The sequence below is a fragment of the Misgurnus anguillicaudatus genome, chromosome 18, assembly GCF_027580225.2.
Source record: "Misgurnus anguillicaudatus chromosome 18, ASM2758022v2, whole genome shotgun sequence".
In the NCBI taxonomy this organism is placed as follows: domain Eukaryota; kingdom Metazoa; phylum Chordata; class Actinopteri; order Cypriniformes; family Cobitidae; genus Misgurnus; species Misgurnus anguillicaudatus.
In genome coordinates this window covers 26,873,465-26,945,553 of record NC_073354.2, presented here as the reverse complement: position 1 = coordinate 26,945,553, position 72,089 = coordinate 26,873,465, and the positions used below count along the sequence as shown (strand labels likewise).

At 35.5% G+C, this 72,089-nt stretch overlaps 1 long non-coding RNA gene across 1 annotated transcript; it reads left to right on the top strand.

The window, feature by feature from the left end:
- Positions 1–59,859: 59,859 nt before the first annotated feature.
- Positions 59,860–60,600, top strand: LOC141350594 (uncharacterized). The gene is made up of 3 exons (XR_012358691.1): positions 59,860–60,013; positions 60,132–60,278; positions 60,461–60,600. It is a non-coding gene; the product is annotated as an uncharacterized lncRNA (long non-coding RNA).
- The last annotated feature ends 11,489 nt before the right edge of the window (positions 60,601–72,089 follow it).

Sequence of the window (72,089 nt, the reverse complement as noted above, 5' to 3'; positions counted from 1 at the left end):
TCGGGTCAACAGGGAAGCAAGTGAATGATTTTACTTCGTATTTGAAAGTTACTTCGTATTTATATATTATGTCTTTATATTTAGAGTACTGAGTGCACTTTTCCGTCCAGGCATACAACTAGCCTTAGTGATTTTCCAGCAATCACTGGATAGCGTTGTTACACAAATTTGACGCTGTGAGAATGAAAAGGACATGTTTTTATATTGACCAAATTAAATGTGTTAATGTATCTTTCGCGCTCTATGGCAGGCAGGGTGGACAGATAATTACTCAACATGTTTAATCTGAGTGATTTCATAAGTTATTTACGCCTGCCGGCTGTGTACGAACGTTGCTTTGTTCCGCTATTTTGAATGGAAGTCAATGGAAGGTCTAGTCTGTGTTCCCCCAAAAAGGGGCGGTGACGAAATTTACAGTCAAGTTCCCGGATGTGCCGGTAGTCCGTATGGTAAGAAAATAGGACAAAACAGTCGAGTAACCAATACGTGACAATGACATTAACTTTCTACTATTATTTACCATTTAGGCTAATTAATACGTTTTCATAATGAACTTTAAAAAAAATTTGTTTTGTCACATTAGGCTGTGTTATAATTTAAAAGATATTTCTCTGCAATGACATGTCCCATCTCTGTGTTTAAATCGGTGCTCTTTGGTAAACACTGTACAGTGCCCTCCATAAGTATTGGAACAAATGGATATTTTGGGCTATTTTAGCTGTTTTTAAAGCCGTCAAAGTAATGGAACAGTTGACTTAAAAGCTGTTTTATGGACAGGTATTGTCTATTTGTTAAATAATTTCCTCATGACAGATGTTAAAGGTCTGGAGTTGATTTTAAGTGTGGCAATTGCATTTGAAAGCTGTGGCTGTAAACCCAAATCATTTGGTTCAGGGACATCTCCATGCAAGTTATACAGACCATATTTAGGTTTCAAAAACATCAGAGAGATGGCAGGAACATTAAGAGTGGCCAGATCAACAGTTTGGTATATTCTGACTAAAAAAACAACACACTGGTGGTTAGCTCAGCAACATAAAAATCCTGGATGTCTATATAGGATAACAGTGGTGAATGATCGCATTATCCTCTCCATGATAAAGAATACCCCCTTTACAATGTCCAGACAAATGAAGAACACTCTGAGGTAAAGAGGTCATTGTCAATCAAAACAATAAAGAGAAGATATTACAAGGGGAAATACACCACAAGATACCAAAACCACAAGAATAGGAAGGGGAAATTAGACTCCAAAAAAGTCAGAAAAGCTCTCAAAAGCTTTATTTGGAGAGATTACACTAATATCAATCTGTATAAGACTAATGAGAGTAAAAATGATGGAGAAGGCCAAGAACATCTCATGATATCAGCATACAAGATCTTCAGTAAAATAGTGTTCAGGCAGTGGGGTTGCATTTTCATGCATGGCTTCATAAGGCACTGGATCGCTTGTGTTATCTGGTGATGTAAATTTTTCACTTCTCTAGATGTTGTGAAGGGTTTTTTTTATCATGTAGATGATAATGCGATCATCCACCACTGTTATTTTATATAGACATACAAGATTTTTATGTTGCTGAGCTCACCAGTGTGTTATTTTTTTAGTCAGAATATACCAAACTGTTGATCTGGCCACTCTTAATGTTCTTTCTATCTCTCTGATGGATTTGTTGTGTATTTGAAACCTAAATATGGTCTGTATCACTTGCATGGAGATGTCCCTGAAGCACATGATGTGGGTTCAGAGCCACAGCTTTCAAATGCAAAAGCCACACTTAAAATCAACTCCAGACCTTTAAAATCCTTAATTTATAAGGAAATTATTTAACAAATAGACAATACCTGTCCATAAAATAGCTTTTAAGTCAACTATATGTCCATTTGTTTCAATACTTATGGAGGGCACGGTATGTCAGTCTTATGAAATATGAACTGTAAAAAAATTCAGCATGAAGTTTAAACAACTAAATTATGCAAGTCAATTCAACCTACTTAATGTTGATATGTGATAAGTTGAAGTGACTTAGAAAAACAAGTTGAAAGTGTTTAAAATATAAAAATATGTTGATTTGATATATTTTTTACAGTGTATATGACAGCTAAAGCACTCATTTTCTGACAATATAATATAATGTAACTAAATTTATTTTATTACAGATGCAACCAAGGCGTATACAATACATTATTTTAATTGCTCTAGAATTGAAGTTTTGGTGTATTTGAGGAACATGGCCCGTAAAGGTAAAATAAATAATTTTTGATTTTAGTTAAACTACATTTGTAACAAATTCTGCATGTCTTTCTAGTCACGTAATTGATCTTGAACCATCTTATTTTTTTAAGAAAGAGTTTCAGATAGTTCTGCTATACTGTAATGACAAATATTTTCCACTCACAGACTGTGTGTACAATACACTGTAGACATATTTAGACGCTATGTTTCACAGACAAATAAACCCTGTAATATTTCAAAGTAATATTTAGGTCTGTTTAATAAAGAAGACAAGGGGTAGTTTCCCGGACCGGGTTTGGATTGATCCAGGACTAGGCCTTAGTAATATTAGGACATTTCCTATATAGAAATTCCCTGTCCGAGAAACCGCCCCAAAGTGATTTTATCACAAGATCAGTCTGCAACTGCGTAATGTTATGTTAAGCCAAAGACCTTGTTTAACGAGTTTAGATGTTTTTTTTATTGCTGCTGGAACTTAAAAAGTTTTAGGATATTTACCAATATAATTTAGGAGTTATATCATGTAATTCATTTTGAAAGATTCTTAAGGTTTTCTATTTAAAATGCTGCCTAATGTTTTCAATTTATCAGGTACAGGAGAAATATTAAAGTACATTGTTGGATTTACCATGGCTGTCCTGCTTTTGGAAGTATGTGCTGAGGAAACACTCAATTTCCCAGAAGCAAGCATAGATTTACCGGTAGGAGAGTTTATTTATATTGCAGAAACATAAATATAATATTCATACAAAAAACATGCTGTATGAAGATGAATATCCCTCTTTAAATAATTATGGGCCTAGCCGACATTAAATCTGTAGTAAAATAGGGAACACGCATACTGCACTGATCAAATCTATACCTTGTAATGCACTGTGAATCGCTTTGTATTAATGGAATAGTCCATTTTCTTAAAAGAAAAATCCAGATAATTTACCCAAAATTTTTGTGTCTTTCTTTGTTCAGTCGAGAAGAAATGATGTTTTTTGAGGAAAACATTACAGGATTTTTCTCATTTTAATGGACTTTAATAGACACCAACAATTAATACTTAACTCAACACTTAACAGTTTTTTTCAACAGAGTTTCAAAGGACTATAAACAATCCCAAACGAGGCATAAGGGTCTTATCTAGCGAAACGATTGTCATTTTAGACAATAAAAATAACAAATATACACTTTTAAAGCACAACTTGTCGTCTAGATCCAGTCGTGATGCGCCAGCGTGACCCCACGCAATACGTCATGACGTCAAGAGGTCACAGAGGACGAACGCGAAATCCCGCCCCAGTGTTTACAAATGTGTTGAAAGAGGACCGTTTCCGACGTTGTTGTATGTCAACTGATACTAATTAATGCCTTTGTGTCAGTTTATTGTTTACAATGGTCCGCAAATGTGCGTTTTATATATGTAACACGTGACCTCCCTACATCACTACGCATTTACGTTAGGTCGCGCTGGACCGACCTAGACGAAAAGTTGTGGTTTAAAAGAGCATATTTTTTATTTTTCTTGTCAAAAATGACAATCGTTTCGCTAGATAAGACCCTTATGCCTCGTTTGGGATCGTTTATAGTCCTTTGAAACTCTGTTGAAAAAAAACGTTATGTGTTGAGTTAAGTGTTAAGTGTTGGTGTCCATTAAAATGAGAATCCTGCAATGTTTTCCTCAAGAAAAACATGGTTTCTTCTCGACTGAACATCAACATTTTGGATGACATGATGGTGAGTGGATGGTCTGGATTTTTCTTTTGAGAAAATTGAATATTCCTTTAAAGCGTCTGCCAAATGCATAAATGAATTTAATGGACTATAACCACAAAACAGTATTTGCCCATTTGAATACTTCTTATTATGTCAATTGCTAAAAATGTTTTTTTGCCTCCAGTTTGGCTACATAGATGAGCCACTCCATCATATAAAAAGAAGAGATGCAGGTCTGAATCACTGTTATGTTTTAATGTTTTAAGTAAAAATATGGATTATTTAATCTGTTTATGATCTTTGGTTTTATCTGTAAATGCTGTCTGTGTAAATTGCATTATATTTTCTTTATGTATAGAGCTAATGGAGTTCATTGTGATTGTGGAAGTGAACGTATCCCAAGCTGTAGTCATTGAACTGATCAAATCATCTTTGGCCTCCCTCACGTTTCCTCTTCAAGTGGGCAACAGTACTGAAATTACTGATGTGAATGTAACAACAGGTGAGCCTGTTAAAACCTGTGATATTTCATTTGTAATTCCTGTTCTTGTTTCCAGTACACATTGTGGGTTGTTGTGTAAACAGAGGTTTTTATGACCGGTTCTGTTATGTTTCCATAAGTGTGCCAACCAAATGGGACTGAGTACCAGTGCACATGCGAAGACGGTTATGCATGGTCATACAACAACTGCAAGGCATATGAGGCATGCGATGACATCCGCTTAGGCTCATGTGGATGTATCAATGGCATCCCAACTGATGGAGAGATGTGTTTGTTACAGAATGGTAGGAATCCTTCAAAGCCAACATAATTAATACTAACAAACATTAGCTGCGCTTCCCTTTACTATATATACAGTACATACAATCATATGTATTTTGTCTTTTTCACAGAACTACCAATCACAGAGTTTTTGTTTGAAATTGAGATGGATGCATCAGTCGTCTCTGTGATCAGCGAGATGAGGAGACTTTTGGGGAACCTCACCTTTCCGTTTGCATTAGATGATCTGGTAGAACTATTAGATATGGACATCACAACAGGTGACAAATATCACATCTGACATTATTTTCTAATCAAGAATACAATATTTAGGAGTCAAACACAACATTGACATTCCAATACAAATCTGTTAAAAATAAACCGTATGCCGTTTGCTTTGTTAGTGTGCAGCTCAGGTACCACTGGTTACCAGTGTAGTTGTGAGGATCAGTATGTCTGGCCTTGTGACAAGTGTAAAGAATATGGGAGCTGTAGCACCACCAATGACACATGCAGCTGCATCAACGCTGTACCAAGTGATGGGCAGTTCTGCCAGCCATTCAGCACAATGACAAGTAACAAAAAAACAACAACAACATTATCTTCTAATTATATGCATTTCTGTTTAAATCCTATTATTCATAATTTATTCTCATCTGTTTTCCAGGAGATACCACAGCATGTACACAACTAGTAGCAGGTGTGTAAAATACAGCACATGGGGAGACAACAATTGTTGCAGTACTGTATATAAATATCTTTTAGTTTTGAGAGTTCTTCTTAACTGAATGTCTAATTTAGGATCTTAGTTTCTTGTTTGCAATGAATAACATGTAAGGTGCGTCATGATATGGACTGTTGAAAACAAAACAGCAAATAGTTACGGTATAATACAATGTAATGTGTGCACTGTGCATAGATGTGTAAGAGCTTTCAGATCTGAAAAATGCAGCACCACAACAGCATTCCTTAAAAATCAGAAGATAAAAATACAGATAAGACAGTGGCATCTTGAGATACAGGTTTTTCACAGTGTGATGGTAACTACATGTTTTTCTCCTTGTCTGTCTCTCAGCACAACCTTCAGCATACGTGATTGACTTTGATGTGAGATTCTTTGACTCGGCTCTTGTGAACTACTTTCGAAATTTTGTCACAAATATCAACCTTCCTCTCACTCTGAGCAACAATGTTAATGTCACAGATATCGACATGACTACTGGTGAGATCAGAAAATATTACGTCATGATCAAAATTAAATATTTACACAAACTATGGGAAATAAACCAGAGTTTTAAAGTGTTGGAAAATCACATTTAGAGTAATGTCCTGTTGTGCCACAAGTTCAGACTGACTTTGAATATTAACATGCACATACTGTAATACAAATGCTCACAAAGTATGTCTCTATAGAGAGGTAAAGAGATGTTACTTTACAACTAACACTTGTAATGATGTAAAAGTAATTCTATTGTGATTGTGCTTAATCAATAAACAAGTCTGCTTTGTTACAGTGTGTGGATTAAATGGCACAGAATATGAGTGCAAGTGTGAGGAGCATCATGTCTGGTCCAATGACACCTGTGAGGTCTATCAGGTGTGTGATGGGATTGTGGGAGGAACTTGTGGATGTATTCAAGGTCTCCCTTCAGAGGGTCAACTTTGCCAAAGAGGTGAGAAATCACAATGAAACACAAATGACCTGAACGTACCGTATTTTTCGGACTATAAATCGCTCCTGAGTATAAGTCGCACTAGTCAAAAAATGCATCATGAAGAGGAAAAAAACATATATAAGTCGCACTGGACTATAAGTCGCATTTATTTAGAAAATTATTATTTTTGGCTGCATATTTTAATAATTGCAGTTTGTAATCTGCAGAATAGGATTCTCTTTTTGGGGTCATTTTGTTAAGTCTTTCTCAGTTGTCCTTAAGTTTACAGTTTCAATTGTTTTCAGTAAATTTTTTCAGGAGTGGCCTAGACGAGCAGCATAAAACGCTCTCTGGTGGCTGTAGACAGTAATGTTTTATATTGGTTCATGTTAATTTTGGCATATAAGTCGCACCTGACTATAAGTCGCAGGACCTGCCAAACTATGAAAAAAAGTGCGACTTATAGTCCGGAAAATACGGTAACTGTTATTAACTGACCTGTATGATTTGATTTTACTTTACACTTTTCAAAACATTTGTTTTTTATGGTTCATGTTTTTCTTTCTTACTAATTGTCAGACATAAATGAATGTAAAGATGCACAGTCAGTGTGTGGTCAAAACTCAGATTGTATTAACACCATTGGGAGTCACATTTGTTCATGCTGGAGTGGATTTGCTCCCTTGTATAAAGACATTCCTGTGAGCGTCAACAACTCATGTGTCCGTAAGTATTATCAACTGATAAGTTGTTTTATCAAATTCATTTTTCTGTTTTAATCTCAGATAAAGGAGAACTAGAAATTCTAGTTCAAGCTCAATCTGCAAGAACATCGCTATTATTAATTTTTTATTGTTGGTGGATTAGTGGATAAATGTACCAGACCAAAACCAAACTTTAAGGGGCGGTTTCCCGGACAGGGATTAGACTAGTCCTAGACTTAAACACTTTAAAGATCTTTCCAAACTGAAAACAACTTGCACTTACATATCTTAAAATACATCAGTGCCCTTTGTTTTACCTCAAAATGCACACAGGTAATGTTTTTAGTAAGGCATGTTTGTTAAAACTAGTTATATTTCCTAATTAAACTAAGGCCTAGTCCTGGATTAAGCTAATCCTGGTCCGGGAAACCGCCCCAATATCTTTGGGTTTAAATATTTTCCATTGTGCCAGCAGCCATATCACCCTGTAGCCCAAGACAGCTTGCCCACTGAAGCTAAGCAGGGCTGAGCCTGGTCAGTACTTGGATGGGAGACCACCTGGGACAACCAGGTTGCCGCTGGTAGTGGTGTTAGTGAGACCAGCAGGGGGTGCTCACCCTGTGGTCTGTGTGGGTCCTAACACCCCAGTATAGTGATGGGGACACTATACTGTCAAAAAAGCACCGTCCTTCGAATGAGACGTTAAACCGAGGGCCTGACTCTCTGTGGTCATTAAAAATCCCAGGATGTCCTTCGAAAAGAGTAGGGGTGTGCCCCAGCATCTTGGCCAAACTTGCCCATTGGTCTACTAATCATCCCTCATACTAATTGGCTATATCACTCGGTCTCCTCTCCACTAATAAGCTGGTGTGTGGTGAGCGGTCTGGTGCAATATGGCTGCCGTCGCATCATCCAGGTGGATGCTGCACATTGATGGTGGTTGTGGAGATTCCCCCATTCATATGTAAAGCGCTTTGAGTACTGAGAAAAGCGCTATATAAATGAAAGGTATTATTATTATTATTATTATTTATTATTTCATTTACTTTTCTTTATCTCTTCTATAGTGACTCAACCTTTAACTGAATATCTGATTGAAATTGAGATAAATGCCATGAATCCTGCCATCACTGATCAGCTGAGGAGCCTTCTGAAGTCTTTCAATTTACCCTACACACTCACTGACAACACAAACATTACACAAATCAACATAACTACTGGTATGTTTTGTCTATTTATGCTTTATAATGTTCATTAGTTTAAAGATTAAGCATCATAAAGAACAACATTGATAGTGCAATAAATGATGAGATGTGATTTTTAATCTTCTTCTCTTTTTTTCAGTCTGTTCTTTGAATGAAATGGGATATCAGTGTAAATGTGAGGGTCTGTTTGTTTGGCCAATTGACACGTGTCATTCATATGAGACCTGTGATAACATCACTGATGGTGTGTGTACATGTATCAATGCTCTTCCAAACAATGGACAGTTCTGCCAGTTAAAGAAAGGTGAGACACTGACGTCATTCTGTGACAATAACAATATATTTTTATTTCAAGCATTTACAGATGTTAAACATTTATATTTTTATTTGAAAGCTATATATTTTGTAATCTGGAAAAGCATTTTCAAAAGAAAATGTTAATGTTTTCAACACGAGTATAATTGTATTGATTGTCCTGCTGAAACTGCCTCTGTTTGTTCTTGCAGGGCCGACTTCAAACTACATGATTGATGTTGATGTGAGATTCTTTGATTTGTCTCTTGTGAACTACTTACGACATCTGGTCACAAATATCAACCTTCCTCTCGCTCTGAGCAACAACATAAATGTCACAGATATCGACATGACTACTGGTAAGAGCTCAATGTTTCATTGTGTCAAGTTCAAAGAAACATTTACCAAAGACATATTTAATTTTACTTGGATTTATTAACTTAAAGTAAGAATTAAAACAGATTAAAATATACAGAAACCTTTGTGAAAAAGTTTGGTTTATGATGTTTTTTAAAAGGGCTAATTAACTCCAAAATAGTCACAATTTACTGTCCCTCATGGCTGGCAAAACCTCAGGGACTTTTTTGATCCCAAAACAAAGATCGTTGCCAAAACTGTTGCTTTGGTGTTTCTTTTAACAATGGGAGTGAATTATTGCCTCTCTTTTAGCTTTAATAGGAAAAAGCATTATAAAATAATGTCATGTGACACAATCCATATTTCTAAGTGCTCTGAAGGCATATAAACAGGTTTGATGAAAAAACACAAACTAAATATAATCCATTATTTTAAGAAAATCTTAACCAGTGCGTCCTATCTCTCTGCACATTAACTGTGCCTGAACTGCACCATTAACACGGTTTAGAAAATTTACTTTAAAATCATATCTAACAATCAGACTACTCCTACAAGAATATTTATGTTTTTGCAAGGTTGCTAATTTTTTTGGAATCTATAAAAAGTGAATCCGAATTGTTTTGATACACGCAAGTAGCATAATAGGCTTTGTCAAATACTGGGTTTGATCAATGATGTTTCAGATTGAACACAATGCAAATGTATAACTGTAATGTTTTATCTTATCATTGTATTTCAGTGTGTGGATTAAATGGCACAGAATATGAGTGCAAGTGTGAGGAGCATCATGTCTGGTCCAATGACACCTGTGAGGTCTATCAGGTGTGTGATGGGATTGTGGGAGGAACTTGTGGATGTATTCAAGGTCTCCCTTCAGAGGGTCAACTTTGTCAGAGAGGTGAGAAATCACAATCAAACACAATTGTGCTAAATTGTTATAAACTGACCTGTACGATTCAATTTTACATAACACATTAGCAATATTTGCTCTCAGTTTTTATGTTTTACCTTCTTATTGCTTGTCAGACATAAATGAATGTAAAAAGGAATAAAGATAAAGGAAAATTCTGGTTCAAGCTCAATCTGCAAGCACATTGCTGATAATTTTGATTGTTGGTGGATTAGTAGATAAATGTACCAGACCAAAACCGAACTTTAAATCTTTGGGTTTTAATATGACTGTTTACAATTTCCCATGGTGAAATTGTATTATTTCATTTACTTTTCTTTATCTCTTCTATAGTGACTCAACCTTTAACTGAATATCTGATTGAAATTGAGATAAATACTCTGAATCCTGCCATCATTGATCAGCTGAGGAGCCTTCTGGTGTCTTTTAATTTACCCTACACACTCACTGACAACACAAACATTACAGAAATCAACATAACTACTGGTATCTACCCTGTCTCTTCTTTATGATGTTTTATAGTTTTAAAGCTTTATACAGAACAACATTGATAGTGCAATAAATGATGAGATGTGACTTTTAATCTTCTTCTCTCTTTTTCAGTCTGTTCTTTGAATGAAATGGGATATCAGTGTAAATGTGAGGGTCTGTTTGTTTGGCCAATTGACACGTGTCATTCATATGAGACCTGTGATAACATCACTGATGGTGTGTGTACATGTATCAATGCTCTTCCAAACAATGGACAGCTCTGCCAGTTAAAGACAGGTGAAAAATGTTTGGTGGGACAAGAACCATATTTCCTTTTGCAATTCTTGTTTTAAGCCATTGCATAGATGTTAAACATCTGTTTCATTTATTGCAACACTTTAATGTTTTTAACTTAATTGCACAGATTCTTTTGCTAAAGCTGCTTCTGTTCGTTCTTGCAGGGCCGACTTCAAACTACATGATTGATGTTGATGTGAGATTCTTTGATTCGTCTCTTGTGAACTACTTACGAAATCTGATCACAAATATCAACCTTCCTCTCGCTCTGAGCAACAACATAAATGTCACAGATATCGACATGACTACTGGTAAGAAGCAAAGGTTTAATGTCAATGTCACTGAAAAATTTGCTGAAAATATATTTTTATTGTTTTATATAAATGACTTGAAACGAGTATAAACACACTTAGATATACAATTCTATACACACAATTGCATAAAAGCATTAGCCAAATGTTAGGTTGAATCTATGATGTGTCAGTTTGAACTCAAATGAATAAGAAGGTGAATTGATCCAAATGTATAACTGTAATGTTTTATCTTATAATTGTATTACTGTGTGTGGATTAAATGGCACAGAATATGAGTGTAAGTGTGAGGATCATCATGTCTGGTCCAATGACACCTGTGAGGTCTATCAGGTGTGTGATGGGATTGTGGGAGGAACTTGTGGATGTATTCAAGGTCTCCCTTCAGAGGGTCAACTTTGCCAGAGAGGTGAGTAATCACAATCAAACACAAATGACCTGAATGTAATTGACTGACCAGTATGATTATGTTTTACTCTACACACTGGAAACATTTGTTTTTAATATTTATGTTTTACCTTCTTACACCTTGTCATGGCAGACATAAATGAATGTAAAGATTCACAGTCAGTGTGTGGTCAAAACTCAGATTGTATTAACACCATTGGGAGTCACATTTGTTCATGCTGGAGTGGATTTGCTCCCTTGTATAAAGACAATTCTGTGAGTCGCAACAACTCATGCGTCTGTAAGTATTATCCACTGATAAAATGTTTTATCAAATATGTTTTTATTATCCCAGATAAAGGCAAATTCTGGTCCAAGCTCAATCCTCAATCTGGAAGAACATTGCTGATAATTTTGACTGTTGGTGGATTAGTGGATAAAATGTACCAGACCCAAACCGAACTTTAAATTGCTGCATTAAAATCTGCGGGTTTAAACATGACTGCTTTAATTTCCCATTGTGACATTTCATTATTTCATTTACTTTATCTCTTCTACAGTGACTCAACCTTTAACTGGATATCTGATTGAAATTGAGATAAATTCCATGAATCCTGCCATCATTGATCAGCTGAGGAATCTTCTGAAGTCTTTCAATTTACCCTACACACTCACTGACAACACAAACATTACACAAATCAACATAACTACTGGTATCTACTCTGTCTCTTCTTTATGATGTTTTATAGTTTAAACGCTTTATACAGAACAAAATTGAAAGTGCAATAAATGATGAGATGTGATTTTTGATATTCTTTTCTGTTTTGCAGTCTGTTCTTTGAATGAAATAGGATATCAGTGTAAATGTGAGGGTCTGTTTGTTTGGCCAATTGACACGTGTCATTCATATGAGACCTGTGATAACATCACTGATGGTGTGTGTACATGTATCAATGCTCTTCCAAACAATGGACAGTTCTGCCAGTTAAAGAAAGGTGAGACACTGACATAATTGCTGTATGTGACAATAACAATCTTTTCCTTAATTCTTGTTTCAAGCATTTACAGATGTTAAGCATTTCTGTTTATATTACTGTAACTAGACACTGCTAACAGAAGAAGCTTTTATTAAAGCAAAACTTGAATATTTTTACATAAAAATAATAAATTGTGCTGATTGTTCTACTGAAACTACTTCTGTTTGTTCTTGCAGGTCCGACTTCAAACTACATGATTGATGTTGATGTGAGATTCTTTGATTCGTCTCTTGTGAACTACTTACGACATCTGGTCACAAATATCAACCTTCCTCTCGCTCTGAGTAACAACATAAATGTCACAGATATCGACATGACTACTGGTAAGAAACTAAGGTTTCATCACGTCATTGTCAAAAAAATATACATTTTTATCATATCACCTAAAAATACAAAGGGGAATTGATCCAAACATCTAACTGTAACGTTTTATCTTATCATTGAATTTCAGTGTGTGGATTAAATGGCTCAGAATATGAGTGTAAGTGTGAGGATCATCATGTCTGGTCCAATGACACCTGTGAGGTCTATCAGGTGTGTGATGGGATTGTGGGAGGAACTTGTGGATGTATTCAAGGTCTCCCTTCAGAGGGTCAACTTTGCCAGAAAGGTGAGAAATCACAATGAAACACAAATGTGCTAAATGTAATTGACTGACCAGTATGATCATGTTCTTCTCTACACACTGGTAACATTTGCTTTTTTAAATGAATGTTTTACTTTCTTACCACTTGTCAGACATAAATGAATGTGAAGATGCAAAGTCAGTGTGTGGTCAAAAAACTCAGATTGTATTAACACCATTGGGAGTCACATTTGTTTATGCTGGAGTGGATTTGCTCCCTTAAATAAAGATATTCCTGTGAGCATCCACAACTCATGTGTCCGTTAGTAAAATTGACTTATTTTATTTTTCTGTTTATATCTAAAATGAAAGTCAAATTCTGTTCAAAACTTAATCTTAAACAACAGTACTTAGCAGGGAAAAGTTTCTGAAGTGGATAAATTGAAAGATCAGGTTTTGGGAATAATTTGAATAGTTGTTATATTGTTGAATTACAAATCAATTCTAGAGTTTAGATGGGTTTTAGGTTTAGTTATGACCATTCACAAACATGTTGTAACTGTACAAAGCTTTATGCAAATGGGTGAAGTGTTCCTTTAAAGAAAAATTGAAAGACAGTGTTAGCTCAAGATATTTTACCAAACCAAGATATTGGCAAATTAGTAACCATTAGGCAACACCCACAGATTTTATTGGTTGATATCTTTAACTGTTTAACTAAACTAAATTTTTTTGTGAACGTTATACTTGGACCCCTAAATATAAATTTTTATATACTGGACCACACATTTCCTCTTTGATTGACTGAAATACAGCAGGTAAAATTGAAATAACTTTACAAAATAATTAATTCACATTGACAACAGACTTTTCAGGGTTTTCACTATGTTGGAAATCAGCATGAGTTGTCCAATATTTCAACTCCCAACTTGTGTATCATCAGGAATCATGAGTTACCCATTCACAAAACCTTTTTGCTTATTCTTTGTGCTTGGAACTAATTCCTGAAGGCAACAATATTCGTATTTATAATGCATAGTCATAATTTTGGATGTTTTTCTTTTTTTCTACAGTGACTCAACCTTTAACTGAATATCTAATAGAAATTGAGATAAATATCATGAATCCTGCCATCATTGATCAGCTGAGGAGCCTTCTGATGTCTTTCAATTTACCCTACACACTCACTGACAACACAAACATTACAGAAATCAACATAACTACTGGTATCTACTCTGTCTCTTCTTTATGATGTTTTATAGTTTAAACGCTTTATACAGAACAACATTGATAGTGTAATAAATGATGAGATGTGATTTTTAATCTTCTTCTCTGTTTTTCAGTCTGTTCTTTGAATGAAATGGGATATCAGTGTAAATGTGAGGGTCTGTTTGTTTGGCCAATTGACACGTGTCATTCATATGAGACCTGTGATAACATCACTGATGGTGTGTGTACATGTATCAATGCTCTTCCAAACAATGGACAGCTCTGCCAGTTAAAGAAAGGTGAGACACTGATGTCATTCTGTCACAATAACAATCTTTTCCTTAATTCTTGTTTCAAGCATTTACAGATGTTAAGCATTTCTGTTTATATATCTGCAAACAGGAGGATAATATCCATTTAATAAAAAGCTAAATATCTTATGTTAAAGGCGGAGTCCATGATGTTTGAAAGCCAATGTTGACATTTGAAATCACCTAAACAAACACGCCCCTACCCCAATAGAATCTGGACCTTCTGTTGATAGACCCGCCCCACACATACGCAACCCGGCATTTGATTTGATTTGATTGGCTATAAGTGTGTTTTGGTAGTCGGCCCGTCTCCTTTTCCAACGCGTTTTTCAAACATCGTGGACTCCGCCTTTAACTGCAGTAATTCAGTAAAAGTTTTTTTGGAAATCTAAACTCCATGATAACCCTTAAACTTACTTCAAATAGCAGAGCTTAACATAAATATTAATCTTTATTACGAAGTTACAGAAGTTAGTCAGTCAGGAGCAGTGAGTGATTTTCTTTTCTTCTTTTGGTATTTAATTAACTTTAAAGACAGACTTCACAAGGTTAGGCTTATTATAACACCGAAATGAATAAAATGTTTATTCGTTTAGGACATACAATAACGAATTGTTTACTATGAAAATCATTAAGACATCTATTTTGACATATGAGCATTTTAAGCCAAAAGACGCGAATATAAAGTAGTTTAAGCTCTGGCTTTGCACGCACGCTATCGGTGGGTATGATGCGCGTCACGCTTTCAAGCTCAAGGTGGCAATCCAGTCTAATAATCATACAGTAGCCTATGAAGATCACTTCAAGAATAAAAACATTGTGTTGGGTTTTGTTGTAAAAAGAAATGCCAATCTTAGACTTTATGCAGTCCACAAAACAATTACTATACACACATTCCAGCCCATATATGCTGAAATCATTTATTATTAGCAATGTAATTTCACTTACATCATTTAAAAGTAGACGTTCCAAGCATTATGTAGACATTTATCTTTTCTTTGTATGACAAGTATTAATAAAGTAAAAACGAAATAAAACGAATAGCATACATTATTGTGGCTGTGGTGTGTCATGTGACAATATATAATATACTAAGTAAACAGCAATAGCCCAAGTTTAGTAAGCATTTTTTATTGAGACTATAAAAAATTATTCTGCATCCATGTTTAGGTGAGCCAGCCGGCACACCCTGGCACACCCGTGGCTATGCGCCTGTTCTACTGAAACTGCTTCTGTTTGTTCTTGCAGGGCCGACTTCAAACTACATGATTGATGTTGATGTGAGATTTTTTGACTCGTCTCTTGTGAACTACTTACGAAATCTGATCACAAATATCAACCTTCCTCTCGCTCTGAGCAACAACATAAATGTCACAGATATCGACATGACTACTGGTAAGAGCCCAGTGTTTCATGTCATGGCAAGTTAAACGTTTGCTGAAAAATACTTGTATTATTTCGTATAAATTACTGGAAATGATTATAAAACCCTACAGTATATAGACTTTTCTGTGATACAATTGTAATAATATTTTAATCTTTAACATTGCAAGGATTATGAACTTAGATTACTGTAGGGCTTGTCATTCATCATTAAAAAAAAAAAATATATATATATATATATATATATATATATATATATATATATTTTTTTTTTTTTTTGCTACATACAAGCTGCATAATAAGATTAATCAAATATTAGATTAGATATATAATGTTTCAGTTTGAACTCCAGTTTTTACGCAGGGAAATCAATGTGAATGTTTAACTGTAATGTTTTATTTTATCATTCTATTTCAGTGTGTGGATTAAATGGCACAGAATATGAGTGTAAGTGTGAGGATCATCATGTCTGGTCCAATGACACCTGTGAGGTCTATCAGGTGTGTGATGGGATTGTGGGAGGAACTTGTGGATGTATTCAAGGTCTCCCTTCAGAGGGTCAACTTTGCCAGAGAGGTGAGAAATCACAAATAAACACAAATGACCTGAATGTAATCTTTTAAAACTGACCAGTATGATTTAATTTGACATAAAAACTGAAAGCAAATTTTCCACTGTGTTATGTTTACCTTCTTATTGGTTGCAGACATAAATGAATGTGAAGATGCACAGTCAGTGTGTGGTCAAAACTCAGATTGTATTAACACCATTGGGAGTCACATTTGTTCATGCTGGAGTGGATTTGCTCCCTTGTATAAAGACATTCTTGTGAGCGTCAACAACTCATGTGTCCGTAAGTACAATTGACTGATTTTATTTCTGTTTTTATCTAAAAAATAGCAAAATCTTGTCCACACTCAATTTACAACAAGACAAACTGCTGGGAATTTCAATTGTTCATGCATTAGTGTATATAATGTTGTGGACCCCAATCCCCTTATAAACTGATGCATTTTTTCTTATGGATTAAAACATTTCTCTTTATGATTTCCAAATGTGTCATTTTTATGTGTATGTGCTACTTACGCATAATAACAATATTTCCAGCTGCACTTGAATGTTTAAGACAATGTCTTAATTGTGGAGTTTTTCTTTTTTCACAGTGACTCAACCTTTAACTGGATATCTGATTGATATTGAGATAAATACCCTGAATCCTGCCATCATTGATCAGCTGAGGAATCTTCTGATATCTTATAATTTACCCTACACACTCAATGACAACACAAACATTACAGAAATCAACATAACTACTGGTATCTACTCTGTCTCTTCTTTATGATGTTTTATAGTTTTAAAGCTTTATACAGAACCAACACATCCTCACCCCATGTCGTCGGTATTTGACGACACTTGACCATTCGTCGGTGTGTGGCGGGGGGGGTGTACCTTTCGCGTCATTTTTTGACGAACTGGGGACTTCAATACTATTACGTCCGTTGCATTCTCTTTCCTATTTTCTTACCATTTTCGCGTCGGTTTAGGGTTAGATTACGCAAAATTAAACAGTGTACGTGAAATTAAACAGTTGTCACCGGGCGTTGGGGTTAGAGTTAGGTACGACAGTGGTCACCTGGCGTTGGGGTTAGAGTTAGGTTTGGGTAGGGATGTCATTATGTAAATCTAACCCTAAACCGACGCGAAAATGGTAAGAAAATAGGAAAGAGAATGCAACGGACGTAATAGTATTGAAGTCCCCAGTTCGTCAAAAAATGACGCGAAAGGTATACCCTCCCCGTCACATATTGACGAATGGTCAAGTGTCGTCAAATATTGACGACATGGGGTGAGGATGGGTTGACAGAACAACATTGATAGTGCAATAAATTATGAGATGTGATTTTTAATCTTCTTTTCTGTTTTTCAGTCTGTTCTTTGAATGAAATGGGATATCAGTGTAAATGTGAGGGTCTGTTTGTTTGGCCAATTGACACGTGTCATTCATATGAGACCTGTGATAACATCACTGATGGTGTGTGTACATGTATCAATGCTCTTCCAAACAATGGACAGTTCTGCCAGTTAAAGAAAGGTCCGACACTGACGTCATTCTGTGACAATAACAATATTTTCCTTAATTCTTGTTTCAAGCATTTACAGATGTTAACTGAAAACTAGACATTGCAAACAGTAGAAATTTTTTATTAAAGCAAAACTTAAATGTTTTTACATTAAAATAATAAAATTATGCTGATTGTTCTACTGAAACGGCTTCTGTTTGCTCTTGCAGGTCCGACTTCAAACTACATGATTGATGTTGATGTGAGATTCTTTGATTCGTCTCTTGTGAACTACTTACGAAATCTGATCACAAATATCAACCTTCCTCTCGCTCTGAGCAACAACATAAATGTCACAGATATCGACATGACTACCGGTAAGAAATTAAGGTTCCATTGTGTCATGTTCAAATAAACGTTGCCAAATAAATATTAAAATATACTTGGATTAATTAACACAGACTCAAATATAGAGAAACTTTTGTGAAATAGTTTGGTTTATACTACATTTTAAAAGGTTAATTAACTCCAAAATATAGTCACAAATAACCTTCCCTCATGGAGTTCAAATCTCACTGACTTTCTTTGATACCAAAACAAAGATTGTTGACAACACTGTTGTTTTGGTTTTTTACAATGGGAGCGGATTGTTGCATCTTCTTTAGCTTTAATAGGAAAAAGCATTATAAAATAGTTTCATGTGACTCATGCCATATTTTCCAAGTGCTCTGAAGGCATAAAAACAGGTTTAGTGAAACACAAAATTAAATATATTCCATAATTTAAAAAAATCATGACCAGTGCCTCCTATCTCCATGTAGCCTGACGTTGTCATACTCAAAATTCTAGTCAGAATTTAAGTATGATACCGCTCCATTGGGCTGTGAATATGGGGCGTGTTTCAACCAAGCCAAGACAAAAAATGCCTCTGCACTCAATTGGATATACCTACAACCAATCAGAGCAACCGAGTGTGTCACGTATGTTGAAATGGTGTCATTTTGCAGCCTAACCTGAACTGCTAGTTATTTCGCTACAATGACACTACCATTATGATTGTTCTAGGTCTAAGTTAGCGAACATACATCGACACCTACTATGTTTACAACATTTTGCTCTTTGTTGATGTAGTTGATTATGTTACTGTTGATCATCTGTCCATCATTGCATAAAGCCCTGCCTGACAATTTGATTGGTTCAACCAGCTTTGGGTCGACCCCAAACCAAACTTCCCAACCTGAATGTTGTGGGTGGGGCTAAGTGTGGCTGGCACCCAGGCTAATCTTCATCCACATTATGGGCCCTATTTTAACTATCTAAGCGTATTGTCTAAAGCGCAAGGCGCATGGTCTAAACGAGCGTGTCCGATTCAACTTTTGCGAATTTAATGACGGGAAAAATGGTTTGTGCGCCAAGCGCATGGTCCAAAAGGGTTGTTCATTTTTTCATGATGAGTAATGGTTGTGTTTTGTGCGTAACATGCAATAAACCAATGAGAGTTTCAGCTAGTTTTCAGACCAGTACGCCCATGGGCACAAATTTGGGCGCAAATGCATTTGCTATTTAAACAACGTGGCACTAAACGTGAAAATGATCATTTCGGCGGGTTGAAACTAGCAAAAGACAATTGCGCTGCACATTGCGCCAGGTGTATGCTAGGGCCCTATCTGTGCCTGAACTGCATCGTTGACACAGTTTAGAAATTTTACCTCTAAAATCATATGTAACAATCAGACGACTCTCACAAGAATATTTCAGGTTTTTTCAAGGTGGCAAAATTATATTTGAACCCATAAAAAGTGAATCCGAATTGTTTTGCTACACACAAGTAGCATAATAGGATTTTTCAGATTGAACACGATTATAAATGAATAAATCAATGCAAATGTATAACTGTAATGTTTTATCTTATCATTGTATTTCAGTGTGTGGATTAAATGGCACAGAATATGAGTGTAAGTGTGAGGATCATCATGTCTGGTCCAATGACACCTGTGAGGTCTATCAGGTGTGTGATGGGATTGTGGGAGGAACTTGTGGATGTATTCAAGGTTTCCCTTCAGAGGGTCAACTTTGCCAGAGAGGTAAGAAATCACAATTAAACACAAATGTGCTGAATCTAATTGTGTTAAACTGACCAGTATGATTAAATTTTACATAACACATTAGCAATATTTGATATCCGTTTTTATGTTTTACCTTCTTATTGCTTGTCAGACATAAATGAATGTAAAGATGAACAGTCAGTGTGTGGTCAAAACTCAGATTGTATTAACACCATTGGGAGTCACATTTGTTCATGCTGGAGTGGATTTGCTCCCTTATATAAAGACATTCCTGTGAGCGTCAACAACTCATGTGTCCGTAAGTATTATCAACTTATTTTTTCCTGTTTATATATAAATATATCACATATTACAGTCCAAACTCAATCTGTAGCAACACTGCTGGAAATTTTGATGGTTCATTCATAGGTTAATACAATTTTATAGACCCAAATCTCCCTAGAAGTGTTTGCTTTAAATGCTATGGATTTAAACATTACTCAATTTTTATAATTACCTATTGTGATGTTTAAAACATGGTCATAATCATGGATGTTATTTTTCTACAGCGACTCAACCTTTAACTGAATATCTGATAGAAATTGAGATAAATACCCTGAATCCTGCCATCATTGATCAGCTGAGGAGCCTTCTGATGTCTTTCAATTTACCCTACACACTTACTGACAACACAAACATTACACAAATCAACATAACTACTGGTATCTACTCTGTCTCTTCTTTATGATGTTTTATAGTTTTAAAGCTTTATACAGAACAACATTGAACGTGCAATAAATGATGAGATGTGATTTTTAATCTTCTTCTCTGTTTTTCAGTCTGTTCTTTGAATGAAATGGGATATCAGTGTAAATGTGAGGGCCTGTTTGTTTGGCTAATTGACACGTGTCATTCATATGAGACATGTGATAACATCACTGATGGTGTGTGTACATGTATCAATGCTCTTCCAAACAATGGACAGTTCTGCCAGTTAAAGAAAGGTGAGACACTGACATCATTCTGTGACAATAATAATCTTTTTCTTAACAATTCTTGTTTCATCGTTTACAGATGTTAAAGGGACAATCCACTTTTTTAAATAGGCTCATTTTCCAGCTCCCCTAGAGTTAAACATTTAATTTTTTACAATTTTTGTAAAATCCATCCAGCCAATCTCCTGGTCTGGTGGTACCACTTTTAGCATAGCTTAGCCTAATATATTGAATATGTCTAGGCCATTAGCACCGTGTTCCTCTGCTATTGAAAGTTGCCAAGTTGACTATTTTCAGGGGTTGCTTAATATCATTGCCCCTGCTGCAGCCATGGTAGAGCAGCAATATCCTTGTTTATTACGCCAGAATGAGAGTAAAGTTCCTAGCCATTTCGGCCTATAAAATTGCAACTTTTATTTTTCCTTCAGTTTTACTACACGATGTAACAAGAGTAAAGTTTTAAATAGGAAAAATATTGAAACTCTTTGGTTATTTTTGAGCGCAATGCCAATGGTCCAACCAGAATCAATGGACCGTGCCAAGCCATGCCAAAAGTGGCACCGCCAGACCCGGAGATCAGCCGAATGGATTCCAAAACGGTAAAAATCAAATGTTTCACTCCAGGGGAGCTGGAAAATGGGCCTATTTTCAAAAAAGGGGAATGTCCCTTTAAGCATTTCTTTTAATATAACTGAAAACTAGACATTGCAAACAGGAAAACAAAACTTTTATCAAAGTAAAACTAATAAAATTATGCTGATTCTTCTACTAAAACTGTTTCTGTTTGTTCTTGCAGGGCCGACTTCAAACTACATGATTGATGTTGATGTGAGATTCTTTGATTCATCTCTTGTGAACTACTTACGAAATCTGATCACAAATATCAACCTTCCTCTCGCTCTGAGCAACAACATAAATGTCACAGATATCGACATGACTACTGGTAAGAGCTCAATGTTTCATTGTGTCAAGTTCAAAGAAACATTTGCCAGAGAATATTAAACTTTACTTGGATTAATTATCTTAAAGTGAAAATGTTTATGATACATTTTAAAGGGTTAATTGACTCCAAAATATAGTCACAAATAACGTTACCTCATGGAGTTCAAACCTCACTGACTTTCTTATACCAAAACAAAGATTGTTGACAAAACTGTTGTTTTGGTTTTTCTTTTTACAACGGGAGTGGATTGTAGTCTCTTCTATAGCTTTAATAGGAAAAAGCATTATAAAATAATTTCATGTGACTCATGCCATATTTTGCAAGTGCTCTGAAGGCATAAAAACAGGTTAGCTGAAAAACAAACTAAAATATAGTCCACTATTTTAGGAACATTTTGACCAGTGCCTCCTATCTTCATGCACATGATCTGTACCTGAACTGCACCGTTGACACAGTTTAGAAATTTTACTTTAAAATCATATCTAACAATCAGACGACTCTCACAAGAATATTTATGTTTTTGCAAGGAGGCAAAATTATTTTTGAACCCATTAAATGTAAATCTGCATTGTTTTGCTACACACAAGTGGCATAATAGGAATTGTCAAATATTGGGTTTGATCAACGATGTTTCAGATTAAACACGATACTAAATGGATATATCAATGCAAATGTATAACTGTAATGTCATATCTTATCATTGTATTTCAGTGTGTGGATTAAATGGCACAGAATATGAGTGTAAGTGTGAGGAGCATCATGTCTGGTCCAATGACACCTGTGAGGTCTATCAGGTGTGTGATGGGATTGTGGCAGGAACTTGTGGATGTATTCAAGGTCTCCCTTCAGAAGGTCAACTTTGCCAGAGAGGTGAGAAATCACAATCAAACACAAATAAGCTAAATGTAATTGTTATAAACTGACCAGTATGATTCAATTTTACATTTCACATTAGCAATATTTGCTCTCAGTTTTTATGTTTTACCTTCTTATTGCTTGTTAGACATAAATGAATGTGAAGATGCACAGTCAGTGTGTGGTCAAAACTCAGATTGTATTAACACCATTGGGAGTCACATTTGTTCATGCTGGAGTGGATTTGCTCCCTTATATAAAGACATTCCTGTGAGCGTCAACAACTCATGTGTCCGTAAGTATTATCAACTTATTTTTTCCTTTTTATATATAAATATATCACATTACGGTCCAAACTCAATCTGTAGTAACACTGCTGGAAATTTTTTATGGTTTATTCATAGGTTAATAAAATTTTATAGACCCAAATCTCCATAGAAGTGTTTGCTTTAAATCCTGTGGATTTAAACATTACTCCATTTTTATAATTACCTATTGTGATGTTTAAGACATGGTCATAATTATGGATGTTATTTTTCTACAGTGACTCAACCTTTAACTGAATATCTGATAGAAATTGAGATAGATACCCTGAATCCTGCCATCATTGATCAGCTGAGGAGCCTTCTGATGTATTTTAATTTACCCTACACACTCACTGACAACACAAACATTACACAAATCAACATAACTACTGGTATCTACTCTGTCTCTTTTTTTTATGATGTTTTATAGTTTTGTTAAGCTTTATACAGAACAACATTGATAGTGCCATAAATGATGAGATGTGATTTTTAATCTTCTTCTCTGTTTTTCAGTCTGTTCTTTGAATGAAATGGGATATCAGTGTAAATGTGAGGGTCTGTTTGTTTGGCCGATTGACACGTGTCATTCATATGAGACCTGTGATAACATCACTGATGGTGTGTGTACATGTATCAATGCTCTTCCAAACAATGGACAGTTCTGCCAGTTAAAGAAAGGTGAGACACTGACGTCATTCTGTGACAATAACAATATTTTTATTTACAATTCTTTTTTCAAGCATTTAAATTTTTGTTACTGGAAGCTAGATATATTGCAATCAGTAGAATTTTTTTAAACAGACCTTTAATGTTATTAAAATAAAAATTTATTTGCACTTACTGTCAAACTGAAACTGTTTCTGTTTGTTCTTGCAGGGCCGACTTCAAACTACATGATTGATGTTGATGTGAGATTCTTTGACTCGTCTCTTGTGAACTACTTACGAAATCTGATCACAAATATGAACCTTCCTCTCGCTCTGAGCAACAACATAAATGTCACAGATATCGACATGACTACTGGTAAGAGCCCAATGTTTTTTGTCATGATCAATTCAACATTTGCTAAAAAATATACAAACTTAATTCCTTATAAATGACTGTAAATGAGTATAATCAAATTACAATTCTGAAACAAAATATAAAGTTTGTAAAGATTTTTTTATCTTTTAAGTGGCAAGGTCCATGACCTTAAAATAATTTTTAACACATCAAAATAATTTGTAGTGCTTCACGCAAGTTGCACAGTACGATTATTCAGATGTTAGGTGTTATAAATAATGTTTTTAGTTTGAACAAAAGTATATGCAGATTTATAACTGTAATGTCATGTCATATCATTGTATTTCAGTGTGTGGATTAAATGGCACGGAATATGAGTGTAAGTGTGAGGAGCATCATGTCTGGTCCAATGACACCTGTGAGGTCTATCAGGTGTGTGATGGGATTGTGGGAGGAACTTGTGGATGTATTCAAGGTCTCCCTTCAGAGGGTCAACTTTGCCAACGAGGTGAGACATCACAATTAAACACAAATAAGCTAAATGTAATTGTTATAAACTGACCAGTATGATTCAATTTTAACATTTATATATAATCTTACTACTTGGCAGACATAAATGAATGTAAAGATGAACAGTCAGTGTGTGGTCAAAACTCAGATTGTATTAACACCATTGGGAGTCACATTTGTTCATGCTGGAGTGGATTTGCTCCCTTATATAAAGACATTCCTGTGAGCGTCAACAACTCATGTGTCCGTAAGTATTATCAGCTGATTTTAGTTTTTTTTTCTCATCAAAATTATGTTTTCTTAAAAAAAAAAATACAATTCTGTCCAAGCTCAGCACTGCAAAAAATTATTGCATTAGTCTATACAGTATATTGTACAGGCATGAAAATCCCTCACCTTTCGGTGAAATTCGCCATTTTGAAGCCAAAACAGGTGACCCACGTGAATCGTGTAGATTTGATAAGAATTTTTTGGGGAGTTGGAGGGTAGGTATGCGCGCGTTGTTTGTTGATGCGCCCTTCGCCATCATCCAACATGTATCCCAGACATTAGATTTGTTTGAGTTCATGCCACGCTGCAAAAACCAACAGGCAAGTGACATCAAAGTACCACGAGAGTGAATCAAGAAGTCATAAGGACTCTGCTTTGGAACTGCTCTCGCGCTACTGTGATGTCATCCTCATTTTTTGTGTTCTTCGTCATATGCTTCACATGCTTGTTGAAGATGCGTAGAGCGACTGCCTTCGGGATGTAAAGTCAAAATGCTGTAAAACTTTATCACTGTAGAATTCTGAGAGGTCAATCAATTAAAACAACATATACATAGACTGACACTGCAAAGTGACCTGAAAGATTTTTTACTGTAATGGATTGGAACGAATGATGGACATACTTCTCTCGCTTGTAAGTCACATGGTCTAACGTAACTAACCTACTGCTGTAAATATGTAAATGTAAATACGGTAAAATTGCAAAATATTGCATGAAATGGTGTTAATAAGAACATACTGTGTGTACTGTTACTAAGAAAGTTTATCGTTTACAGTAACATTTAAGCGATTTTAGACTATTTGAACGACAAAGATCACGCACATAATTTCTTTGGGCTTGACAGGAGATATACGCACAAATGATCTTGTAATACAACAGTCTCTGCAAGTACTCTCATAAAAACAGTCATTTATTGTAAGGGAGCAGTTGATCATATGTCAGTGTATCAGCGCTTCTTCACCGGTGTTAAAGGGACAGTTCCTCTTATAAGAAATGCTTATGTTTGGGTCATTTGGCTCTATCTTACACCCGGCGCAATGCAGCACAATGCGCGACGCAAGTGTTTTTCGCTAGTTTCCACCCTAATTTTCACGTTTAGCGCCACGTTATTTAAATAGCAAATGCATTTGCGCCCCCTTTTGCGCCCATGGGCGTTCTGGTCTGAAACGAGGTGTGTTCAGGCGCATTGTTGGCGCGTTGCTATTAGTAGGCAACTAAAATAGACTACGCCATTGACCAACAAAAACCTGGTCTAAAGTCTAAAGTCAATGGCGCAATGTGTTTTATGTTATGAGCGCATTAGTAATATGCGCCTATAAACGGGAGGACAACGCGGGTTTGCTTATCACAAAGTACATGAATGCGCAGCAGCACAAACACGCTTTTAAATATGAAATATTTAAGGATTAAAATGTAAAAGATTATTATTGCGTCTCTTGGACATAAATGAGGACTAATTATGAGACGTTAGAAGGCGCAAAGAGCTGCTTCACCTGCAGCCTGGTAAGTAAATAAATGCTTTGCTTTAAACAAATGCATCTGTTTTTAAATGTTTTTTTTATGCTACCTCACGGATTTATTGTATTGACTCTGTACCTGCGGATATGGTGAGATGAGAAACATTTTTAAGTAATGCTTAAAAAAAACTCTTTGCTAAAAAACGCTATCCAAAGTGCTGAAACGTGAGGAGAGCCGTTTGTAAATTCTTTATCTCCTGTTTGTTACAAATAAAGTATTTTTAGAGTACAAACCTTATCTTACATACTTGTAAATAATTTTTTTATGATATTGGATAGCCATACATTTAAAGCACTTACAAGCCTGCTTTTTTACTTCCATGACTAAAAGAAAACGGGTTTTAAAGGTTTTAATAAAAAAATAACAATTTCAATACAAGTGAAAAACAACACAATTATTTAACATTAATCTTAAACTGGGGATCTTCTTCCTCCGCTTAGTTTTTCAGTTTACAAAGTCCGTCATCTAAATAGGGATTAGACATAGCGCCAGTGCAACTTCTTTTAAAGGGAATGAGAGCTGTGACTCTCATTGGTTTACTGCACGTTACGCCCAAAATACTCTCATTACAATAGGACCAACCCTTTTCAACCATGCGCTCGGCGCACAAACCATTTTTCCCGTCGTTAAATCAGCAAAAGTGGATTCGGACACGCCCATTTAGATGTTGCGCTGTTCGCTTTAGACAATGCGCTTAGATCGTTAAAATAGGGCCCTTTATGTTAATCAAACTACAGAAGACAAAAGAAAAATCACCTTTATAGCTTTAAAAAGATCAATTCTATTTAATTTATAGAATGAAAACAGTGTTATATTAATTTGATTCTGTTTCTCTACATGATCAATACTGTTAGATCTTACTTTATTGGTAACTTTTTTCTTTTCTATTTTATATGCTTGTCATATCTTGATTTGTTCTTATTTTATTTTTGCACATCACTTTTTTGCTGATCTGAAAATTATTCAACCCATAATGTAATTCATTTTAAGAGTACTATATTGTAAAATTGTGTAATTTTAAATTACATGTAGGCCTTCAGGTCCACCCTATTCCAAGGCCATCTTAAAATTTTATGGCCTTGCGACTGATGGTCAGATTATGGCAAAATAAAATTATTGCAGATGTAAAATAGTAAGGGAATGGTACTTGTTACAGCTTTCCAGGTTTATCAACCCATTTAATTAAACATGGTTTCTGTTACTAGTCAAATGTTACATTTGAAATTTACAATCTAAATTGTTCGTCAAAAATAAATTATTGAAATATTGGTCATTATGTATTTTTTGCTTATGTTATGGTGTGCATTTTGTTTCTGTGGGGATGTTGGGTTCCTTCCTTCTTTTTTTGTCTTTGGCCAATCACATGCCTGAAGAATAAACAAGTTTAGTTATAGCATGTCCCCTAATGAGGCCGTAATATTTATTCTGGGGGAGTCCCCCCACCTCGCGGCCCTTTAAAGGCCACGTCGCCCCTCGAGCACCCTTCTCACATTTTTCACCCCTGATCCGTTTTCATGCCTGCTATAAAGTATATTGTAACAGACCCAAACTTTTTTGTAATCTGTTTGGATTAATTCCTAAGGGGTGACAACACAACTTTCTATTTATAATTTTCCATTATGGCATTTTTGTATAAGACTTGGTCATATTTTTGGATGATTTTCTTTTTTTTCTGCAGGGACTCAACCTTTAACTGAATATCTGATTGAAATTGAGATACATACTCTGAATCCTGCCATCATTGATCAGCTGAAGAGCCTTCTGATGTCTTTTAATTTACCCTACACACTCACTGACAACACAAACATTACACAAATCAACATAACTACTGGTATCTACTCTGTCTCTTCTTTATGATGTTTTATAGTTTTAAAGCTTTATACAGAACAACATTGATAGTGCAATAAATGATGAGATGTGATTTTTAATCTTCTTCTCTGTTTTTCAGTCTGTTCTTTGAATGAAATGGGATATCAGTGTAAATGTGAGCATCTGTTTGTTTGGCCAATTGACACGTGTCATTCATATGAGACCTGTGATAACATCACTGATGGTGTGTGTACATGTATCAATGCTCTTCCAAACAATGGACAGTTCTGCCAATTAAAGAAAGGTGAGACACTGACGTCATTCTGTGACAATAACAATCTTTTCTTTTATAATTCTTTTTTCAAGCATTTAAATTTTTGTTACTGGAAGATATATTGCAATCAGTAGAATTTTTTGAAACATAACTTTAATGTTTTTAACATAAGAATTTATTTGCACTGATTGTCAAACTGAAACTGCTTCTGTTTGTTCTTGCAGGACCGACTTCAAACTACATGATTGATGTTGATGTGAGATTCTTTGATTCGTCTCTTGTGAACTACTTACGAAATCTGATCACAAATATCAACCTTCCTCTCACTCTGAGCAACAACATAAATGTCACAGATATCGACATGACTACTGGTAAGAGCCCAATGTTTCATTGTGTCATGGTCAGTTTTTTTTATTAATCCCTCTGGGGGTAATTGGTTTGCATTAGCATCCAGGCATAACAAACAAAACAACAATACACAAAGGGTACGAAAAAGTAAAGATAGGCTCCTCAATAAATAGATAATTTTATTTCATATAAATGACTGAAAATGAGTATAAACAAACTCAAAAATAGAGATTATTCTGTAATACAATTTGGTTTGTAAAAATATTTTAATCTCTTAAATGGCAATGGCATGAACTTAGACTACTCTTGTCATTCATCATTCAAAAGATAAATAAATTTAATGCATCAGATTTTTTTTTTTTGCTACATACAAGTTGCATAATAAAATAAACCAAATATTTGGTTAGGTCTATGACGTTTCAGTTTGAACTCCAGTTTATAAGTATAGGTAGATTGATGCAAATGTTTAACTGTAATGTTTGATCTTATCATTGTATTTCAGTGTGTGGATTAAATGGCACAGAATATGAGTGTAAGTGTGAGGAGCATCATGTCTGGTCCAATGACACCTGTGAGGTCTATCAGGTGTGTGATGGGATTGTGGCAGGAACTTGTGGATGTATTCAAGGTCTCCCTTCAGAGGGTCAACTTTGCCAGAGAGGTGAGAAATCACAATTAAACACAATTGTGCGTAATGTAATTAACTGACCAGTATGATTATGTTTTACTCTACACACTGGAAACATTTGTTTTTGATATTTATGTTTTACCTTCTTACTCCTTGTCAGACATAAATGAATGTAAAGATGCACAGTCAGTGTGTGGTCAAAACTCAGATTGTATTAACACCATTGGGAGTCACATTTGTTCATGCTGGAGTGGATTTGCTCCCTTGTATAAAGACATTCCTGTCAGCGTCAACAACTCATGTGTCCGTAAGTACAATTGATTGATTTTATTTTTTCAGTTTTTATATAAAAAATATTTCTGGTCCAAACTTAATCTGCAGCAACACTGTTAAGATTTTTTGTTGTTCATGCATTAGTGTATATAACGTAACAGACCCTAACCTCCCTATACACTTTTGCATTAAATCATATGGGTTAAAACATGTCTCTTTACAGTATAATACCACAATGTGTTGATTGTGTTTTTAAGGCATTGTCGTAATTGTGGATGTTTTTCTTTTTTTCTACAGGGACTCAACCTTTAACTGGATATTTGATTGAAATTGAGATAAATAACCTGAATCCTGTTATCATTGATCAGCTGAGGATCCTTCTGTTGTCTTTCAATTTACCCTACACACTCACTGACAACACAAACATTACAGAAATCAACATAACTACTGGTATCTATTCTGTCTCTTCTTTATGATGTTTTATAGTTTCAAACGCTTTATACAGAACAACATTGAAAGTGCAATAAATGATGAGATGTGATTTTTAATCTTCTTCTCTGTTTTTCAGTCTGTTCTTTGAATGAAATGGGATATCAGTGTAAATGTGAAGGTCTGTTTGTTTGGCCGATTGACACGTGTCATTCATATGAGACCTGTGATAACATCACTGATGGTGTGTGTACATGTATCAATGCTCTTCCAAACAATGGACAGTTCTGCCAGTTAAAGAAAGGTGAGACACTGACGTCATTCTGTGACAATAACAATATCTTCATTTACAAGCATTTTAGACATGTTTACGAATGTGCAAAGTATTTCTATTTATTTTACTGGAAGCTATATACAGTATATTGCAGTCAGTTAAAATATTTTTTGAAACATAACTTTAATGTTTTTAACATAAGAATTTATTTGCACTGATTGACAGACTGAAACGGTTTCTGTTTGTTCTTGCAGGACCGACTTCAAACTACATGATTGATGTTGATGTGAGATTCTTTGATTCGTCTCTTGTGAACTACTTACGAAATCTGATCACAAATATCAACCTTCCTCTCGCTCTGAGCAACAACATAAATGTCACAGATATCGACATGACTACTGGTAAGAATCAAATGATTCATGTCAAGGTCAATTAAACTTTTGTTAAAAAATATTAAACTTAGGGCCTGATTAACTAACAGCTTTCGCTAGTGCAAGCCATAATTTTGGCGTTAAATAACAATAAATAAAGACCCGCAGTGGATCATTAGCGCTGAAAAGGTGTGGTCTAGTTATTTTTGCGACTGACTTTAGTGCATATGCATTTCTAGGAGTTTCTGTTTCGGACGCAAAATATATGGGAGTAGAATATTTAAATGATTCACGCAATGCGATTTACTAATGTTTATGTGTGTGATATTGCTGGTATTTGAGCCATTATTTAATGTCGAAAAAGCTTGTCTTAAATCACTATGCACTTGAAATGGCTGCAATTGTTGCTGATTAAAGAGGCATCACAGAGATCAGAAAGCGTGTGGTACAAGGCAAAGGATTTTTTAACAGTTTATTTGGAATGCCAGAGGAACATAGTATTCGAAAAACATGTTTGCTAAGCCATGTTATATTTTTTTTGCTGGAGGAAATGAAAGAGGGGTCACTAAGTCACACAATACAAGGTGTTTCAAAACTTCTTGTAAATCTGATTTTTTTTGTCCTCCAGTTCTTTTCAGTGTACTGTGGCTTTGTTAGCTGGGAGTTCACATCCCAAATTTTCAGCTGAGATCTCCATGGTGCTAAACTTAAGCGCGTAAGGCGTTAAGGGGTCATTATGGTTGTGCATAAGTCTTTATGAAAACCTATGCGTAGCTTACGGCGTCGAGGCTAGACTGTATGCATAGGTTTTCATAAATACTTCTGCGTCATCATCTGCATCGACTTGCATTTCCACATGCAGACCACTAGTAGGCAGTTTCCCTGCGTGTAATCACAGTAGTAATGAAACAGCCAAAGAAGCAGCAGATTGTGTATGTTTTGAGAAGGCCAGCAGTGATGGAGGTAAATAGACAGCGAAATTCGTTTCAGTTAAATCACTTCTCAACTTGGCCCATCTTTGCTCTCACCGTCGCAAACGGAAATGTCTATAAAGAAATACGCTGCAGTTTTTATTAACTGATGGGAGGGGTTCTAGTGGACCTATCACAGTGCTTGTGGTCTGTGTAGAACACAACAGATGTGCTGTTAAATTTAGCCGGGATGCCTGTCAGGCTAGGCATAGACTACGGATAACCTATGGCTTAGCTAAGGTGTAGACCTTATGCACAACTATAACTTGCACTTTAGTAAATCACCCAACCCTAAGGAGCATCAGTTCTGATATACAGTCAATTCTGTTACAAGATTTTAAGTGTAAGGATTTTTTAATTTTTACCATGGCAAGAAACATGACCTTAAAATTTCAACACATCAAAAGAATTTGTAGTTCTACACGCAAGTTGCACAGTACGATCAGTCATATGTAAGGTGTAATAAATAATGTTTTTAATTTGAACACATAGGTAGATGCAGATGTATAACTGTAATGTTTTTTCTTATCTTTGTATTTCAGTGTGTGGATTAAATGGCACAGAATATGAATGTAAGTGTGAGGAGCATCATGTCTGGTCCAATGACACCTGTGAGATCTATCAGGTGTGTAATGGGATTGTGGGAGGAACTTGTGGATGTATTCAAGGTCTCCCTTCAGAGGGTCAACTTTGCCAGAGAGGTGAGAAATCAAAATCAAACACCAATGAGCTAAGGGTGTTTTCACACCTAGTTTGTTTGAGCCCTCCAAACGCTCTCAGATTAGTTCAGGGTGTATATGTGAACAAACCAAGTGATCTCAGACCCCCCTAAAAGGACCCAGAAGTGAACCGAACTCAGACCACATCAGAAGGTGGTCTGAGTACGGTTTGCTTTTGGGTTCTTTTGTGGTTCGATTTCTTTTTGATATGTGAAATCAATGAGGTCCCGGTCCGCTTTGCGTGTTGTTTGGACATTGTAACAAAATCAACTGCTGCACAGAAAGCTGAGATCTGAGTTCTTATGAAGTTGTGATGTGAACAAGAAAAGGTCTGAGATCACTTCAGTTCTGCAGAGGACCAAAAAAAGAACTGGGTCCTCTTTTGAGTCCACTATATTGTGAACACCAAAAGGACTGAGGTCACATTCAGCTAGTTCCTTTTCTGGTTCACTTTAAGTGAACTGGGTTTGGTTCCTTTAAAATGAACTATATGTGAAAACACCTTAAATGTAATCATTTGAAACTGAACGGTATGATTATTTTCTACTCTACACACTGGAAACATTTGTTTTTAATATTTATGTTTTACATTCTTACTCCTTGGCAGACATAAATGAATGTAAAGATGCACAGTCAGTGTGTGGTCAAAACTCAGATTGTATTAACACCATTGGGAGTCACATTTGTTCATGCTGGAGTGGATTTGCTCCCTTGTATAAAGACATTCCTGTGAGCGTCAACAACTCATGTCTCCGTAAGTACAATTGACTGATTCTTTTTTTTCAGTTTTTATATAAAAAATATTTCTGGTCCAAACTTAATCTGCAGCAACACTGTTAAGATTTTTAATTGTTTGTGCATTAGTGTATATAACGTAACAGACCCTAACCTCCCTATACACTGTTGCATGAAATCATATGGGTTAAAACATGTCTCTTTACAGTATAATACCACAATGTGTTGATTGTGTTTTTAAGGCATTGTCGTAATTGTGGATGTTTTTCTTTTTTTCTACAGTGACTCAACCTTTAACTGAATATCTGATTGAAATTGAGATAAATACCCTGAATCCTGCCATCATTGATCAGCTGAGGAGCCTTCTGATGTCTTTCAATTTACCCTACACACTCACTGACAACACAAACATTACAGAAATCAACATAACTACTGGTATCTACTCTGTCTCTTCTTTATGATGTTTTAAAGTTTTAAAGCTTTATACAGAACAACATTGATAGTGCAGTGATTGATGAGATGTGATTTTTAATCTTTTCTTCTGTTTTTCAGTCTGCTCTTTGAATGAAATGGAGTATCAGTGTAAATGTGAGGGTCTGTTTGTTTGGCCAAATGACACGTGTCATTCATATGAGACCTGTGATAACATCACTGATGGTGTGTGTACATGTATCAATGCTCTTCCAAACAATGGACAGTTCTGCCAGTTAAAGAAAGGTGAGACACTCACATCATTCTGTGACAATATAAATCTTTTCATTTACAATAATTTTACACATATTTACAGATTTGCAAAGTATTTATATTTATTTTACTGGAAGCTATATACAGTATATTGCAGTCAGTTAAAATATTTTTTTAAACATAACTTTAATGTTTTTAACATAATAATTTATTTGCACTGATTGTCAAACTGAAACTGCTTCTGTTTGTTCTTGCAGGTCCGACTTCAAACTACATGATTGATGTTGATGTGAGATTCTTTGATTCGTCTCTTGTGAACTTCTTACGAAATCTGGTCACAAATATCAACCTTCCTCTCGCTCTGAGCAACAACATAAATGTCACAGATATCGACATGACTACTGGTAAGAACCGGATGATTTCTATCAATGTCAATTAAACATTTGCTAAAAATATACATTTTAATTACATATAAATTACTTAAAATACATTTAACACTCAAATATACAGAACATTCTGTAACAAAATTGAGTTTGTATTACATGGCAAGGACCATGACGTTAAATAAATTGTTAATACATTAAAAGAATTTACACTGCCACATGCTTGTTGCATAATATGATCAGTCAAATGTTAGGTTATATAAATGATGTTTCAGTTTGAACACAAGTATATAAATTGATCCAAATGTATAACTGTAATGTTTTATCTTATCATTGTATTTCAGTGTGTGGATTAAATGGCACAGAATATGAGTGTAAGTGTGAGGATCATCATGTCTGGTCCAATGACACCTGTGAGATCTATCAGGTGTGTGATGGGATTGTGGGAGGAACTTGTGGATGTATTCAAGGTCTCCCTTCAGAGGGTCAACTTTGCCAGAGAGGTGAGAAATCACAATCAAACGCAAATGACCTGAGCGTACAGTTATTGTTATAAACTGGCCGGTCTGTTCTATTATATTGGAAACATTGTTTTTCTTTCTCATTGCTTGTCAGACATAAATGAATGTAAAGATGTACAGTCAGTGTGTGGTCAAAACTCAGATTGTATTAACACCATTGGGAGTCACATTTGTTCATGCTGGAGTGGATTTGCTCCCTTGTATAAAGACATTCCTGTAAGCATCAACAACTCATGTGTCCGTAAGTATTATCAAATTGATTTTATTTTTCAGTTTTCTTATTAAAAATAGACAGATTCTGGCCCATGCCCGGCACCAACACAGCTAGAAAATTTTGCATTAGTGTGTATACAGTATATTGTAACTAATGATCGATAATAATTAAATCAATAAAATTTACAATGGTCGAATAAGCAAAACACATACAGCAGGAGACAAAAATTAAGTGATTGCGCAGAAGTTAAATTAGCCATGATCACAAAATGCCCAATGCCAAGCACACACCTGGACCTTTTAACCTCATGCAAGACGTGTCTGCTAACGCAACAAAATAGCATCTGATAGGGTCAGATACAGAAAATTTTAATACAGTTAGCCTACTGAAAGCAAAGACCATAGACATTATATACGTAGACGCGTCATAGACTGACACTGCCTATTGGAGCTGACATATCAGCAATTGGAAGTATTCAAGCAAAGTTGACTGTTGTGAGTTTTCTTATGGTAGAATACAGAAGGTTGTTATCTCCATAATATAACTATCTTTGCTGAAAGAGCGCCATTAATCCAAGCTGGAGGTTACAACGGGAAATGTGCCCTTTGTTTGCTTCTTGAATATTATAACAACAGTGTATCACTGACTCAGAAAGTGAGGTGCACAAATAAATAAATAACACTTGATGATAATGAAACCTTTATTCTGACATGTCATGGATGCCTAGACTAATTTGCTACTGTTACCAGTGTGCACATGAGGCAGAGTTATACACTGTGTCTATTAGTCTTTATATTTCATTACAAAATAAGTTTAAATTGATGATTTTATCAAAACACTGACTACATTGACTCATTTTACAATCCCACTAGCAAGTTATTTAGACAAAAAAAGTTTAATTCGCGTGAGGTGCTGGCTTTTTAACACACACTTTCATGTCATATATGCCACTGCAGTAAAGGCTTATTGCACTATTACAAGTAATGATTAATCGTTAATTTGAAACAATCATCAAATATGGGAAATTGCATATTGACATCCATAATTGTAACAGACCCACACTTTTTGTAAACTTTGCATTAATTCCAAAGGAGTGAAAACACAACTATCTGGATGTTTTTCTCTTTTCTTCAGGGACTCAACCTTTAACTGGATATCTGATTGAAATTGAGATAAATATCCTGAATCCTGCCATCATTGATCAGCTGAGGAACCTTCTGATGTCTTTTAATTTACCCTACACACTCACTGACAACACAAACATTACACAAATCAACATAACTACTGGTATCTACTCTCTCTCTTCTTTATGATGTTTTATAGTTTTGTTAAGCTTTATACAGAACAACATTGATAGTGCAATAAATGATGAGATGTGATTTTTAATCTTCTTCTCTGTTTTTCAGTCTGTTCTTTGAATGAAATGGGATATCAGTGTAAATGTGAAGGTCTGTTTGTTTGGCCAATTGACACGTGTCATTCATATGAGACCTGTGATAACATCACTGATGGTGTGTGTACGTGTATCAATGCTCTTCCAAACAATGGACAGTTCTGCCAGTTAAAGAAAGGTGAGATACTGACGTCATTCTGTGACAATAACAATATTTTCATTTACAAACATTTTACACATGTTTACAGATGTGCAAAGTATTTCTATTTATTTTACTTGACACTAGACATATTGCAATCAGTTAAAATATTTTTAGAAACATAACTTTAATGTTTTTAACATAATAATGTATTTGCACTGATTGTCAAACTGAAACTGCTTCTGTTTGATCTTGCAGGTCCGACTTCAGACTACATGATTGATGTTGATGTGAGATTCTTTGATTCGTCTCTTGTGAACTACTTACGAAATCTGATCACAAATATCAATCTTCCTCTCGCTCTGAGTAACAACATAAATGTCACAGATATCGACATGACTACTGGTAAGAACTGGATGCTTTTTATCAAGATCAATTAAACATTTGCTAAAAAATATTAATTTTAATTACATATTAATTACTTAAAATGAGTATACAGTTAACACTCAAATATACAAACAATTTTCTAACAAAATTGAGTTTGTAGTTATTTTTTAATCTCTTACATGTCAAGGACCGTGAACTTAAATAAATTTTCAATACATCAGAAGAATTTGCACTGCTACATGCAATTTGCATAACATGATCAGTCAAACGTTAGGTTTAATAAATGATGTTTCAGTTTGAACATTAGTATATAAATAGATACAAATGTATAACTGTAATGTTTTATCTTATCATTGTATTTCAGTGTGTGGATTAAATGGCACAGAATATGAGTGTAAGTGTGAGGAGCATCATGTCTGGTCCAATGACACCTGTGAGGTCTATCAGGTGTGTGATGGGATTGTGGGAGGAACTTGCGGATGTATTCAAGGTCTCCCTTCAGAGGGTCAACTTTGCCAGAGAGGTGAGATGTCACAATTAAACACAAATGACCTGAACATAAAGTAATTGTTATAAACTGACTATTGGAAACATTGTTTTTCTTTCTTACTACTTGTCAGACATAAATGAATGTAAAGATGCACAGTCAGTGTGTGGTCAAAACTCAGATTGTATTAACACCATTGGGAGTCACATTTGTTCATGCTGGAGTGGATTTGCTCCCTTATATAAAGACATTCCTGTGAGCGTCAACAACTCATGTGTCCGTAAGTACAATTGACTGATTTTATTTTTCTGTTTTTTTATTAAAAATAGACAATTTCTGGACCAACCTCGGCACCAACACTGCTAGATAATTTTTGCATTAGTGTATATATTGTAACAGACCCACACTGTTGCTTTTTTATTAAGGCAAAGTCATCATTTTCGATGTTTTTCTCTTTTTTTACAGGGACACAACTTTTAACTGAATATCTGATAGAAATTGAGATAAATACCCTGAATCCTGTCATCATTAATCAGCTGAGGAACCTTCTGAAGTCTTTCAATTTACCCTACACACTCACTGACAACACAAACATTACAGAAATCAACATAACTACTGGTATCTACTCTGTCTCTTCTTTATGATGTTTTATAGTTTTGTTAAGCTTTATACAGAACAACATTGATAGTGCAATAAATGATGGGATGTGATTTTTAATCTTCTTCTCTGTTTTTCAGTCTGTTCTTTGAATGAAATGGGATATCAGTGTAAATGTGAGGGTCTGTTTGTTTGGCCAATTGACACGTGTCATTCATATGAGACCTGTGATAACATCACTGATGGTGTGTGTACATGTATCAATGCTCTTCCAAACAATGGACAGTTCTGCCAGTTAAAGAAAGGTGAGACACTGACGTCATTCTGTGACAATAACAATCTTTTCATCTAAAGGCATTTTACAAATGTTGAGCATTTCTATTTATTTTTCCGGAAGCTAGATATATTCAGGGTTTCCGCGGGGTTGTAAAAGGTAGTAAAAGGTAGTAAATTAAATTATGCCAAATTAAGGCCAGTAAAAAGTAGTAAAAAGTAGTAAGCGTCATCTGACGAGGTAGTAAATTTTCGATTGCCTTTTGTAATGTTATGATGCCTGGAAATTAGTTCAAATCACCCGCATATCTGGGCAAATAATCAAAGATCTTTCGTCTCTGGGATGTGATCAAAGCCTGGAGTGGAGCCAAATCACGTTCCTCTCTCCGCTGTAAGCGTTCTGTAATCACTACGGACCGGATCCACTCCGGGTTTTCTGACTGTATCACGTTAAGCTGAGGTAAAAGTTTATTTCAGCTAGCATGGTCAAACTTATAATGCAGGAAGGCTCCGATGTTTTGAAGATCGATAAAGGTGTAAAAGGCTTAGCGAAATGATGAAGATTGGCAAGCCTTTCAGTTCGTGGGCTAAGAAAACCAAACAGGTAATTGCGTGTCTTTGCACAGTATGACTAACGTAAGGGGTCCTGTATTTTGGGGGTAAATGATTTCTCACGGTACTGATCATCCGCGGCACGCTTTTTAATGCTATGCTGATATAGCCAGTGGCTGGTACAATGGGTTTGTTTAACTCGTGGGTAAACTTCATGTGGCGCCACAACAACCAAAAGGCAGATGACATCCAAATCCCTTGAGAGCGATTGACGAGGAATCATAAGAGGAGACTGCTTCCGAAATGCTCTCGCGGCACTTTGATGTCATCCACCTGTCGGTTCTTGCAGTTGCATTTGCGTGTGGTCACAAAAACGTAACATTTGTACATATATTTAAGCACAGCAGTTAAAAAACAAGTGATTTTAAGCCATTTAAACACAAACAACAGTGCGTCCGCTGTTTCTGTGTCAGAGGAGCACGCAAGCCGCGCATTCGTTTCTCATTGAGCTTGTGTTGTACGCATTTTTGCCGCTTTATTGGCCTTAAATAACACATATGCCTCAAAAATCCCGTCTTTGCAAATATCCTCATATAAACACGACCATTTAGGTCTTAGGAGAAAGTAAACAGCAGAAACATTGCGCACAAACTAGCACATCAGCGCTGCCTCTATTGTAACATAATAACTTGTTGATAAAGGTACAGTCATTCAATTAACAACTGTCACTATGGTTACAGACATCCTGTGCGAATTCTACACGAGTTTGACTCGAGTTACTCGTTCAGGGTTTATATTCATACATAACGTTACTGTATTAGAGCTGTGACTGTAAACTGTTGTGTGAACAGAACAGACCCTGGATTATTTGTTTATGTGTACTGAATAATATGATATGAATAAGTTGTATTTGTTCACATTAGTAAATGCATTATATAACATAAACAAACAATGAAAAATATAGAGTACATAAGCATTAATTAATTCTTGTTTATGTCATTACAGTAATTGATGGTGGTTCATGGTGCACTCACTAATGTTAACAGTTTCAACTTTGATTAAAAAATTATTAGTAAATGCTAAAATAAATACATTTACAATTAATAAATCATTAATAAAAGATTCATTAAAGGTGGCGATATTCATGTTTTCTTTTTATACAGTATAGTGAGTTATTTAGCGGTTTCGCCTTAATCTGAAATGCCCTGCAAACTACAGCTACCTATATGCCACATGAGACTTCAATATGGAATTTATGGCAAAAAAATCTTCCCTTAAAATGCTATTGGTCTCGCCTACATAAAGTGTTAAAGGAATATGACTTGGCCTGAAAAATATTTCAGTCAAAAGAATTTTTTTCACTTTAATTCTTTTTTGTATGTTATATATGTCAAAATCTGTGTAAATAATAGAAAGGTCGCTGATTAACACTTGCAATTCAGTGTCGTGATGGTTTTAAAAAATATTCTGAAGGTAGTAAAAAAAGGTAGTAAAAAGTAGTAAATTTAACTCAAGGATTTCTGTATAAACCTAATAATTAGAGGCATTTTTTTAAACATAACTTTAATGTTTTTAACATAATAATTTGCACTGATTGTCAAACTGAAACTGCTTCTGTTTGTTCTTGCAGGTCCAACTTCAAACTACATGATTGATGTTGATGTGAGATTCTTTGATTCGTCTCTTGTGAACTACTTACGAAATCTGATCACAAATATCAACCTTCCTCTCGCTCTGAGCAACAACATAAATGTGACAGATATCGACATGACTACTGGTAAGAGCTCAATGTCATGGTCAATGAAACATTTGCTAAAAATATTAAACTTATTTTCATATAAATTACTTAAAATGAGTATACAGTAAACACTGAAATATAAAGGCAAGTCTGTAACAAAATTAAGTTTGTAATGATTTAAATTTTTAATATGGCAAGGGCCATGACCTTAAAATACATTTTCAATATATCAAAAGAGTTTGCAGTGCTATACGCAAGTTGCACAATACGTTCAATCTAATGTTAGGTTTAATAAGTTATGTTTCAGTTGAAACAAGTATATAAATAGATAAATAGTTGCAAATGTTTAACTGTATTGTCAAATCTTATCATTGTATTTCAGTGTGTGGATTAAATGGCACAGAATATGAGTGTAAGTGTGAGGAGCATCATGTCTGGTCCAATGACACCTGTGAGGTCTATCAGGTGTGTGATGGGATTGTGGGAGGAACTTGTGGATGTATTCAAGGTCTCCCTTCAGAGGGTCAACTTTGCCAGAAAGGTAAGAAATCACAATTAAACACAAGTGTGCTAAATTGTTATAAACTGACCAGTATGATTGAATTTTACTTTACACTTTACAAACATTTGGTTTTAAAATGTATGTTTTTCTTTCTTACTCCTTGTCAGACATAAATGAATGTGAAGATGCACAGTCAGTGTGTGGTCAAAACTCAGATTGTATTAACACCATTGGGAGTCACATTTGTTCATGCTGGAGTGGATTTGCTCCCTTGTATAAAGACATTCCTGTGAGCGTCAACAACTCATGTGTCCGTAAGTATAATTGACTGATTTTATTTTTCTGTTTTTTTATTAAAAATAGACAATTTCTGGCCCAAGCTTAGCACCGACACTGCTAGATAATTTTTGCATTAGTGTATATACACTACCTTACAAAAGTCTTGTCGCTTGTGTACAAATTGACATGAAGTGCCGCTAAAATATATTTCTAATCAAAATTTGTTTTCAAGAAATGGCTCATTTTAATCCCAACAGCGTTTGTAATAATGTTTCAGTGCAAAACGAAACTGTCAAAAAGTATTTTAATATTCACAGCTTGGTAAAGCCCAATGAGTCAATTTTTACAAAGTCAAAAGTGTTGTCGCCTTGTCATATAAGGTTCATCTGTGGCTAATAATGGATCAATTAGGTCTCAGGTGTGTATAAAAAGACCACTAGTACACTAGACCTTCACATTAACTGCAACTAGACCTCTGCAAACATACCTAAGATTTACCCTGAGACTAAAGTTTTGATTATCAAGAGGCTGAAGACCAGATCCACTGCTGATGTGGCAGACACCTTCAAAGTTTTTGACGAGCCCAGGTCAGGCAGACCCCGGAAGACAACTGCTCGAGAGGACCGCTTGTCGGCTCGAAAATCCAAGGCCAGCCCATTTTCCACTGCAGCAGAGTTCCACGAGACCTGGTCACCAGAAATCTATCTATCAACCAGAACAGTTTGTCGGATTTTGTCTCGAAATGGCCTCCATGGTCGAATCAGTGCCCAGAAGCCAGCACTAAACAAAAGGCCCACAGCCTGCTAAAAGGATAGACGCTGGAAAGCAGAAGGTGGATTTTTTAAATGAATCTTTTGAATTACACCACAGTCACCGCAAATATTGCAGGAGACCTACTGGAACCCGCATGGATCCAAGATTCACCCAGAAAACAGTGCAGTTTGGTGGCAGAAAAATCATGGTCTGGTTACATCCAGTATGGGGGTGTGCAAGAGATCTGCAGGGTGGAAGGCAACATCAATAGTCTAAAATACCAAGATCTCTTAGCTACCGCTTATATTCCCAACCATAAAAGAGGCCAAATTCTGCAACAGGATGGTGCTCCATCTCATACTTCAATCTCCACATCAAAGTTCCTCAAGGCAAAGAAAATCAAGATGCTCCAGGATTGGCCAGCCCAGTCACCAGACATGAACATCATTGAGCATTTGTGGGGTAGGATGAAAGAGGAAACATGGAAGATAAAAAACAAAGAATATTGATGAACTCTGGGAGGCATGCAAGACTGCTTTCTTTGCTATTCCCTATAACTTCATCAATACATTGTATGAATCCTTGCCAAACAGCATGGATGCAGTCCTTCAAGCTCATGGAAGTCATACAAGATATTACATTTGGATCTCACAGCACCACTACTGAATTTGCTAAAAATATTTTTGTTCATTTTCTGAATGGGCGACAAAACTTTTGTCTTGCCAAAAGTTGACCTCTGTGTCTTTATTAAATGATAAAAAATATTTTTGTGAAACTAATTCATTTCAGTGCATTAAACATCATTTGGGAGGGTTTTAGCTTTTCATATGAGCTATTTCTAACAACAATTGATTAATTAAAAGTCAGGTTAATAGCAGGTGTTTCTACATAATAGATAAGCAACAAGACTTAGTGTATTGTAACAGACCCATAATTTTGGATGTTTTTTCTTTTTTTCACAGGGACTCAACCTTTAACTGAATATCTGATTGAAATTGAGATAAATACTCTGAATCCTGCCATCATTAATCAGCTGAGGAGCCTTCTGATGTATTTCAGTTCACCCTACACACTCACTGACAACACAAACATTACACAAATCAACATAACTACTGGTATCTACTCTGTCTCTTCTTTATGATGTTTTATAGTTTAAACGCTTAATACAGAACAACATTGATAGTGCAATAAATGATGAGATGTGATTTTTAATCTTCTTCTCTGTTTTTCAGTCTGTTCTTTGAATGAAATGGGATATCAGTGTAAATGTGAAGGTCTGTTTGTTTGGCCAATTGACACGTGTCATTCATATGAGACCTGTGATAACATCACTGATGGTGTGTGTACATGTATCAATGCTCTTCCAAACAATGGACAGTTCTGCCAGTTAAAGAAAGGTGAGACACTGACGTCATTCTGTGACAATAATAATATTTTCATTTACCAGCATTTTACCAATGTTTACCGATGTGCAAAGTATTTCTATTTATTTTACTGGAAGCTAGACATATTGCAATCAGTTAAAACATTTTTTGAAACATAACTCTAATGTTTTTAACATAATAATGTATTTGCACTGATTGTCAAACTGAAACTGCTTCTGTTTGTTCTTGCAGAACCGACTTCAAACTACATGATTGATGTTGATGTGAGATTCTTTGATTTGTCTCTTGTGAACTACTTACGAAATCTGATCACAAATATTAACCTTCCTCTTGCTCTGAGCAACAACATAAATGTCACAGATATCGACATGACTACTGGTGAGAACCTGATGCTTTATATCAATGTCAATTAAACATTTGCTTAAAAATATTAATTTTAATTACATATAAAATACTTAAAACGAGTATACAGTTAACGCTCAAATATACAGACAATTCTTTAAAAAAAATAGTTTGTATTACATGACAAGTATCATGACCTTAAATAAATGTTCAATACATCAAAAGAATTTGCACTGCTACATGCAAGTTGCAGTATACGATCAGTCGAATATTATGTTTAATAGTATATAAAGTATATAAGTTGGTCCAAATGTATAACTGTAATGTTTTATCTTATCATTGTATTTCAGTGTGTGGATTAAATGGCACAGAATATGAGTGTAAGTGTGAGGATCATCATGTCTGGTCCAATGACACCTGTGAGGTCTATCAGGTGTGTGATGGGATTGTTGGAGGAACTTGTGGATGTATTCAAGGTCTCCCTTCAGAGGGTCAACTTTGCCAGAGAGGTGAGAAATCACAATCAAACACAAATGAACTGAGTGTACAGTTATTGTTATAAACTGGCCGGTCTGTTCTATTATATTGGAAACATTGTTTTTCTTTCTCATTGCTTATCAGACATAAATGAATGTAAAGATGCACAGTCAGTGTGTGGTCAAAATTCAGATTGTATTAACACCATTGGGAGTCACATTTGTTCATGCTGGAGTGGATTTGCTCCCTTGTATAAAAACATTCCTGTGAGCATCAACAACTCATGTGTCCGTAAGTATTATCAAATTGATTTTATTTTTCAGTTTTCTTATTAACAATAGACAGATTCTGGCCCATGCCCGGCACCAACACAGCTAGAAAATTTTGCATTAGTGTATACCAGGGTTCCCCAAATCTTACCCTGGAGGGCCGGAGCACTACAGAGTTTAGCTCCAACCCTAATCAAACTTACCCACCTGTGATTTTCTAGTGATAATGAAGACCTTGATTAGCTTGGTCAGGTGTGTTTGATCAGGGTTGGAGCTAAACTCTGTAGTGCTCCGGCCCTCCAGGGTAAGATTTGGGGAACCCTGGTGTATACAGTATATTGTAACTAATGGTCGATAGTAATTAAATCAATAAAATTTAACAATGGTCGAATAAGCAAAACACATACAGCAGGAGAGAAAAATTAAGTGATTGCGCAGAAGTTAAATTAGCCATGATCACAAAATGCCCAATGCCAAGCACACACCTGGACCTTTTAACCTCATGCAAGACGTGTCTGCTAACGCAACAAAATAGCATCTGATAGGGTCAGATACAGAAAATTTTAATACAGTTAGCCTACTGAAAGCAAAGACCATAGACATTATATACGTAGACGCGTCATAGACTGACACTGCCTATTGGAGCTGACATATCAGCAATTGGAAGTATTCAAGCAAAGTTGACTGTTGTGAGTTTTCTTATGGTAGAATACAGAAGGTTGTTATCTCCATAATATAACTATCTTTGCTGAAAGAGCGCCATTAATCCAAGCTGGAGGTTACAACGGGAAATGTGCCCTTTGTTTGCTTCTTGAATATTATAACAACAGTGTATCACTGACTCAGAAAGTGAGGTGCACAAATAAATAAATAACACTTGATGATAATGAAACCTTTATTCTGACATGTCATGGATGCCTAGACTAATTTGCTACTGTTACCAGTGCGCACACGAGGCAGAGTTATACACTGTGTCTATTAGTCTTTACAAAATAAGTTTAAATTGATGATTTTATCAAAACACCAACTACATTGACTTTTACAATCCCACTAGCAAGTTATTTAGACAAAAAAAGTTTAATTCGCGTGAGGTGCTGGCTTTTTAACACACACTTTCATGTCATTGCTATATGCCACTGCAGTAAAGGCTTATTGCACTATTACAAGTAATGATTATTTGATTGATTAATCGTTCATTTAAAACAATAATCAAATATGGGAAATTGCATATTGACATCCATAATTGTAACAGACCCACACTTTTTGTAAACTTTGCATTAATTCCAAAGGAGTGAAAACACAACTATCTGGATGTTTTTCTCTTTTCTTCAGGGACTCAACCTTTAACTGGATATCTGATTGAAATTGAGATAAATACCCTGAATCCTGCCATCATTGATCAGCTGAGGAGCCTTCTGGAGTCTTTCAATTTACCCTACACACTTACTGACAACACAAACATTACACAAATCAACATAACTACTGGTATCTACTCTGTCTCTTCTTTATGATGTTTTATAGTTTAAACACTTTATACAGAACAACATTGATAGTGCAATAAATGATGAGATGTGATTTTTAATCTTCTCTGTTTTTCAGTCTGTTCTTTGAATGAAATGGGATATCAGTGTAAATGTGAGGGTCTGTTTGTTTGGCCAATTGACACGTGTCATTCATATGAGACCTGTGATAACATCACTGATGGTGTGTGTACATGTATCAATGCTCTTCCAAACAATGGACAGTTCTGCCAGTTAAAGAAAGGTGAGACACTGACGTCATTCTGTGACAATAACAATATTATTTTACAATTATTGTTTTAAGCATTTTACACATGTTGAACATTTCTGTTTATTTTACTGGAAGCTAGATATATTGCAATGAGTAGAAACTTTTTAAAAGCATAACTTTAATGTTTTTAACATAAGAATTTATTTGCACTGATTGTCAAACTGAAACTGCTTCTGTTTGTTCTTGCAGGACCGACTTCAAACTACATGATTGATGTTGATGTGAGATTCTTTGACTCGTCTCTTGTGAACTACTTACGAAATCTGATCACAAATATCAACCTTCCTCTCGCTCTGAGCAACAACGTTAATGTCACAGATATCGACATGACTACTGGTAAGAGCCTGATGCTATATATCAATGTCAATTAAACATTAAAAATATTAGTTTAATTACATATAAATGACTTAATATGAGTAACAATCAAATATACAGACAATTCTGTAAAACATTTTTATTTGTAATATTTTTTTAATCTTTTACATGGCAAGAACCATGACCTTAAATACATTTTCCTTACATCAGAAGAATTTGCACTGCTACATGCAATTTGCATAACACGATCAGTCAAATGTTAGATTTAATAAATTATGTTTCAGTTTGAACATAAGTATATAAATAGATACAAATGTATAACTGTAATGTTTTATTTTATCATTGTATTTCAGTGTGTGGATTAAATGGCACAGAATATGAGTGTAAGTGTGAGGAGCATCATGTCTGGTCCAATGACACCTGTGAGGTCTATCAGGTGTGTGATGGGATTGTAGGAGGAACTTGTGGATGTATTCAAGGTCTCCCTTCAGAGGGTCAACTTTGCCAGAGAGGTGAGAAGTCACAATTAAACACAAATGGGCTGAACGTAACTGTTATTAACTGACCAATGTGAGTCTGTTCCACTTAACACATTGGAAAAATTTGTTTGTTTTTTTAAAACATTTAATATATTTATGTTGTCCCTTTTCACGGCTTGTCAGACATAAATGAATGTAAAGATGTACAGTCAGTGTGTGGTCAAAACTCAGATTGTATTAACACCATTGGGAGTCACATTTGTTCATGCTGGAGTGGATTTGCTCCCTTGTATAAAGACATTCCTGTTAGCGTCAACAACTCATGTGTCTGTAAGTACAATTGACTGATTTTATTTTTCTGTTTTTTTTATTTATTATTAAAAATAGACAATTTCTGGCTCAAGCTTAGCACCAACACTGCTAGATAATTTTTGCATTAGTGTAGATATTGTAACAGACCCACACATTTGCTTTTTTAATAAGGCAAAGTCATAATTTTGGATGTTTTTTCTCTTTTTTCACAGTGACTCAACCTTTAACTGAGTATGTGATTGAAGTTGAGATAAATACTCTGAATCCTGCCATCATTGATCAGCTGAGGAGCCTTCTGAAGTCTTTCAATTTACCCTACACACTCACTGACAACACAAACATTACACAAATCAACATAACTACTGGTATCTACTCTGTCTCTTCTTTATGATGTTTTATAGTTTAAACACTTTATACAGAACGACATTGATAGCGCAATAAATGATGAGATGTGATTTTTAATCTTCTTCTCTGTTTTTCAGTCTGTTCTTTGAATGAAATGGGATATCAGTGTAAATGTGAAGGTCTGTTTGTTTGGCTAATTGACACGTGTCATTCATATGAGACCTGTGATAACATCACTGATGGTGTGTGTACATGTATCAATGCTCTTCCAAACAATGGACAGTTATGCCAGTTAAAGAAAGGTATAAAACATTTGGTGACACAAGAACAATATTTCCTTTTGAAATTCTTGTTTTAAGCCATTGCAGATGTTAAACATCTGTTTCATTTAATGCAAGACTTTAATGTTTTTAACTTAATTGCACAGATTCTTTTGCTAAAGCTGCTTCTGTTTGTTCTTGCAGGGCCGACTTCAAACTACATAATTGATGTTGATGTGAGATTCTTTGACTCGTCTCTTGTGAACTACTTACGAAATCTGATCACAAATATCAACCTTCCTCTCGCTCTGAGCAACAACATAAATGTCACAGATATCGACATGACTACTGGTAAGAGCTCATTGTCATTGTCAATGAAACATTTGCTGAAAAATATTTAAAGGCGGAGTCCATGATGTTTGAAAGCCAATGTTGATATTTGAAATCACCTAAACAAACACGCCCCTACCCCAATAGAATCTGGACCTTCTGTTGATAGACCCGCCCCACACATACGCAACCCGGCGTTTGATTTGATTTTATTGGCTATAATTGTGTTTGGTTGTCGGCCCGTCTTCTTTTCCAACGCGTTTTTCAAACATCGTGGACTCCGCCTTTAACTTATTTTCATATAAATTACTTAAAATGAGTATACATTAATATAAAGACAATTCTGTAACTAAATTTAGTTTGTAATGATTTTAATCTTTAATATGGCAAGGGCCATGACCTAAAAATACATTTTCAATATATCAAAATAATTTGCAATGCTCCACGCAAGCTGCACAATATGATCAGTCAAATGTTAGGTTAAATAAATTATGTTTCAGTTTAAACATAAGTATATAAATAGGTAAATAGTTGCAAATGTATAACTGTAATGTTTTTTCTTATCATTGTATTTCAGTGTGTGGATTAAATGGCACAGAATATGAGTGTAAGTGTGAGGATCATCATGTCTGGTCCAATGACACCTGTGAGGTCTATCAGGTGTGTGATGGGATTGTGGGAGGAACTTGTGGATGTATTCAAGGTCTCCCTTCAGAGGGTCAACTTTGTCAGAGAGGTGAGAAATCACAATTAAACACAAATAGCCTGAACATACAGTAATTGTTATAAACTGACTATTATACACATATTGGAAACATTGTTTTTCTTTCTTACTACTTGTCAGACATAAATGAATGTAAAGATGTACAGTCAGTGTGTGGTCAAAACTCAGATTGTATTAACACCATTGGGAGTCACATTTGTTCATGCTGGAGTGGATTTGCTCCCTCGTATAAAAACATTCCTGTGAGCATCAACAACTCATGTGTTCGTAAGTATTATCAGTTGATTTTTTTCTGTTTTCTTATTAAAAATAGACACATTCTGGCCCAACCTCGGCACCAACGCTGCAAGACATTTTTGCATTAGTGTATACAGTATATTGTAACTAGAGATGTTAACAATTAATCAATCTTCCATTAATTGTCGATAATAATTAAATCGATAAAAGTTAACGATAGTTGAATAAGCAAGGTCATGCATGTGTGTGCAGTGCCTGCGCAAAACACATACAGCAGGAGAATAAAATTAAGCAATCGTGCTGAAGTTAAACTAGCCATTATCACAAGTGTGCTCGATGCCAAGCACACACCTGGGCTTTTTTAACCTCATGCGAGACGAGACTGGCTGCTAACGCGACGAAATGGCATCCGCAGTGTATCTGATAGGGTCAGATACAGATAATGCAAATACGGTTATCCTACTGAAAGCAAAGACCATAGACATTATATACGTAGACGCCTCATAGACTAACACTGCCTATTGGAGCTGACATATCAGCGTGGTCGCCATCTTTGATGGGTCCCCGATGTGCCCCCCCTGTATTTATTTCTACTGAGGAAAGTGTATCCCCAACTACAACAATCATAACTCCCAGAATTTGTATCAGATTTTCACATGGTTTGGTTACATGTAAGTAATGTTAGTTACGATTACATATTATAATAAATGGTAAAATAACCAAAATTATTGTTCAATCTTACATGTGAACGGTAATCCCATGCAATCTGGTATTAATACTGCAACCATAAGCTGGACAAAAGACCGGCATAGTTACCATTGACTCCGATTGGCTCTGGTGCTAGTGTAGAGTGAGACCCATCCAATATGGGGGTGACGCTGGATTATGTCCTAGAACTTCATGAGGCGTCTATGTATATAATGTCTATGACAAAGATCCTCTCTAGGGAAGCCTGCAAGCTTAGCATAACAATGCTGTTATACACAAGGAAGGAGACCAGAGGCTATTTTTTAATGAACAGATTAAAATGTAAACTTAAATTCTGGCAAGAAACTGTAACCGACTGTGGTAACACTTTAAACGCCCGCAACATATTTCACTGATCATTATTGACTGGCTGAAGCAATGCACGCAAGCAAAGTTGACTCTTGCGGGTTTTCTAATGGTACAATACCGAAAGTTGATATCTCCATAATATAAGTATATTTGCTGAAAGTGCGTCGCAAATCCAAGCTGGAGGTGATGATGGGTAAAGTGCCCTTCGTATACTCCTTGGATATTATTACAACAAACAGTGAAATGGATGCATGAACTTATATAGTGTCATGGACGGATGGACTTATTTGTGACTCTTATCTCTGCGCACATGAGGCGGAGTTATACACTTTGTCTATTGTAATTTCATTACAAGATAAGTTTAAATTTATGATTTGGTAGCACTTTATTTTACGTGTACGTGTACTTACCTTGTACATATATGGTAAATAAGTTGTGCTTACCAACAGATGTGTGGTACTTACTTTTAGGTATCTACATGGTAATTAATTGGTATCATTACTGTACTTACCAGTGGTACATACTTGGTAGTTCTTATGTAACTCTAGATAAGTACTGGGTAATAACAGATACATACTTATAGTGTAGGTTTATTGTAACTAACGAGAAACATTATTGTACTTACAAATAAATGTACAATTTAAGTATTTAGTATTTACAGGCAAGTTAGGGTAAATTACAGGTATTTATAGTGTACATATACCTAACTTGCCTGTAAATACTAAATACTTATATTGTACATTTATTTGTAAGTACAGTAATGTTTTTCGTTAGTATGTTTCTCGTTAGTTACAGTATGCCTACAGTATAAGTATGTATCTGTTATTACCCAGCACTTATCTAGAGTTACATAATAACTACTAAGTATTTACAACTGGTACAGTAATGATACCAATTAATTACCATGTAGATACCTAAAAGTAAGTACCACACATTTGTCAGTTGGTACAACTTATTTACCATATATGTACAAGGTAAGTACACATACTGTAATATAAAGTGCTATCGATGGTTTTATCAAAACACCAACTACATTGACTCATTTTTACAATCCCGTTAGCATGTTATTTAGACAAAAATATGAGGAAGCTGGCTTTTTTGCGCACAAAATTTAAACGATCATTGAATATGGGAAATTGCATAAATTGACATCCCTTATAGTAACAGACCCACACTTTTTGTAAACCTTTGCATCAATTCCAAAGGAGTAAAAACACAACTATGTTTTTCTATTTTCTTCAGGGACTCAACCTTTAACTGAATATCTGATTGAAATTGAGATAAATACCCTGAATCCTGCCATCATTGATCAGCTGAGGAGCCTTCTGAAGTCTTTCAATTTACCCTACACACTCACTGACAACACAAACATTACACAAATCAACATAACTACTGGTATCTACTCTGTCTCTTCTTTATGATGTTTATAGTTTAAAAGCTTTATACAGAACAACATTGAAAGTGCAATAAATGAAATGTGATTTTTAATCTTCTTCTCTGTTTTTCAGTCTGTTCTTTGAATGAAATGGGATATCAGTGTAAATGTGAGGGTCTGTTTGTTTGGCCAATTGACACGTGTCATTCATATGAGACCTGTGATAACATCACTGATGGTGTGTGTACATGTATCAATGCTCTTCCAAACAATGGACAGTTCTGCCAGTTAAAGAAAGGTGAGACACTGACGTCATTCTGTGACAATAACAATATTTTTTACAAGCATTTTACACATGTTTACAGAAGTATTTATATTAATTTTACTTGACGCTAGACATATTGCAATCAGTTAAACTTTTTTTTTAAAACATAACTTTAATGTTTTTAACATAAGAATTTATTTGTACTGATTGTCAAACTGAAACTGCTTCTGTTTGTTCTTGCAGGGCCGACTTCAAACTACATGATTGATGTTGATGTGAGATTCATTGACTCGTCTCTTGTGAACTACTTACGAAATCTGATCACAAATATCAACCTTCCTCTCGCTCTTACCAACAACGTTAATGTCACAGATATCGACATGACTACTGGTAAGAACCTGATGCTTTATATCAATATCAATTAAACATTTGCTAAGAAATATTTATTTTCATTACATATAAATTACTTAAAACGAGTATACAGTTAACACTCAAATATACAGGCAATTCTGTAACAAATTTGAGTTTGTAATTATTTTTTAATCTCTTACATGGCAAGGACCGTGAACTTAAATACATTTTCAATACATCAGAAGAATTTGCACTGCTACATGCAATTTGCATAACACGATCAGTCAAATGTTAGATGTAATAAATGATGTTTCAGTTTGAACATTAGTATATAAATAGATACAAATGAATAACTGTAATGTTTTATCTTATCATTGTATTTCAGTGTGTGGATTAAATGGCACAGAATATGAGTGTAAGTGTGAGGAGCATCATGTCTGGTCCAATGACACCTGTGAGGTCTATCAGGTGTGTGATGGGATTGTGGGAGGAACTTGTGGATGTATTCAAGGTCTCCCTTCAGAGGGTCAACTTTGCCAGAGAGGTGAGAAATCACAATTAAACACAAATGACCTGAACATAACTTTTATTAACTGACCATTAGTCTGTTTCACTTAAAACATTGAAAACATTAGTTTTTTTTAATACATTTAGAATATTTTTGTTTTTTCTTCTCATGGCTTGTCAGACATAAATGAATGTAAAGATGCACAGTCAGTGTGTGGTCAAAACTCAGATTGTATTAACACCATTGGGAGTCACATTTGTTCATGCTGGAGTGGATTTGCTCCCTTGTATAAAGACATTCCTGTGAGCGTCAACAACTCATGTGTCCGTAAGTATTATCAGCTGATTTTAGTTTTTTAAATATTTTGGGCCAAGCTTAGCACCAACACTGCTAGAAAATGTAGCATTGCTGTATACCAGGGTTCTTCAACGTTTTTCCGGGCAGGGACCCCCTTATATGAGAGAGGCATGGAGCAGGGACCCCCTGATACTAAATGTGTAAAACAGAGATTTTAAGTAAGCAGTAAGGTACGAGAGGCTGCTTTTTTATATTAGGCACAAAGCAAAGTGGAGTTAAACACAACTATTGACCAATCAGAATCAAGGACTGGAACTGTTTTATAAATAGAAATAAACCATAATGTCACACAGCAATACTTTATTAAGACAGTACATTAGCACTATTATGCCGTTGTTGTACATGCATCATTTTCTGTGTATTTTTTTGTTAAAGTAGATTTAGTTTATTATTTTGAGGTATTTGCAGTGTTATACATTTTTATTTTACTGTGAGATGAACAATTACACATGAACCTGGGCTTTCAGTTTATAAAGTTGACTGATCATGGTGAATGGCACAAAGACTGTCTAATCTGGATAGAGGTTGTGCTGCTTTATAATTCTGAGGTCCGTTGCCTTTCTCATGCTCCTTGTCACGAGTTTGTGTTACGCAAGTTTATTTTCAGAGCATCATATCAGACTCAGGAGAACAACATGCAATGAGTCTGCAGCATCTCTTTTGGGCACCTTTTTGACAGGCGCTATTAGTTTGGATTTCAATTCGACTATGAATCACAAACCAAGCACTATCACGGTGCACGTTTCATTGCTTTTTAAATGCAATCGATAGTTTTATCACAGTTCATAATGCTATAAACTATAATCATTTGACTGACCCCATGAAGTTCCGTCGCGGACCCCCAATTTAAAACCCATGATGTATACAGTATATTGTAACAGACCCACACTTTTTATAAACATCTGCTTTAATTCTTAAAGGGCACCTATTTTCGCCTTTTTACAAGACGTGTCTGAAGTTTCAGCTTAAAATACCCCACAGATCATTTATTAAAGCATGTCCAAAATGACCCTATTTGAGTGGGAGCAGAAATGCGCTGTTTTAATGTCTGTTCGTTTAAATGCAAATGAGCTATAGCTCCTCACTTCCTTACAAACAGACAGCGAGAGCTTTAAAATAGATCTGATTAATACAATTTTGGATGTTTTTCTCTTTTCTACAGGGACTCAACCTTTAACTGAATATCTGATTGAAATTGAGATAAATACCCTGAATCCTGCCATCATTGATCAGCTGAGGAACCTTCTGAAGTCTTTCAATTTACCCTACACACTCACTGACAACACAAACATTACACAAATCAACATAACTACTGGTATCTACTCTGTCTCTTCTTTATGATGTTTTATAGTTTAAACGCTTTATACAGAACAACATTGATAGTGCAATAAATGATGAGATGTGATTTTTAATCTTCTTCTCTGTTTTTCAGTCTGTTCTTTGAATGAAATGGGATATCAATGTAAATGTGAGGGTCTGTTTGTTTGGCCGATTGACACGTGTCATTCATATGATACCTGTGATAACATCACTGATGGTGTGTGTACATGTATCAATGCTCTTCCAAACAATGGACAGTTCTGCCAGTTAAAGAAAGGTGAGACACTGACGTCATTCTGTGACAATAACAATCTTTTCTTTTTACAAGCATTTTACACATGTTCATTAAGTAATGAGCATTTCTGTTTATTCTACTGGAAGCTAGATAGATTGTAATGAGTAGAATCATCATACAAACATAAATTTAATGTTTTAACATAAGCATTTATTTGCACTGATTGTCAAACTTCTTTTTTTTCTTGCAGGTCCGACTTCCAACTACATGATTGATGTTGATGTGAGATTCTTTGACTCGTCTCTTGTGAACTACTTACGAAATCTGATCACAAATATCAACCTTCCTCTCGCTCTGAGCAACAACATAAATGTCACAGATATCGACATGACTACTGGTAAGAGCTCAATGTCATGGTCAATGAAACATTTGCTAAAAATTATTAAACATTTTTTATATGAATTACTTGAGATGAGTATACAATAACACGGTCAAATATAAGGACAATTCTGTAACAAAAAATATTTTGTAATGATTTTAATCTTTAATATGGCAAGGGCCATGACCTTAAAATACATAATACATCAAAAGACTTTGCAGTGCGACACACAAGTTGCACAATAGGATCAGTTAAATGTTAGGTTCAATAAATTATGTTTCAGTTTAATGACTTATCATTGTATTTCAGTGTGTGGATTAAATGGCACAGAATATGAGTGTAAGTGTGAGGAGCATCATGTCTGGTCCAATGACACCTGTGAGGTCTATCAGGTGTGTGATGGGATTGTGGGAGGAACTTGTGGATGTATTCAAGGTCTCCCTTCAGAGGGTCAACTTTGCCAGAAAGGTGAGAAATCACAACTGAACATAAATGACCTGAACGTAACTGTTATTAACTGACCAGTATGAGTCTGTTCCATTTAACACGCTGAAACTTTAGTTTTTTTAATACATTTAATATATTTATGTTCTTCCTTCTCACGGCTTGCCAGACATAAATGAATGTCAAGATGAACAGTCAGTGTGTGGTCAAAACTCAGATTGTATTAACACCATTGGGAGTCACTTTTGTTCATGCTGGAGTGGATTTGCTCCCTTGTATAAAGACATTCCTGTCAGCGTCAACAACTCATGTGTCCGTAAGTATTATCAGCTGATTTTTGTTTTCTTTTTAAAAAATATACAAATTCTGTGTTTTTTTGTTGTTCTTTTTGTGAAAGTAGATTTAGTTCATTTTTTTTAAGGTATCTGCAGTGTAATACATTTTCATTTTACTGTGAGATGGACAATTACAGATTTACCTGAACCTGGGCTTTCAGTTTATAAAGATGACTGTTCATGTTAAATGGCACAAAGACTGTCTAATCTGGTGGGGATAGAGGTTGTGCTACTTTATAATTCTGAGGTCCGTTGCCTTTCTTTTGGATCATCATCGTTACGAGTTTGGGTATCTTTGAGTATCTTTTTGACAGGCGCTATTAGTCCGGATTAGCCTGACGTTGTCATACTCAAAATTCTAGTCAGAATTTAAGTCTGATACCGCTCCATTGGGCTGTGATTATGGGATGTGTTTCAATAACACAGTCTCACCCCATGTCGTCAATATTTGACGACACTTGACCATTCGTCAATATGTGACGCGGAGGGTATACCTTTCGAGTCATTTTTTGACGAACTGGGGACTTCAATACTATTACGTCCGTTGCATTCTCTTCTCCTATTTTCTTACCATTTTCGCGTCGGTTTAGGGTTAGATTACGCGAAATTAAACCGTGTACGCGAAATTAAACAGTGTACGCGAAATTAAACAGTTGTCACCTGGCGTTGGGGTTAGAAACAGTTGTCACCTGGCGTTGGGGTTAGAGTTAGGTTTGGGTAGGGATGTCATTATGTAAATCTAACCCTAAACCGACGCGAAAATGGTAAGAAAATAGGAGAAGAGAATGCAACGGACGTAATAGTATTGAAGTCCCCAGTTCGTCAAAAAATGACGCGAAAGGTATACCCTCCGCGTCACATATTGACGAATGGTCAAGTGTCGTCAAATATTGACGACATGGGGTGAGACTGGGTTGGTTTCAACCGAACCAGGACAAAAAATGCCTCTGCACTCAATTGGATAGACCTACAACCAAAAAAAGCAACTGAGTGTGTGACGTATGTTGAAATGGCGTCTGTCCTTTTGCGGCCTGACCTGAACTCCTAGTTATTTTGCTACAATAAGACTAGCATTATGATTGTACTAGGTCTAAGTTAGTGAACGTACATCGACACCTACTATGTTTACAACATTTCATCCATATTATGAAATTGTGAATTATTTACTAAGTCATACAGTCAGACCATCTCTTACCATTTGTAAGTTAAATGAACTTCATCCACGTGCTTCCAAGCTGGCAACGACCGTTAGTTATATCCACGTTGTCGTGCACGCCAAGTTACCCATTTCCATTGTGTCCCATCTTCTTAGATGATAAATTAAACCTTTGCCAAATCCCATAGGAGGGACGGCAAAAACATCTTTCCGATCAACAAATGCCTTGATCGTGTTTCTCTGTTTCTCTTTTAAAATCAATGCGCTGTCGACATATTCTAGAACAGACTCAATGGCAATCTTTACATCTCCAATTCTCCCTGACAATTTGATTGGTTCGACCAATTTTGGTTTGAACATAGTTGCGCCACAACGGAGCGACACCAGATCGAACTTCCCGACTTGAAATGTTGGAGGCGGGGCTAAGTTCGGCTGGCGCATTCCGCACAAATTGGACGTTGCCATGGGAAACACGTGAGTTGAAAAATCTGAACTTTGCCGGATATTCACACCGCATTAACCAATCAGGAGCTTGCTCTAGTAGTGACATGATTACAGGAAGCGAGCGGAGTCGCAGAAGCCCCTCCCATGGCGCAAATTTCTGTGTGAATGTCTCGAATTACATGCGCGAATGAAGCTAGAAAACTCAAAATGTTCAAGCGTTCAACTTTTGCCGCCTCTGATGCGGCTGGTATGAACGTCACATTATGATGTTTTATCTGTTGCTACTGCTGATTCCTGAGTGGGCGCTTAGTCTTCAGATTTATGTTTTTGTCCGCTGGCTAAAATTGCACTGAACGTGTGCCTTCAAGCCTATGCGGCCGTGCACGTGTGAAACTTACAAGGGACGTTTTTAACAAAAAAAAATGCCGGACCCCCTGTGGGCCGCGGACCCCCGGTTGAAGACGTGTACAGTTTAATGTAATAGACCCACACTTTTGGTAAACTTCTTATTTAATTCTTATAGGACACCTATGGCCTTTTTACAAGATGTAATATAAGTCACAGGTGTGCCCAGAATATGTCTATGAAGTTTCAGCTCAAAATACTCCACAGATAATTTAATATAGCATGTCCAAAATGACCCTATTTGAATGGGAGCAGAAACGCGCTGTTTTTAATGTCGGTACCTTTAAATGCAAATTACAAACAGACAGTGAGCACTTTCAGTTCAAATAGATCTGATTAATACAGTCTGAGAAAATATTATTTAGTGGACAGAGTACAACTCGCCGAGGGTGGAAACTATGGTAATGCAGGACTGTAAGTGGGCGGGGCTTTATCAATGTGACCTTACATTGATAAAATAATCAAAACAGTATGTCTAATAAGACTGCTTTGGTTTAATGGGGATTAAAAAACAAGGAGTGGATAGATTTTTTCATTGTAGGGAGGTTGTGTGCACACACTGCCAACACACATTATGTCCAAACACATTGTAAAAGTGGATTTTGCAAAATAGGTGCCCTTTAAGGAGTGAAAGCACAACTCTGTCTCTTTCTCTATAATTTTCAATGATGACCTTTTTAATAAGGAAAAGTCATAACTGTAGATGTTTTTCTCTTTTCTACAGGGACTCAACCTTTAACTGAATATCTGATTGAAATTGAGATAAATACTCTGAATCCTGCCATCATTGATCAACTGAGGAGCCTTCTGAAGTCTTTCAATTTACCCTACACACTCACTGACAACACAAACATTACAGAAATCAACATAACTACTGGTATCTACTCTGTCTCTTCTTTATGATATTTTATAGTTTAAACGCTTTATACAGAACAACATTGATAGTGCAATAAATGATGAGATGTGATTTTTAATCTTCATCTCTGTTTTTCAGTCTGTTCTTTGAATGAAATGGGATATCAGTGTAAATGTGAAGGTCTGTTTGTTTGGCCAATTGACACGTGTCATTCATATGAGACCTGTGATAACATCACTGATGGTGTGTGTACATGTATCAATGCTCTTCCAAACAATGGACAGTTCTGTCAGTTAAAGAAAGGTGAGACATTGACGTCATCCTGTTACAATAACAATATTATTTTACAATTATTGTTTTAAGCATTTTACACATGTTGAGCATTTCTGTTTATTTTACTGGAAGCTAGATATATTGCAATGAGTAGAAACTTTTTAAAAACGTAACTTTAATGTTTTTAACATAAGAATTTATTTGCACTGATTGTCAAACTGAAACTGCTTCTGTTTGATCTTGCAGGACCGACTTCAAACTACATGATTGATGTTGATGTGAGATTCTTTGATTCGTCTCTTGTGAACTACTTACGAAATCTGATCACAAATATCAACCTTCCTCTCGCTCTGAGCAACAACATAAATGTCACAGATATCGACATGACTACTGGTAAGAGCCTGATGCTTTATATCAATGTCAATTAATCATTTGCTAAAAATTTTTAATTTTAATTACATATTAATTACTTAAAACGAGTATACAGTTAACACTCAAATATACAGAACATTCTGTAACAAAATTGAGTTTGTAATCATTTTTAATCTCTTACATGGCAAGGACCATGACCTTAAATAACTTTTCAATACATCAAAAGAATTTGCACTGCTACATGCAATTTGCATTACACGATCAGTCAAACGTTAAGTTATATAAATGATGTTTCAGTTTGAACATTAGTATATAAATAAATAAAAATGTATAACTGTAATTAGGGGTCAAGCCCTGAAGGGGCGAAGACCCCTATTGTATCCGTTAGTTTTCTTTTTATGATTTATCTTATCATTGTATTTCAGTGTGTGGATTAAATGGCACAGAATATGAGTGTAAGTGTGAGGAGCATCATGTCTGGTCCAACGACACCTGTGAGGTCTATCAGGTGTGTGATGGGATTGTAGGAGGAACTTGTGGATGTATTCAAGGTCTACCTTCAGAGGGTCAACTTTGCCAAAGAGGTAAGAAATCACAATTAAACACAGTTGTGCTAAATTGTTATAAACTGACCAATATTCAATTTTACTTTACAAAAATGTGGTTTTAAAATGTATGTTTTTCTTTCTTGCTACTTATCAGACATAAATGAATGTAAAGATGCACAGTCAGTGTGTGGTCAAAACTCAGATTGTATTAACACCATTGGTAGTCACATTTGTTCATGCCGGAGTGGATTTGCTCCCTTATATAAAGACATTCCTGTTAGCGTCAACAACTCATGTGTCCGTAAGTACAATTGACTAATTTTATTTTCTGTTTTTTATTAAAAGTAGACAATTTCTGGCCCAAGCTTAGCCCCAATGCTGCTAGATAATTGCATTATTGTATATATTGTAACAGACCCACACATTTGCTTTTTTAATAAGGCAAAGTCATAATTTTGGATGTTTTTTTCTCTTTTTTCACAGTGATTCAACCTTCAACTGAATATCTGATTGAAATTGAGATAAATACCCTGAATCCTGCCATCATTGATCAGCTGAGGAGCCTTCTGAAGTCTTTCAATTTACCCTACACACTCACTGACAACACAAACATTACACAAATCAACATAACTACTGGTATCTACTCTGTCTCTTTTTTATCATGTTTTATAATTTTGTGAAGCTTTATACAGAACAACATTGATAGTGCAATAAATGATGAGATGTGATTTTAATCTTCTTCTCTGTTTTTCAGTCTGTTCTTTGAATGAAATGGGATATCAGTGTAAATGTGAGGGTCTGTTTGTTTGGCCAATTGACACGTGTCATTCATATGAGACCTGTGATAACATCACTGATGGTGTGTGTACATGTATCAATGCTCTTCCAAATAATGGACAGTTCTGCCAGTTAAAGAAAGGTGAGACACTGATGTCATTCTGTGACAATAACAATCTTTTCTTTTTACAAGCATTTTACACATGTTCATGAAGTAATGAGCATTTCTGTTCATTTTACTCGAAGCTAGATAGATTGTAATGAGTAGAAACATTTTTTGAAACATAAATGTAATGTTTTTAACATAATTTGCACTGCAGATTGCAGATTTATTTGCACTGATTTTCAAACTTCTTTTTGTTCTTGCAGGTCCGACTTCAAACTACATGATTGATGTTGATGTGAGATTCTTTGATTCGTCTCTTGTAAACTACTTACGATATCTGATCACAAATATCAACCTTCCTCTCGCTCTGAGCAACAACATAAATGTCACAGATATCGATATGACTACTGGTAAGAGCCCAATGTCATGGTCAATGAAACATTTGCTAAAAAATATTAAACATTTTTTATATAAATTACTTGAAATGAGTATACAATAAACACTCAAATATAAGGACAATTCTGTAACAAAAATTATTTTGTAATGATTTTAATCTTTAATATGGCAAGGGCCATGACCTTAAAATACATGTATAATACATCAAAATAATTTGCATTGCTACACGCAACTTACACAATACGCTCAGTCAAATGTTAGGTTCAAGAAATTATGTTTCAGTTTAATGACATATCATTGTATTTCAGTGTGTGGATTAAATGGCACAGAATATGAGTGTAAGTGTGAGGAGCATCATGTCTGGTCCAATGACACCTGTGAGGTCTATCAGGTGTGTGATGGGATTGTTGAAGGAACTTGTGGATGTATTCAAGGTCTCCCTTCAGAGGGTCAACTTTGCCAGAGAGGTGAGAAATCACAATTAAACACAATTGTGCTAAATTGTTATAAACTGACCAGTATGATTGAATTTTACTTTACACTTTACACAAATTTGGTTTTAAAATGTATGTTTTTCTTTCTTACTACTTGTCAGACATAAATGAATGTAAAGATGCACAGTCAGTGTGTGGTCAAAACTCAGATTGTATTAACACCATTGGGAGTCACATTTGTTCATGCTGGAGTGGATTTGCTCCCTTATATAAAGACATTCCTGTGAGCGTCAACAACTCATGTGTCCGTAAGTACAATTGACTGATTTTATTTTTCTGTTTTTTTATGAAAAATAGACAATTTCTGGCCCAAGCTTAGCACCAACACTGCTAGATAATTTTTGCATTCGTGTATATATTGTAACAGACCAGGCCCGGATTGGCCATAGCGAGAACCGGGAGGATTCCCGGTGGGCCGGTCTGTTTTTTTTGGCCACGAGGGCCGGTGTTGTCATGCCACCGGGATGACGCGTATTTACGGGTGAGAGATGTCCCCGCCGCTTTATGCACAAGTTGATTGTGTCCCGTCCCGACCACTTATTGGAAGAATTCTTGCATTAGTGTTCATTAACATCTAAAACGCATGGGAAACGCAGGACGTGCCGCTGTCTACTGGTTTTCAAAGCGCTTACTTGAACACGAGTTTTGTTTCAGACGCGTCTATATTGAGTGCGCTTGCCGGCCGCGCGTCTATATTTTAAATAAACTTGAGCGCGTCTTTTGAGTGCGCTTGCCGGCCGCGCGTCTATTATATTTTAAATAAACTTGAGCGCGTCTTTTGAGTGCGCTTGCCGGCCGCGCGTCTTTTATATTTTAAATAAACTTGAGCGCGTCTTTTGAGTGCGCTTGCCGGCCGCGCGTCTATTATATTTTAAATAAACTTGAGCGCGTCTTTTGAGTGCGCTTGCCGGCCGCGCGTCTATATTTTAAATAAACTTGAGCGCGTCTTTTGAGTGCGCTTGCCGTCCGCGCGTCTATATTTTAAATAAACTTGAGCGCGTCTTAATACAAACGAGCTGGCCTCTAAAAGGAAAAGAATTTACAAAACGTATTTTTTTATCCAAGTCATAGATGAATTCTCTATGAATAGTCATTATTCATCGTTTATTACAAGAGTAACAAAAATCTATTTCATGCAAAAATCATTAGTTTATTTGAAAAAAGTAGTTTCACAAGTATATCCATGATGTTTTCTTTTTTTTAACACAATGTAGGCCTACGTTATTTAGCAATAGACATGATCTAAGTACTAAAAAAGAGACAGATTTTTTCCATTTGTTTCCAATGCATACTTGATAAATCTTGCTTGTGTATTGTATATCAGGGGTTTCCAAACGTTATCAACCTAACAGTTAATCTCAAGACTCACCATTTTTTTAGAAATAGAAATATAGTGGAAAACACAAACACATTTGTTTCCTTTAGTTTTTGAATAAGTTTACTTTAGTAATATTATGGTCTTATGGTAGGGATGCATGATTATGGCAAAAATTATAATTGTTTACTGCATTTGCACGGAATATGAAATTATATATTTGAAAAATACAGTGAATTGCAAGGTTGCAGAGAACAGTGCACTACCGCAGACTTATACTACTGAGGGTTTAAAGATATTATTTTAACAGTCAGTCGTGAACTAAAGTGGGCCGGTCTAAGGCATGAAACTCCAGGGCTGAGAGTCCCACTCCGGCCCTGTAACAGACCCACTTTTTCTTTTGTAATCAGGCAAAGTCATAATTTTGGATGTTTTTTCTCTTTTATCACAGAGACTCAACCTTTAACTGAATATCTGATTGAAATTGAGATAAATACTCTGAATCCTGCCATCATTGATCAGCTGAGGAGCCTTCTGAAGTCTTTCAATTTACCCTACACACTCACTGACAACACAAACATTACACAAATCAACATAACTACTGGTATCTACTCTGTCTCTTCTTTATGATGTTTTATAGTTTAAACGCTTGATACAGAACAACATTGATAGTGCAATAAATGATGAGATGTGATTTTTAATCTTCTTCTCTGTTTTTCAGTCTGTTCTTTGAATGAAATGGGATATCAGTGTAAATGTGAGGGTCTGTTTGTTTGGCCGATTGACACGTGTCATTCATATGAGACCTGTGATAACATCACTGATGGTGTGTGTACATGTATCAATGCTCTTCCAAACAATGGACAGTTCTGCCAGTTAAAGAAAGGTGAGACACTGACGTCATTCTGTGACAAACAGACATATTTTTTTTTATAATTCTTATTTCAAACTTTTATCAAAGAAAAACCCGTTTTGAACATTATAGGAATATAATTAGACAGATTGTTCTACTGAAACTGGTTTTGTTTGCTCTTGCAGGACCGACTTCAAACTACATGATTGATGTTGATGTGAGATTCTTTGACTCGTCTCTTGTGAACTACTTACGAAATCTGATCACTAATATCAGCCTTCCTCTCGCTCTGAGCAACAACATAAATGTCACAGATATCGACATGACTACTGGTAAGAGCTCAATGTTTTGTCATTAAACATTTGGTAAAAATTATTTAACTTTATTTAAAATTAATGATTCTAAATTATTTTTAGATTTTTTTTCACACACACTAAACTATAGAGATATTTCAGTAGTAGAATTTAGAATGTAATGATTTTTAAACTCTTACATTCTAAGAACCATAAACTTAGAAACTACTGTAGGTCTCTTCATACAGAGCAAAATTTAAGTAATGTAAATGTTAAATGCATTGACAGAATTGCAATGATACAAACAAGTTTAAAAATTTATGTTTTAGTTTAAGCCATAATGCAAAAATAGATGAATCCATACAGATGTATAACTGTAATGTTTTATTTTATCATTGTATTTTAGTATGTGGATTAAATGGCACAGAATATGAGTGTAAGTGTGAGGAGCATCATGTCTGGTCCAATGACACCTGTGAGGTCTATCAGGTGTGTGATGGGATTGTGGGAGGAACTTGTGGATGTATTCAAGGTCTCCCTTCAGAGGGTCAACTTTGCCAGAGAGGTGAGAAGTCACAATTAAACACAAATGTGCTGCCCTTTCAGTGGTCACAGTCTTTTGTGTGTGTGTGTGTGTGTGTGTGTGTGTGTGTGCGTGCGTGCGTGCGTGTGTGTGTGTAGCTTTAACTGTTCGCTTTATTTACTTTTGTTTGGCAAAAATAAGCTACTTAGAAGCTATGCTACAGACTTACCCCTCAATAGTTTCTCCATCTGGACAATCACTCATCACAAATCTGCAGCAATTTTTCTTGGTGTTTTTAAAAAAAAATTATGTCATCTTCTTATTCCTTGGCAGACCTAAATGAATGTGAAGATGCACAGTCAGTGTGTGGTCAAAACTCAGATTGTATTAACACCATTGGGAGTCACATTTGTTCATGCTGGAGTGGATTTGCTCCCTTGTATAAAGACATTCCTGTGAGCCTCAACAACTCATGCAACGGTATGTACTGTATTATCACTTGATTATTTTACTTTTTTTCAATCAACTGTAAATTTCTTACAAAATGTTTTCTATCCTGAAGATGTGAATGAATGTGTTGAGATTCCTGAGATCTGTGGTCCAAACTCAATCTGCATCAACACGGCTGGGAGTTACAATTGCTCGTGTATGAGTGGATATATTGTAGCAGACACAAACCTCATTTTATCCTGTTTTAAATTAGCAAAATGTTAAAACATAGTGCACAATGTTTGAAAAACGCTTTGGAAAAGGGAGTCGGGCTGACTACCAAAACACACTTGTAGCCAATCTGCAGTAAGGGGCATGTTTACTAACAGACATCCTTGCCGGGGTTGCGTATCTGTGGGGCGGGTCTATCAAAAGAAAGTCCAGATTCTATTGGGGTAGTGGCGTGTATGTTTAGGTAATTTAAATATAAACATTGGCTTTCAAACATTATGCACTCCGCCTTCATTTTTTTAAATTCTTACACTGTTCACATTAGGTTGTGCCAATAGACAGTACTATCGTCTATCGACAATAGTCAGACATATGGCTGATAAAGGGCCTTCATGACGATAGTTGGCATGTTTGCCCATTACAGTTTTAAATTATTATTATTCTCATCATAGTTTCACATGCATATTGCGTGCTTTCCTTCACTTGAGAGGGTTTGTGGGCTTTACTCTGCATGAGAGAGATAACTATATAGAAACCTTTATGATCATTGACAACAGAGTTTTTATTATGTTGGAAATCAACACACCCACAAGACATCACAACTCGGAAACTTGTGTGTCATTCAGAATTCTTAGTTTCTCACTCATAAATATGACTTGTACATGTGCTTGTAACTAATAATTACAACATTTCCGTCTGCATTAAAAGGCAGCAGTGTTTGTATGTATAAGGCAAGGTCTTAATTGTGGGTGTTTTTCTCTTTTTTACAGCGATTCAACCTTTAACTGAATATCTGATTGAAATTGAGATAAATACCCTGAATCCAACAGTCATTGATAAGCTGAGGATGCTTCTGAAGTCTTTCAATTTACCCTACACACTCACTGACAACACAAATATTACACAAATCAACATAACTACTGGTATCTACTCTGTCTCTTCTTTATGATGTTTTATAGTTTTAAAGATTTATACAGAACAACATTGATAGTGCAATAAATGATGAGATGTGATTTTTAATCTTCTTCTCTGTTTTTCAGTCTGTTCTTTGAATGAAATGGGATATCAGTGTAAATGTGAAGGTCTGTTTGTTTGGCCAAATGACACGTGTCATTCATATGAGACCTGTGATAACATCACTGATGGTGTGTGTACATGTATCAATGCTCTTCCAAACAATGGACAGTTTTGCCAGTTAAAGAACGGTGAGACACTGACGTCATTCTGTGACAATAACAGTATTTTCCTTTATAAATCTTTTTACAAGAATTTTACAGATGTTAAGCATTTCTGTTTATATAACTGAAAGCTTGACAGTGGAAACAAAATAAACTTAAATTGAAACATATTAAGATTATAATTCCCCAAATTGTCACACTGAAACTGTTTCTATTTGTTCTTGCAGGGCCGATTTCAAACTACATGATTGATGTTGATGTGAGATTCTTTGATTCGTCTCTTGTGAACTACTTACGAAATCTGATCACAAATATCAGCCTTCCTCTCGCTCTGAGCAACAACATAAATGTCACAGATATCGACATGACTACTGGTAAGGCCCGGAGTATAGTCTTTTTTTTACGTGTATGCAAACGTATGCGCACGGTCGAACACACAACCTTACAACGTATACTTTATTTGACTTGATGTGTCATCATACGGAGCAAAATTGGAGTAAATGTTAAATGCATCAACAGAATTGCAATGATACACACATTTGATCAATGATGTTTTAGTTTTAGCCATAATGTATAAATAGATCAGTCAATGCAGATGTATAACTGTAATGTCATGTCATATCATTGTATTTCAGTGTGTGGATTAAATGGCAGAGAATATGAGTGTAAGTGTGAGGATCATCATGTCTGGTCCAATGACACCTGTGAGGTCTATCAGGTGTGTGATGGGATTGTGGGAGGAACTTGTGGATGTATTCAAGGTCTCCCTACAGAGGGTCAACTTTGCCAGAGAGGTGAGAAATCTATTTTAACACAGATGTGCTGTACTATCAGTGGAAACAGTTTTTACTCTGTATTTGTGTGTTATTGTTATACAGTAGCTTCAATTGTTTGCTATATTTACTTTTGTTTGTCCAAAATAAGCTACTAAGAAGCTATTCTACTGTACAGACTCAGGCGTCAATCCCATTTGCAGGGGTGCAAACTTGTCACCTTTCGGTGAAATTCGCCGTTTTTTGATCCAAAATAGGTCATTCTTGTGATTCGTCTAGATCCGATGAGTTTTTGAAAATGAGGTGTGAGGGGGGTCTGCGACAGGGTAGCAGTAAATGAAATTATGAAAATCATGTCCAGCTATTGTGATAATGATGTCAGTTTGGCGGGTTATGTTTTTCGATTTATAGTCATCTCATTTGCTGCCGAAGTTTAAGCAGTCTGCAGATTGAGCGCACGCATTTAACTCATAGTATTTTCTCATTCTAGGTTACGCGCCCACGTCACGTTGCTGTGCGCGTGGTCATAAAAGCTTAACATTTGTACAACGCAGTTTTAAATTAAGTGATTTTAAGCCGTTGAAACACAAACAACAGTGCGATATGCGCTATATAACTTACCTGTTTCTGTTTGAGAGGAGCGTGGAAGCCGCGTATCCGCTTCTCATTAAGCTTGTGAGTATTTTTGCAGCTGTATTAGCCTTTAATACACAAATGCGTCAAAATTCCCGGTTTTTGCAAGTGTCCTCATGAACACGACAATTCAGGGCTTATTAGAGAAAGTAAACAGCTAAAAGAGAAAACACATGTGTAACATTATATTAGATCCGGAGTCTGACTTCGGTCTTAAAGGGGAAGTTACCTAATTTTGCTCCTATCTGTCACTCGTGTTAATCAAACAGTATTGAGAGAAAATCTCTCGCTGCTCTTAACTAAATCACTTTTCTACCTTTAATAACATTTGTACGTCGAATTGTACACGAGTTTGATTCGAGTTGCTCGTTCAGGATTCATATTCTTAGAGCTATGACTGTGGAACAGAAAAAACCTAAATTATTTGTTTATGTGTACTACTACAGAATAAAAATGCGAATTTCTGTAACACTTTACAAAAAGGTTGTTTTTGTTCACATTAGTAAATGCATTATGAACGAAAAATGAACATTATATTGTATATAAGCATTTATTAATTCTTGTTTATGTCATTACAGTAATTGGTGTTAGTAATTGATGTTGCATTAACTAATGCTAACAGTTTCAAATTTGATTTAAATTAAAATGCTAAAATGAATAAGATTTACAATAAATAAATTACAAAGTATTATATGTATGTATGTATGAATGTCATATATATATATATATATGAACGCTTGTGTCTTCGTCACCTTTTTCACCCCTGATGAGTTTGCACCCCTGCATTTGGGCATCGGTTAATCACAAATCTTTTAACATTTTTATGTAATCTTTTACTCCTTGGCAGACATTAATGAATGTGAAGATGCACAGTCAGTGTGTGGTCAAAACTCAGATTGTATTAACACCATTGGGAGTCACATTTGTTCATGCTGGAGTGGATTTGCTCCCTTGAATCCAGACATTCCTCTGAGCCAAAACAACTCATGCAAAGGTAAGTACTGTTTAACAGGATTATTTATTTTTTTACTTTATTTTCCAATCAATTGCAAATTTGATTTAATTAAATGTTTTCCATCTTGAAGATGTGGATGAATGTGTTGAGATTCCTGAGGTCTGTGGTCCAAACTCAATCTGCATCAACACTGATGGGAGTTACGATTGTTGGTGTATGAGTGGATATAATGTAACAGACCTGAACCTCCCTATAAACATCAGTAACCCATGCAGAGGTATGATTGGCATTTCAAGCTCTGCACAGTTTATTTATTTTACTGTAAATCCAGTTAACTATGACCTTTTTCTTTTCCAATTCTTTTTATTTTCTTTCAGATATTTATGAATGTCTTGACCCATCATCAGTGTGTGGGCCAAACGCTTACTGTCACAATTACAATGGAAGTTACTCATGCTCTTGTTGGGAAGGATATGACATCATTGATGGAAATCAAAGTATTAGTGACAGTAACCCATGCATTGGTATGTTTTTGATAAGGTTTCATGATTTGTGCAGACGTTACATTTTGAAAATCACTAAAAGTAAAATCACTAAAGTAGTTGTCATCTTTACAATCTTGCATAATTTTAATGTCATAATATTTACTGTTCTTATTGTTTTGTTTTGTTTTTTAAGATGTGGATGAATGTGTTGAGATTCCTGAGGTCTGTGGTCCAAACTCTATCTGCAACAACACTGCTGGGAGTTATGATTGCTGGTGTATAAATGGATATAATGTAACCGACCTGAACCTGCATATAAACATCAGTAACCCATGCACAGGTATGATTATCAGCTGAAGTGCTGGACAGTTGGTTTCTATCATGCTTGGGTTTTATCATACATTTTTTTATACATTTTTGTAAATGTTAAAAAAAAATCTGATTTTTTTTGTCACATTTAAAAATGTGTACTTTGTATATATTTTGTAAAATAATTTTATGCATACATAAAACCCTTTATGAATTATGTTTATGCACTGTATAAAGAGTTCAGATGCAAAAGTCGCTAAACGCCATCTCCGTCAAAAATGAATTAATGATATTAATCGAATGTTTTAAACTTACTATACCTTCGTTAAATGCTTTCATGTCAAATCGGTTGAATTTCACCCTCAGGTCATTCAGAAATGTCATGGCAGAATTCAATAAGAGTCAAATAAAAAATGCTGATTAATGTAAGAAAAAGAATGGTTGCGTGTGGGTGTTCTCGGGGCTTAAACCTAAATATAACTTTATGAATATATAAATAAAACCCTCGGACACGGACGAGTTCTTCTTTACCCCCTTTTTATTTACTCTCCGTCTCCCCTCGTCATAATAAAAGTCCTCACAACAACATCCACTATGTACTGCTAAATTAACATTGAGATATTCAAATATAACATCAGAATTAACATTGAGATATTCAAATATAACATCATCATTAATCTTTTAATATAATGTGCTATACTTTTAACTTTTACACTTTTAACTCTTATACTTTTAACTCTTACACTAACTATTACATTAGCAAGAAATCATGGCAGAATTAATTAGCGGGTTTTGCATCTGACCTTTGTATGTTATGTAGGCACCAAAAGAAAACCATTTATGTAATATTTTTCATTTGTTTTTTTAAGATGTGGATGAATGTGTTGAGATTCCTGAGATCTGTGGTCCAAACTCAATCTGCAACAACACTGCTGGGAGTTACGATTGCTGGTGTATGAGTGGATATAATGTTACAGACCCGAACCTCCCTATAAACATCAGTAACCCATGCAGAGGTATGATTGACAGCTGAAGCTCTGCACAATTTATTCATTGTACTGAAAATCCAGTTAACTTTTTAGCGATTCAGCAGGAGGAAGGGAATAATGTTATTTAAAATGCTATTGAACTTTCTACCGAAACACTACGTCAAGGGAATTCCCAGATTTAACTCAAAGGGAAAAATAACTATGATTAACTGTGATTAACTATACAAATTATTAAGGTTTTACCTGATTTAGCAAAATAATAATAATAATTAATTAATGCATTTGTCCAGCGACTATTCACATAACGTATATTACGAAGTTAATTCCGTAGCCTTTAGAAAATAACGTTTCTATTGCTATACAGTATTACCTCAAAAGCATGTAAATAGGATCGAAAGGCAGATAAATTGACATTGATTTCATGAGCATTGAACACAGAAACAATTCAATTGTGAAATGCACAACCGGTTTATTAAACTAACGTTATATGAAAAACACATGATACTAATTACACATTCAAACAGACAATAAACATAAAACATGGAGTGAGAGAAAGCATGGCAAATTGAGAGAGAGTAAAAGAAGGGCAATATCACTATAGGCTTTACTTCTGCACAAACCATCAGAACCTCAAAGAATTGCTTTAATTAAAAGGAGTAACAAGCACAGCGAATGAATAAACGATACTTACTTTGGGTTTTGTGAGATGCGTGTGCGCATAAGAGAATGAGGAAGAGAGTTCCGTGGGTTCGTGGTCACGTGACGGAGTCCTTGAAGTTGTCAGTTGCATGGTTCGTTCCTTGCATTATTCTGTTAACCGGATTAATCTGTGGTGATGGTTGAAGTTTGTCCACGTGAGGAGTGCCTGAGAAAAACTGTCCCAAGGGAGGACCGGACCCACAGCGAGCTGCGAGCCCTGCTGGTTGCTGTGGCTGCGTGTCTCGCTGTCGAGCAGTGGTACTGTTAGCGTACTGTGTGCATGCTGTGAGCGAAGATGAGTTGGGGGATAGGTCCTTTTGACCTTTCATGAGTCCAACCCATTAAGGTCGAAGTAGCCAATGCAAAAAGTCGGAAAACGTTGTCTTTGTTCTCACCAGAAATACTTTGCATAGGTGGCTATGCCAGTGATTGTGTCACAATAATAATTTTGATTAATTCTGATTAAGTTTAATATTAGTTAGAATAACATAAAGAATATCATTGATCAGAGAAAGGAAAAGGGGATTATTTAGAGTGTAAACAAGATATAATTTAAACACACATATAATAATTTCATAAATGTGAATTATGAGACAACAAAGATAAAGCAAACATCGGTATAGTGTTACAAGAAAGTGGTACATTACAGATACAAACATGCAGTGTGAGGATAT